The following is a 71,639-nucleotide window of genomic DNA, read 5'->3' on the forward strand; positions in this document are numbered from 1 at the left end:
AGGAGGGGAGCTGGGGGAGGCCGATGATGGCCGTGAGGGCTGTCCTAGAAGCTTTGCCCCTTTGCTTTACATAAATTGTTATGAACTTACTAAATGCCCTTATTTATTCTCCCAAAATGCCAGCAAATTTAATAGTTCCATCTGCTCTTCTTAACTTAAGATCGAAGGTCGTCATCCTTTTTATTCAGGAACCCTTTTATTTGAGGGCGTATCCCCGAAAGGGGAGAGTGGCCGAGGGGTCAAAAGCGGCATACTATAAAGTTGTTGGGGCGCGTTTGGTAGCCCGGATGGTGGTAGGTAGACTACATGTGGAAGAAATCTTTTGTTTCGCATGGTGTTTGCTTGCCCGGGTTGCATCTGATTCCTGCATCACACAGTGTTTAAAGCCCCATCGGGCCTGACTGAGGAGAACAGCTGATTGATGACCCACAAGTATCGGGGATTAACCGTAGTCCTTTCGATAAGTAAGAGTGTCGAACCTAGCGAGGAGCAGAAGGAAATGACAAGTGGTTTTCAGCAAGGTATTTTCTGCAAGCACTGAAATAGTCGGCAACAGGTAGTTTGATAGCAAGATAATTTGTAACAGACAAGTAACGATAACGGTAAATAAAGTGCAGCAAGGTAGCCCAATCCTTTTGTGGCAAAGGATAGGCCAAAATGGTCTCTTATAATAAGCAAATTGTTCTTGAGGGCACACGGGAATTTTATCTAGTCACTTTCATCATGTTGGTTTGATTTGCATTCGCTACTTTGATAATTTGATATGTGGGTGGACCAGTGCTTGGGTGCTGTTCTTACTTGAACAAACCTCCCACTTGTGATTAACCCCCTCGCAAGTGTCCGCAACTACGAGAAAAATATTAAGATAAAATCTAACCATAGCATTAAACATTTGGATCCAAATCAGTCCCTTACGGAGTAGTGCATAAACTAGGGTTTAAGCTTCTGTCACTCTAGCAACCCATCATCTAATAACTACTCCACAATGCATTCTCTTAGGCCTAAAGATGATGAAGTGCCATGTAGTCGACGTTCACATGACACCACTAAGAGAATCACAACATATATATCATCAAAATATCGAACACATATCAAGTTCTCATCTTTACTTGCAACATGACTTCTCCCGTGATATCAAGAACAAAAGTAACTACTCACAAATAATATTCATGCTCAAGATCAGAGGGGTATTAAATAGCATAATGGATCTGAACATATAATCTTCCACCAAATAAACCATATAGTAATCAACTACAAGATGTAATCAAGAGTACTAGTCACGCATAGATACCAATCTGAGGTTCTAGTACAAAGATAAACACAAGAGATGAATTAGGGTTTGCGAGAAGATAGTGTTGTTGAAGATGTTAATGGAGATTGGCCTTCCAAAGATGAGAGGGTTGTTGGTGATAATGATGGCTTCGATTTCCCCTTCCGGGAGGGAAATTCCCCCGGCGGAATCACTTCTCCGATGGGCAAAAGTGCTCATGCCCAAGTTCCACCTCGAGACGGCGGCGCTCCGTCCCGAAAGTCCTCTCCTTTTTTCGGGAAAATTTTGTTTTTGCCACTCTAGCTTTTGCCCACTTTGCTTATGCCGCTCTAGAATTTAACACTTCACTTTTGCCACTCATAGCTTTTGACAATATATCAATTTTGCCATTCAGTGGCAAAAGCAAAATTTTCATAATGGCAATTGTGATACATTGCAAAACTTAAGAGTGGCAAAAGTGAAATGAAAAATTATTGTTTTTGCCACTGAATGGCATTTGTGATGTATTGTCAAAAGCTAAGAGTGGCAAAAGTAAGATGTCAAATTCTAGAGTGGCATAAGTAAAGTGGGCAAAAATTAGAGTGGCAAAAACAAAGTTTTCCCTATTTTTTTATAGGTCAAAATGACCTATATACCAGAAGATGGGCACCGAAGGTGGACTGGGCTGACCACAACCCACTAGGGGACGCCTGGGGGGCCTAGCACGCCCTGGTGTCTTGTGGTCACCAGGTGGCCCCCTCCAGTAGTTATTTGCTCTATTATTTTTTATATATTTCAAAATAATTCTCCGTAAATTTTTAGCTTGTTTGAAGATGTACAGAATAGGTGTCCTGACATAGCCTTTTTAGGTCCAGAATTTCAGCTACCGGTATTCTCCATCTTTGTGTAAGCCTTGCATATTATAAAAGAAAAGACATTAGAATTACTTCATAAAGTATTAGTATATATAAAAATATTATAAATAATAGTAGGAAAACATGATGTAAAATAGACATATCACTGATTCATCTGCTTCCACACATGCAGACTCGCGCGGATCACGGTCTGAGAAAGATTATCTTTTTTTTCGTGTGAAGTTGCATCCTCCTCCCAGAGCGCATGCGAGAAGTAGACACAAACAAACAATGCATGCTACCAACGGAAATTACCATCAATCACCATGCATCAGACCAAATTACATGCGTACATTGTTTTTTCTCAACCAGGTCTCCTTAGCCTGGCTCATTTGACGCATGCAGCCTGTTTCAATTGTTGCAGTCTACCTAACATGCTCTTGAAGGTTTCCTACGTAGGTCCATTAATCTATATTTTGGGATGAAAATGTCGAAAATACGTAGGAGTACCCAGGTGCTTCACCCTCCTATGTTCGAAAATAATTTAGTAAATAAAAAAGTCCAAAAAATCCTAAAACTTTTTATGGTATCAAACATGACCAAATATTGCTCCCGTATGAAAAGATTAAACAGAGAATGACTATCATTGTATCCGAGGTCAAAGATTTCACAAAAAAAAAGCTAGATACAAATGCTATTCATGCTATATTATTGTCATAATTTTGTTTTGTTTTTTACCTTGAAGTCAATGGGAATAATTTCTTTGCCAAACTTTTTATATGAGTACAATACCTGGTTATATTTGATTCCAAAATGTTTCAAGATCTTTTGAGTTTTTTTAGTACTAAATAATTTTGGAATGTAGGGGTGCAGCACCCGAGTGTTCACGCTTTCATCAAAATATATATACTATTGTCAGAAGAAAATACTGGGACTGAGCATGTCATATCCCATCAATGGGCCTGACAGGAACTCGTAGGCTTTTAAGACTGGGGGTCATTTTTTTATAGTTTCCTCTCGGGCTTGACAGGACACCGGCCCAGGCTCCGCCACCGGTCCAACCCCGTCTCTTCCTCCTCCTCCCCTTTCTCCTTGTCCTTGGTCCATTTCCTTCTCAAGACCAAGAGTCTTCACTCTCCAGCAAGCCCTTTCAAAAAAAGAATCTCCAGCAAGCTTCGTTCTTCTCGGCGACGGGTACGAATTCGGTTCCGGAGGTAAACCCAGGTCTTCCTTCTCCGTCCTCTGACTCTCATTGCTAGTTTTCGTCTCGATTCCCTTGTTCTCGCGGTCGATTTTCTCCCGGATGTCCACACGAACGATTCTTCGCCAACCACCCGGCCCGATTCCTCCAGTAGCGCTTTCCGCATCCTTGAACAGCTTCGATGTTCTAGTACTACTCTGTCGGGTTTGTGATCTGACTTGGCCTCAGTACTTCATCCTTAGCATTTATTTGGATTTGTTTTCTTGCTTCCCACCACAACTTGGAGTCAGGTCGATTTATTACACTCCTAAATGTTTGCATCCCGAAGGCGGACAGGAGCCTCATTGTACTACTCTTCTCTTGTGGTGATTTTCCCCTTGTTCCGCTAGGGTTTTATATGTTAAAATCTTTTTTTTTTGCAGTATATTCTAGTGGCTGATGCCACACTTGTTGATTGAAAATCGTGTTGTTCTAATTTTCCATATACTACGCTACATAGTGACAGCAGCATTGGAAGCATTTCTATTACTCTAAATCGCTGTTAATATATACTACACGAAAAATAGAAGATATTTCATCCCAAAACAGCTTTACAGGTAACACAACTGACACCTTTTCCTCACAAATACACAACTCGGAAATTTAAACCAGTTAATACCCATGTTCAGTAAGCAAAAAAATTATGACGAGAAATCAAAATAGTCCATTAGTTAATTTCAGGCTTTCATACTACTGGTGAAAAAATACTATTGGTCACTTAAGATTGATCACTATTTCCTTTTTTTCTCTGTGCTAACTTGCAGCTTCAAGCCATCCAGGCCAAAATGGGTTCAGCTGGGGATGAGTTCACCCCACTGTCTCAGTTAGAATATGGAATGGACAAATGTAAAGTGCGGGTGCGCGTCTCGCGGCTGTGGGAGTCCTTCAATCCAAAAGATGACACTTTGTTCGGCCTTGACTGCCTTCTGATCGATGATCAGGTGATGCATTCCCTACCTTAAGTTGAACGTTAAACCGATAAATCACATTGCTTGCTGGCTACTAACCTTAAATTACCATCCTTTGAGTCTTCAATGCACTGATTCTTCTGGTTGTTTTCCACTTGTAGGGTAAAACTATGCAGGCGCGTGTAGAACCCGGCGATATAGAGTGGTTTGAAGATCTGCTAGTTGAAGGGAAGGTCTATGCCTTGTCAGATTTTCATGTTGATTCGCAGAGAGACTACTATATGTCCTGTAGCAATGAGTGGACTATGTACTTTGGGAGGCAGACGGTGGTCACTGAGATAGAGGTAGATATTGATTCGATACCCCTCCACAGCTTTGAGTTTGTGAAATTTAAGGATCTCCGTTATAGGTGCGACGACAACAGCTTATTGACAGGTAGGTTCTATTGGAACTGAATATTTGATCAGAGTCAGACCTGCCACATGTGTATCTCGTAATCTCATTCATTTTCTTACATGTGCTGATATAAATTGTGCAGATGTTCTGGGTCACGTAGTGTATGCCGGGGAGCTACAGGAAGTCTTGAAAAAATCACGTGTTATAGAAATTTGCAATGCAAGAATTCGGGATTTGAGGTAACGGAATACAGTTCTTTCTTTTGGATGATTGACGTCCATTGATAGCTCCTCACTGCTGGAGTTACCATTTACAGAGGAAGGGCACTGAGTGTCACACTATATGGAGATATTGCTTCTGGTTTTGCTGAGGATATGCTGGAGAAAGGCCAAGACACCTCACTTGTTGTTGTCTTTGCGGGGATGTCTGTTACTTCCTCATCATCAGGTTAATCCTTGATCCGCCGTTACATTTGTCGGTTTCTACCATGGGATACTGTTGAAATACAGTCCTTTCTTTCTTGTAAAACTTTAGTCTGTCTATCATTCGATGCAATAGTGTGCACTGTGCACTGAAATCTTCTTGTGCCATTTGTTTGTGATCTTTGGCTGTTATAGTTTGCTCTACAACATCTTAAAAGTACTATCTGGATTTGGAAATACCAGAGGTGCAAGAATTCCGTGCGAAGTGAGTGGACTTCATAAAGTTTATACACCTTTGTTGATGATTGATCTAAGTTGTACTTGTACATTGCTAACTGGTTCGCGTGCACACAGTTTGCTCATTCAGCAGGCAAACCCTGTTCCAGAAAAAACTCCAGCTCAGAAGCTGGCCGAGAGTTGGCGAACAATCGAACAGCTAAAAGGCCTCGATCGAGAAGAGTACGATGAGGTAAATCAAGTTTGCTGCTCTTCTCGTTTATGTGTGCAAAGCATATCCGTTTCACTCACGTATCTGTGTTCACTTGCAGGATACCATGTTTTTGTGCAGAGTCTCCCTGATAGACATAGATTGCACCAGTGGTTGGTGTTATCTTGGATGCGACACCTGCCAAAAGTCGATGTCCAGGGCTCCAAGGAAATACAGGTGTGCCCGATGTGGCCCGATGATGCCAGTTCAGTGGTAGGGACCTGCAACGCTATGGTGCCATTGCCTCATCGGTTCTCAGTGCATACTTGCTCTTTCATGAGTCACTGATTACCACACTTATGTTCTGGCCTTGTGGGCATGCTAGGTACAAGCTGAAGGCGAAGGTGCAGGATGCTACAGGCGCAATGAACCTGATGATCTTCTGTGAGGTGGCGGAGGAGCTGGTCGGTGTCTCCGCGGAGGAGCTCGTCAATAAGATCAATGACGATGATGAGTGGTACACCCTGCCAGATGAAATTGAGGATCTTATTGGCTCGACGCTGTTTGACACGAGAAAAACATCGGCTAAGGACTCCGGGGAGAAGGGAAGAAGGGAGTGTGTTTCTCTCAGACGCCGGGGAAAGAAAACTGTGTATGCGGGCGTGCCAGTGTACTATAGTACACAAAAGAAAAAGAGATACGGGAACATGTATTTCATTAATCTCACTGGATAAATAAAATTACAATATCCCAAAAAAAAGGGTGCGCTCCGTGGCCTACTAGCACGGCCAAGATGGCTGTGGCGATTGTGTGATCTCCTGGTTCCCGGGGCCTCGAAAAGCTCCCGGTTAATTACTCCCGCGGATTGCTCCGCGGGATACCTCCGATTGAGCTGTGTGGTCGTCTTCGTCGTCTTCGCTTCGCGTTCTCCATGCATGATGATGGTGATGTGTGTGTGGGCGGCGGCAGAGCCCATGTCCTCGTCGGTACACGCGCCGCAATTAGCGTGGCCTTTGCGGTGGCCGCGCTTGCCCTCGCCGTCATGCCTCGTCGGTCTTGACGGCGTTGGAGGAGTTGTTGTTGGGGTAGCATGGATCGCGCTCGGCTCGGACTTCTCGACGACCAGTAGCTTCTCAGGGTGTGCAAGGGGCTACGCCTTGCGGGAGTAATTGTCGGTGGAGACCATCATCGGTGTATGACCGTAGCGTTGCTCGCGCCAGCATGGCCTGAGTGGTCGACACCTCGTCCCGGTCAGACGCCGAGTCCACGGCAGTCGGCGTAGTCAAGGCATCGTCTCACGAGATCGTAGAGGAACGGTGTTGTTGTTGAAGTCACGTCGCCCTGCGGCCGCACCTTGTCCTCAGGCGGCGCCGACTTTCTCGGCTTCGGCCTCCGAATGAGTGTGGCGCCGGTAGCAGCGACACGGGGGTAGGAGGCTATCTGAATCATGGCATCGTGGTGTAGGACCTCAGCCTTCACTTCGCGTCCGGGCGCGGAGTGGACGTCGCCGTGCTCACATGTTCATCTTCAGAGCTCTACAGTAAGACGGGGTGGACAAGCAGGAGGTGGGGTGCTGCGCGTCTCCATCTTTGGCGACACCGAGCATGACGAAGTAGATGGTGTCGAACAGCTTCATTGGCTTCGTCTTCGGGTGATAGCTCATGTGTAGCTTCTTCCATGCATTTCTTTTTGTGAATCTAATGAACGCGTACGTTGCCATCCAGCCAACATCCACGTACATGCATGGCCCATGTACGTGCACATGAGGCATAGTGTGCATACTAATTCGCCTATTTAGCGATAGTTTAGAGGCACTTTGTGGCACAAGGTGGTCTCTCGGTGATGGGAAGCCGGCCGTCGAACCGGATGCTCCTGCTGTGACGAGGGAAAGGCGGACCCGGCAAGGCGTCGGCTCAGAGGTAGGGCATCGTTTGCTTCCGTCACAACATTGGCTGCACCGTTGCTCGATGTTGCTGGTAGGTGCCGACGAAGAACCGCCGGCGAGTGCTTCGGCGATGTTACAGGTTGCACGATGTCTTCAACGCGTCCACCTCAAGGAGCCGCCAGCAAGTGCTCCGTCTTCACGGAAGAACGCACGGCTTGATAGGCGTGCTTCTTCTTGAATGATGTTTCTCTTGTGCGATGAAGCGGACACGGGCTCCGTAGAACGGTGATGGCGACCTCAGTGCCATCGACCTCCACGCCATGGTGGCGGCTTGATAACATCGACAACGGGCAACGTCGTGGCATGCTCCACTTCGTCGTCTTCCGCTGCCTCATCATGATGAAGTAGATGTGAGGAGTGATGAGGCCCTCGGTGCCGTCGAGCTACATGGAGTCACCGTGACGAAGGGGATGACATCTCGGCGACCTCCGTGTCGTCGGCTTCCATGGGGCCGGCTTGACGACATCGACGACAGGCTCTTCGTGGCGTGCTCCATATCATCGTCCTCCGCGGCACCCTCGTGATAAAGCGGTCGCGAGTGATGATGACGATCTCCGTGGCGTCCACCATCTAGCGGTGATGAGCAGGTGGCGGCCTTCGTGGCGTCGACCTCCGGGGCATCGGCCTCCGTGGCGTCAGCGTCCATAGCGCGGGCTTGGTGAAGATGAGCTCCAGAGACGCGTCGCCCTCGTCGAGCGGTGATGAGTGGGGGGCGGCCACCGTGGCGTCGACCTCTGTGACACCGACCTCGGTGACCTCGACGGTGGGCGGCGTCGTGGCGTGCTCGGTGCCATCGTCTTGGCCGAACCGTCCTGACGAGGTGAACAACAGGCGGTGATGACGACCTCTTCGTCGTTCTTTGCGGTGCTGGCTTGGTGAAGATGAGATCCGGGGACGCGTCGTCCTCATCGCGCGGTGATGACTGGGGTGGCCACAGTGGCGTCGACCTCTGTGACACCGACCTCGGTGGCATCAGCATCCATAGCGCGGGCTTGGTGAAGATGAGCTCCGGCGACGTGTCGTCCTCGTCGCGCGGTGATGACTGGGGTGGCCACCGTGGCGTCGACCTCCGGGGCATCGACCTGGCGACCTCGACGGTGGGCGGCGTCGTGGCGTGCTCCGTGTCGTCGTCTTGGCCTAACCGTCGTGACGAGGCGAACAACATGTGGTGATGACGACCTCTTTGTCGTTCCTTGTGGCGCTGGCTTGGTGAAGACCATCTCCGGCGACGTCCACTTCACCTTCCGGTCCGGCGGCTCCATCTCCGACGGGGGTCCGGTCATGCGAACATTGCTTTCGGCAACGCTCCCGACCTGTGTGTGTGCATGCTATATGCAAAGAAGGAACAAGGAAAGGGATGGGTTAGATCAAAGTTTTACTTTCGGGGAAGGTGAGCTTCGCGTCCATGTCGCAGCCGCCGAGCTCCTTGTACGCCGGCTCGGGTGCCTGCGTCTTTCCTCCTGCCGGGTAGATGCGAGCCGATGCGTGAGGGAGTTCCTCTGCAGACTTGCGTGATGAATGAATGGAGTGCTGCGTGGTGGATGGATGGGTGCTGGAGGTGTTATGCGATGGATGTGTGCGTGCGTGAGTTGCCTCTCCGGCCGTGCCTCCGTGAGCCCTGCGAATGGCCTTGTGCCTCTGTATTTATAGGGAAGGGAGATAGGCAGAGCGCGAGCGTTTGTTCCGATATTCGTGGGAAGATAGAGATCAAATCCCGTCTACGAGCTCCGTTGGTGCTTATTTTCTCCCTTTCTTAGCGCGTACGCCTGCACAAGGAAAACAAAACCAAACTCGCACGTACCTGAGCTACACAGCTGACCGGTGGGCCTGGTTCATTCGATCGCCATCTTCATCTTATCTCCGGGGTTTGCTGGTTGAAACAACCTCAGGTATTCAAGTACGTATACACGTGCTCGCCGACCGGTATATACGGGTATTAAAGAAATACGCATACGGTATGTTATCTTGTGGGCGTGTCGTAGATGTGGACTCAGCCTTCTGATTGTAACCTGCATGTGTGTATAAGTCTATGCCACGGAGCATCAAGTGCAAGTATAAATTGGTTAGTACGTGAGCAAACCCAAAATGCATGCATGCACGTACCATTGCATCATCGAGGATCGCCTAATGCGTGTGTGTACGTATACACCCAATATAAAACATAGATGTGTATAACTTGCAATTAAAAAAAATACATTTATACTTATATCTTCTGAAAATGGTAATCACAAAAATACGTCGAACAGACGCACACCTTCAAGGTTTTCGACAAGCACATGGACAGGAGCTTCTCGGTGAGGTCGATCATGGACGATGCTAGCGTCCCAGCCCCTGCTGCCGCCGCTAGTCAATGCAAGGAGGAGAAGGCTGGCCCTGAGGGGAGCCAGAAGCCTAACAAGCGCCTGCGAGGGGACGACGACTCGATCAACCTAGATCTAGGGCTATAGTGTATCTAGGGTAATGCATCTGAAAGGATCGGCCAATGGAGCTTTCTGTTCTCCTTCTTCTACCTGGGAACAACTGCATCTACTGCTGTGAGTCACTGGATCTAGTGTTGGTGCTGGGTAAAAGACCAGAACCCGTTTAATCCTTTTGAACATTGTTTCCCTTGTTATCATGGTTGATGGAAAATGGGCTTAGCCCATTTTGGTGACCAGATGCTGTTCGTTGTGGAATCAATGGTGCATGAGGCAAGTTTTCAGATTTTCACCCAAATCAAGTTTTCACTGGACACATCGCCAGTAGAGTAAATTTGAAATGAAGTAAACTATAATGAAGCTTACAAAGGTGGACAGGGCAAAGCCAGTGAAGTTTTGACCACACCTAGCTGCTTGAGGTCATGTTCTTAACTGTTGCTGTTGAACATGAGAATAGAAAAGAATTTCCATTTTATACTTCTCAGGTTTGGACAAAGTTCGGACTACACTGAAGTTTCAATGTATTCATAAACAGTGTGAACGATCTCACTGTTGCAGAACTCACCACCGTTGTCGTTGGCATAGCTCCTCACATTTTAATCGTTGGCTATCTCATAATGCCCATGATACAACGTTTGATGATAGAACAGATACACTTCTTCTATTAGTAGTTGTGAGCCATGAGAGAGGGTGCGGGCGAGGGCGGGGCAATCCTGCCGCCGTCGTCTCTGCCGCCACCAGAACCACCGCCACCGGCGCTAACGCCGCCATCGCCAGATCCGTCTCGGGGGGGGGGGGGGGGGGGGGGGGGGAGTCCCTCATTTGGCCCCCGCCAGATGGAGGATCCATTTCGAGGATGGCCAGAAGATTGGATCAGGGAGGGACGGATTCCTCTACAATCATGCGTCGTCAAGATGGACGACGGTTTGAGATCGAGATCATGACATCCTCGCGGGCCGCTATTTGGACGCGGATGAACGGATTCATGCAGGTGCGTGTTTCACTATTGATGATTTCCAGATTGTTGTTCTTGATTGTGTGCAGGAGAGTTTGCATGAGGAGGAGCCAATTGAAGTTGTCGATCTAGTGTCGGACTTCGAGACCATAATACCTAAGCCGAACATCGGAGGAAGGTTTTGGGTTCTCGCGGACCACGAAGACAACGTGGGCGGGCGCGTCTTGCCAATGACTACTGACGTAAAGACCAAGTTATCCACACCTCTGTGTGAATCGTTCTCGATGCTCGCGCCGGCCAAGGGGCACAAGGACAGGAAGGTTTTGGATCAAAAATCGGAGGGGCTCGGTAAACCCTCGTCGATGAAGATCAAGCCATGGAAAGGTTCCCTTCCCAAGGTAACTTTGGTGCCTCATACTTTGTCAGATTATTTCCCCTCAGATGGATGGACGAGGGTTACGCGCAAGAAAAAGAAACAAGGTCCGGCAGCACTTCAACCGCCGCCGCCGGCCGCCGATCCGGGCGGCGCGTCGGTGCGTTTGAATCTCCTGCTTGGGATTGTTGGGCCAGAGGCTGTTTCGGCTGTGCATAGCCCGAGTCGGGCTGGGTATGAGGCCCAGTGTACGGCCCGGGTGATGCCGTTGGATCTAGTGCCCGATGGGCTGCATGGGGTGATATCGGGGTGCGAGTCACATGCAAGATCGATATCGCCGCGACGTAGAGTCGCTCGACCTGGTTTTCCTTCTTCATCACTGGGACGCGCCGCGAGGATCGCAGTGGTTTTCCTTCTTCATCGCTGGGACGCGCCGCGAGGATCCCACCACTGCGCCGCTCCCAGATCGTGGGCATGGCCGGGCAAGGGCGTGGACAACCGCCGCCGCACAAGGCCGCTCCGCCGCCGCCACAAAAGCAACCGCCCCCGCCCAACCGGACTGCACCCCCGGCCCCTAACCCTAGGGCGCCGCTTCAGGCCAACCCTAGGCCAGTTCTGCCGCCGTAGAGAGCCGGGCAGCAGCTGCAGCATCACACGACGGTGCAGACCCCTTCGGCGGGATAGGCACCGCGCCCGTCGAGGATCGCGCTGCCAGTGCTGGTCGCGGGGTGAATGGATCTCACCAGACTGCTCAGGGCGTTGCGACGGGTCGGGCCGTTAATAGCTCGGCGCAGGCTGCGCGCGGTCCCCCTCGAGGCCGGTGGGGCGACGACGGTATAAATTCATATGGAGATGGACAACACCGGGGATCGTCATAGACCGGGGGCGACCGTGGATACGCGTGGCAAAGTGACGGCTCTGAGGAGAGGCCGTTTTTCGCGCCATTGGGAAACTTCATGGAGGGGGCGTCTGGGCCGGACTATCATTCCCGGGGTGGCTACCGGGGTTTTCATGGTGGTCGGGGCGGGGCTAGGCATCCGTCCCACTACAGACAACGCCCCCCTCCTCCACCGCCGCCGGCCACGACCGTCACGGCGGACGTTGATGCCCTCGGTACGGGCAAGCCGTCGGAATCTATGGGCGTGCAGTCCACAGCCTTAACAGGAGAGGCGATGGAAGTGGTTACTGCGCTGGCTTCTACCAAGGCCCCGGTGCCCTCGCAGGATGGGGCCAAGGGTCGTGATCTTGGTTCTGACAGAATTTCGGACAAGGATGGTGAGCGGACTGCTAGGTGGGCGCGCAAAAAAGAGAGGATGATTTGTTACCGTTGCGGTGAGCAAGGACACTTTATTGCAGAGTGTAACACGGAGTTGTGTGACACGTGTCTAAAACCTGCTCATGAATCGGGTGTGTGTCCAGTGCTGATGCAACCTTTTCCGACAGTGACCATGTATGGGGTGTGCTGTGAGGACTTGATGTTCTTTGAGTCACCCGCGCCGGCAGTAATTCCGGATTCACCGCACAACTTGATTACAGGGTTGGTCAAGGTCACGAAGGGTTACTTATCTGAGGCACAAGTTATGCAACGTCTGAATGAGCTTGCTCCCGGGAACTCTCATTGGGAGCTTATCCGACTGGATGATAATTTATACAAGGTTAATTGTCCGTCAGTGGAAGAGCTGAAGAAACTCCTTAAGTTTGGTATAGCTCGAGTGCCGGGTACCGAATGTATTCTTGAATTTGATGCTTGGAAGCAAAAAGAACCCAAAGACACACCTTTGTATCAAGTCTGGGTTCGTTTTTGGGGGCGCCCTCCATGCCTCTCAGTGATGCTAGGGTGGTTTGCAGTATTGGGTCTTTGATTGGAAAGACCGAGCAAGTGGATATGCAGTTTACTCGGACTCATGGGGTGGCCAGGTTACTTGTCAGTGTTCGATCTATTGAGCATATTCCGGATGTGGTTACGTGGACGCATGAAGGAATGGTTTACAAACTAGATATTGAATTAGAGGACGCTGAGATGTTTCAGGAAGCAGTACTAGGTGGAGGTGATGTGGACATGTCTGATAAAGATGATGATACTGGCAATAGGGAGAATAACGGTGGTGATGGAGCCCGTAAGGGTTCAGATGCGGCTGTAAGTCGACCCGATCCGCAGGCGCCGGAAAGGGGCTCAGTGCCGATTTCGTCCCCACCTGTTCACACTCTGAGGTTTGTGAAGGAAATATGCCCTAGAGGCAATAATAATGTTATTATTTTATTTCCTTATATCATGATAAATGTTTATTATTCATGCTAGAATTGTATTATTCGGAAACATAATACTTGTGTGAATACATAGACAAACCAAACGTCACTAGTATGCCTCTACTTGACTAGCTCATTAATCAAAGATGGTTATGTTTCCTAACCATAGACATGTGTTGTCATTTGATTAACGGGATCACATTATTAGGAGAATGATGTGATTGACATGACTCATTTCATTAGCTTAGCACCCGATCGTTTAGTATGTTGCTATTGCTTTCTTCATGACTTATACATGTTCCTATGACTATGAGATTATGCAACTCCCGTTTGCCGGAGGAACACTTTGTGTGCTACCAAACGTCACAACGTAACTGGGTGATTATAAAGGAGCTCTACAGGTGTCTCCAAAGGTACATGTTGGGTTGGCGTATTTCGAGATTAGGATTTGTCACTCCGATTGTCGGAGAGGTATCTCTGGGCCCTCTCGGTAATGCACATCACATAAGCCTTGCAAGCATTTCAACTAATGAGTTAGTTGCGAGATGATGTATTACGAAACGAGTAAAGAGACTTGCCGGTAACGAGATTGAACTAGGTATTGAGATACCGACGATCGAATCTCGGGCAAGTAAAATACCGATGACAAAGGGAACAACGTATGTTGTTATGCGGTCTGACCGATAAAGATCTTCGTAGAATATGTAGGAGCCAATATGAGCATCCAGGTTCCGCTATTGGTTATTGACCGGAGACGTGTCTCGGTCATGTCTACATTGTTCTCGAACCCGTAGGGTCCGCACGCTTAAGGTTTCGATGACAGTTATATTATGAGTTTATGAGTTTTGATGTACCGAAGTTAGTTCGGAGTCCCGGATGTGATCACGGACATAACGAGGAGTCTCGAAATGGTCGAGACATAAAGATTGATATATTAGACGGCTATATTCGGACACCGGAAGTGTTCCGGGTGATTTCGGAGAAAACCGGAGAGCCGGAGGGTTACCGGAACCCTACCGGGAGAAGTAATGGGCCATATGGGCCTTAGTGGAGAGAGAGAGGGGCAGCCAGGGTGGGCCCGCGCCTCCTCCCCCCTGGTCCGAATTGGACTAGGAGAGGGGGGCGGCGCCCCCCTTTCCTTCTCCCTCCCCACTTCCTTCCCCCTCCTAGTAGGAGTCCTACTCCTACTAGGAGGAGGACTCCTCCTGGCGCGCCAATAGGGGCCGGCCGGCCTCCTCCCCTTGCTCCTTTATATACGGGGGCAGGGGGCACCCCTAGACACACAAGTTGATCCACGTGATCATATTCTTAGCCGTGTGCGGTGCCCCCTTCCACCATAATCCTCGATAATATTGTAGCGGTGCTTAGGCGAAGCCCTGCGACGGTAGTACATCAAGATCGTCACCACGCCGTCGTGCTGACGGAACTCTACCCCGACACTTTGCTGGATCGGAGTCCGGGGATCGTCATCGAGCTGAACGTGTGCTAAAACTCGGAGGTGCCGTAGTTTCGGTGCTTGATCGGTCGGGCCGTGAAGACGTACGACTACATCAACCGCGTTGTGCTAACGCTTCCGCTGTCGGTCTACAAGGGTACGTAGATCACACTCTCCCCTCTCGTTGCTATGCATCACCATGATCTTGCGTGTGCGTAGGAAATTTTGAAATTACTACGTTCCCCAACAGTGGCATCCGAGCCTAGGTTTTATGTGTTGATGTTATATGCACGAGTAGAACACAAGTGAGTTGTGGGCGATATAAGTCATACTGCTTACCAGCATGTCATACTTTGGTTCGGCGGTATTGTTGGACGAAGCGGCCCGGACCGACATTACGCGTACGCTTACGCGAGACCGGTTCTCCCGACGTGCTTTGCACAAAGGTGGCTAGCGGGTGACAGTTTCTCCAACTTTAGTTGAACCGAGTGTGGCTACGCCCGGTCCTTGCGAAGGTTAAAACAACACCAACTTGACAAACTATCGTTGTGGTTTTGATGCGTAGGTAAGATTGGTTCTTGCTTAAGCCCGTAGCAGCCACGTAAAACTTGCAACAACAAAGTAGAGGACGTCTAACTTGTTTTTGCAGGGCATGTTGTGATGTGATATGGTCAAGACATGATGCTAAATTTTATTGTATGAGATGATCATGTTTTGTAACCAAGTTATCGGCAACTGGCAGGAGCCATATGGTTGTCGCTTTATTGTATGCAATGCAATTGCGCTGTAATGCTTTACTTTATCACTAAGCGGTAGCGATAGTCGTGGAAGCATAAGATTGGCGAGACGACAACGATGCTACGATGGTGATCAAGGTGTCGCGCCGGTGACGATGGTGATCACGACGGTGCTTCGAAGATGGAGATCACAAGCACAAGATGATGATGGCCATATCATATCACTTATATTGATTGCATGTGATGTTTATCTTTTATGCATCTTATCTTGCTTTGATTGACGGTAGCATTTTAAGATGATCTCTCACTAATTATCAAGAAGTGTTCTCCCTGAGTATGCACCGTTGCGAAAGTTCTTCGTGCTGAGACACCACGTGATGATCGGGTGTGATAGGCTCTACGTTCAAATACAACGGGTGCAAAACAGTTGCACACGCAGAATACTCAGGTTATACTTGACGAGCCAAGCATATACAGATATGGCCTCGGAACACGGAGACCGAAAGGTCGAGCGTGAATCATATAGTAGATATGATCAACATAGCGATGTTCACCAATGAAACTACTCCATCTCACGTGATGATCGGACATGGTTTAGTTGATTTGGATCACGTAATCACTTAGAGGATTAGAGGGATGTCTATCTAAGTGGGAGTTCTTTAGTAATATGATTAATTGAACCTAAATTTATCATGAACTTAGTACCTGATAGTATCTTGCTTGTTTATGTTTGATTGTAGATAGATGGCCCGTGCTGTTGTTCCGTTGAATTTTAATGCGTTCCTTGAGAAAGCAAAGTTGAAAGATGATGGTAGCAATTACACGGACTGGGTCCGTAACTTGAGGATTATCCTCATTGCTGCACAGAAGAATTACGTCCTGGAAGCACCGCTGGGTGCCAGGCCTGCTGCTGGAGCAACACCAGATGTTATGAACGTCTGGCAGAGCAAAGCTGATGACTACTCGATAGTTCAGTGTGCCATGCTTTACGGCTTAGAATCGGGACTTCAACGACGTTTTGAACGTCATGGAGCATATGAGATGTTCCAGGAGTTGAAGTTAATATTTCAAGCAAATGCCCGGATTGAGAGATATGAAGTCTCCAATAAGTTCTATAGCTGCAAGATGGAGGAGAACAGTTCTGTCAGTGAGCATATACTCAAAATGTCTGGGTATAATAATCACTTGATTCAATTGGGAGTTAATCTTCCAGATGATTGCGTCATTGACAGAATTCTCCAATCACTGCCACCAAGCTACAAGAGCTTCATGATGAACTATAATATGCAAGGGATGAATAAGACTATTCCCGAGCTCTTCGCAATGCTGAAAGCTGCGGAGGTAGAAATCAAGAAGGAGCATCAAGTGTTGATGGTCAATAAGACCACTAGTTTCAAGAAAAAGGGCAAAGGGAAGAAGAAGGGGAACTTCAAAAAGAACAGCAAGCAAGTTGCTACTCAAGAGAAGAAACCCAAACCTGGACCTAAGCCTGAAACTGAGTGCTTCTACTGCAAGCAGACTGGTCACTGGAAGCGGAACTGCCCCAAGTATTTGGCGGATAAGAAGGATGGCAAGGTGAACAAAGGTATATGTGATATACATGTTATTGATGTGTACCTTACTAATGCTCGCAGTAGCACCTGGGTATTTGATACTGGTTCTGTTGCTAACATTTGCAACTCGAAACAGGGACTACAGATTAAGCGAAGATTGGCTAAGGACGAGGTGACGATGCGCGTGGGAAATGGTTCCAAAGTCGATGTGATCGCGGTCGGCACGCTACCTCTACATCTACCTTCGGGATTAGTATTAGACCTAAATAATTGTTATTTGGTGCCAGCGTTAAGCATGAACATTATATCTGGATCTTGTTTGATGCGAGACGGTTATTCATTTAAATCAGAGAATAATGGTTGTTCTATTTATATGAGTAATATCTTTTATGGTCATGCACCCTTAAAGAGTGGTCTATTCTTATTAAATCTCGATAGTAGTGACACACATATTCATAATGTTGAAACCAAAAGATGCAGAGTTGATAATGATAGTGCAACTTATTTGTGGCACTGCCGTTTGGGTCATATCAGTGTAAAGCGCATGAAGAAACTCCATACTGATGGGCTTTTGGAACCACTTGATTATGAATCACTTGGTACTTGCGAACCGTGCCTTATGGGTAAGATGACAAAAACACCGTTCTCCGGTACTATGGAGAGAGCAACAGATTTGTTGGAAATCATACATACAGATGTATGTGGTCCGATGAATGTTGAGGCTCGTGGCGGATATCGTTATTTTCTCACCTTCACAGATGACTTAAGCAGATATGGGTATATCTACTTAATGAAACATAAGTCTGAAACATTTGAAAAGTTCAAAGAATTTCAGAGTGAAGCTGAAAATCATCGTAACAAGAAAATAAAATTCATGCGATCTGATCGTGGAGGAGAATATTTGAGTTACGAGTTTGGTGTACATTTGAAACAATGCGGAATAGTTTCGCAACTCACGCCACCCGGAACACCACAGCGTAATGGTGTGTCCGAACGTCGTAATCGTACTTTACTAGATATGGTGCGATCTATGATGTCTCTTACTGATTTACCGCTATCGTTTTGGGGTTATGCTCTAGAGACGGCCGCATTCACGTTAAATAGGGCACCATCAAAATCCGTTGAGACGACGCCTTATGAACTATGGTTTGGCAAGAAACCAAAGTTGTCGTTTCTGAAAGTTTGGGGTTGCGATGCTTATGTGAAAAAGCTTCAACCTGATAAGCTCGAACCCAAATCGGAGAAATGTGTCTTCATAGGATATCCAAAGGAAACTATTGGATACACCTTCTATCACAGATCCGAAGGCAAAACTTTTGTTGCTAAATTCGGAAACTTTCTAGAGAAGGAGTTTCTCTCGAAAGAAGTGAGTGGGAGGAAAGTAGAACTTGATGAGGTAACTGTACCTGCTCCATTATTGGAAAGTAGTACATCACAGAAACCAGTTTCTGTGACACCTACACCAATTAGTGAGGAAGCTAATGATGATGATCATGAAGCTTCAGAACAAGATACTACTGAACCTCGTAGATCAACCAGAGTAAGATCCGCACCAGAGTGGTACGGTAATCCTGTTCTGGAAGTCATGCTACTAGATCATGATGAACCTACGAACTATGGAGAAGCGATGGTGAGCCCAGATTCCGCAAAATGGCTTGAAGCCATGAAATCTGAGATGGGATCCATGTATGAGAACAAAGTATGGACTTTGGTTGACTTGCCCAATGATCGGCAAGCAATTGAGAATAAATGGATCTTTAAGAAGAAGACTGACGCTGACGGTAATGTTACTGTCTACAAAGCTCGACTTGTCGCAAAAGGTTTTCGACAAGTTCAAGGGATTGACTACGATGAGACCTTCTCACCCGTAGCGATGCTTAAGTCTGTCCGAATCATGTTAGCAATTGCCGCATTTTATGATTATGAAATTTGGCAGATGGATGTCAAAACTGCATTCCTGAATGGATTTCTGCAAGAAGAGTTGTATATGATGCAACCGGAAGGTTTTGTCGATCCAAAGGGAGCTAACAAAGTGTGCAAGCTCCAGCGATCCATTTATGGACTGGTGCAAGCCTCTCGGAGTTGGAATAAACGCTTTGATAGTGTGATCAAAGCATTTGGTTTTGTACAGACTTTTGGAGAAGCCTGTATTTACAAGAAAGTGAGTGGGAGCTCTGTAGCATTTCTGATATTATATGTAGATGACATATTACTAATCGGAAATGATATAGAATTTCTGGATAGCATAAAGGGATACTTGAATAAGAGTTTTTCAATGAAAGACCTCGGTGAAGCTGCTTACATATTGGGCATTAAGATCTATAGAGACAGATCAAGACGCTTAATTGGACTTTCACAAAGCACATACCTTGACAAAGTTTTGAAAAAGTTCAAAATGGATCAAGCAAAGAAAGGATTCTTGCCTGTGTTACAAGGTGTGAAATTGAGTAAGACTCAATGCCCGACCAATGCAGAAGATAGAGAGAAAATGAAAGATGTTCCCTATGCTTCAGCCATAGGCTCTATCATGTATGCAATGCTGTGTACCAGACCTGATGTGTGTCTTGCTATAAGTCTAGCAGGCAGGTACCAAAGTAATCCAGGAGTGGATCACTGGACAGCGGTCAAGAACATCCTGAAATACCTGAAAAGGACTAAGGATATGTTTCTCATATATGGAGGTGACAAAGAGCTCATCGTAAATGGTTACATTGATGCAAGCTTTGACACTGATCCGGACGATTCTAAATCACAAACCGGATACGTGTTTACATTAAACGGTGGAGCTGTCAGTTGGTGCAGTTCTAAACAAAGCGTTGTGGCAGGATCTACATGTGAAGCGGAGTACATAGCTGCTTCGGAAGCAGCAAACGAAGAAGTCTGGATGAAGGAGTTCATATCCGATCTAGGAGTCATACCTAGTGCATCGGGTCCAATGAAAATCTTTTGTGACAATACTGGTGCAATTGCCTTGGCAAAGGAATCCAGATTTCACAAGAGAACCAAGCACATCAAGAGACGCTTCAATTCCATCCGGGATCTAGTCCAGGTGGGAGACATAGAGATTTGCAAGATACATACGGATCTGAATGTAGCAGACCTGTTGACTAAGCCTCTTCCACGAGCAAAACATGATCAGCACCAAAGCTCCATGGGTGTTAGAATCATTACTATGTAATCTAGATTATTGACTCTAGTGCAAGTGGGAGACTGAAGGAAATATGCCCTAGAGGCAATAATAATGTTATTATTTTATTTCCTTATATCATGATAAATGTTTATTATTCATGCTAGAATTGTATTATCCGAAAACATAATACTTGTGTGAATACATAGACAAACCAAACGTCACTAGTATGCCTCTACTTGACTAGCTCATTAATCAAAGATGGTTATGTTTCCTAACCATAGACATGTGTTGTCATTTGATTAACGAGATCACATTATTAGGAGAATGATGTGATTGACATGACCCATTCCATTAGCTTAGCACCCGATCGTTTAGTATGTTGCTATTGCTTTCTTCATGACTTATACATGTTCCTATGACTATGAGATTATGCAACTCCCGTTTGCCGGAGGAACACTTTGTGTGCTACCAAACATCACAACATAACTGGGTGATTATAAAGGAGCTCTACAGGTGTCTCCAAAGGTACATGTTGGGTTGGCGTATTTCGAGATTAGGATTTGTCACTCCGATTGTCGGAGAGGTATCTCTAGGCCCTCTCGGTAATGCACATCACATAAGCCTTGCAAGCATTTCAACTAATGAGTTAGTTGCGAGATGATGTATTATGATACGAGTAAAGAGACTTGCCAGTAATGAGATTGAACTAGGTATTGAGATACCGACAATCGAATCTCGGGCAAGTAAAATACCGATGACAAAGGGAACAACGTATGTTGTTATGCGGTCTGACCGATAAAGATCTTCGTAGAATATATAGGAGCCAATATGAGCATCCAGGTTCCGCTATTGGTTATTGATCGGAGACGTGTCTCGGTCATGTCTACATTGTTCTCAAACCCGTAGGGTCCGCACGCTTAAGGTTTCGATGATAGTTGTATTATGAGTTTATGAGTTTTGATGTACCGAAGTTAGTTCGGAGTCCCGGATGTGATCACGGACATAACGAGGAGTCCCGAAATGGTCGAGACATAAAGATTGATATATTAGACGGCTATATTCGGACACCGGAAGTGTTCCGGGTGATTCCGGGTGATTTTGAAATTACTACGTTCCCCAAAAGTGGCATCCGAGCCTAGGTTTTATGTGTTGATGTCATATGCACGAGTAGAACACAAGTGAGTTGTGGGCGATATAAGTCATACTGCTTACCAGCATGTCATACTTTGGTTCGGCGGTATTGTTGGACGAAGCGGCCCGGACCGACATTACGCGTACGCTTACGCGAGACCGGTTCTCCCGACGTGCTTTGCACAAAGGTGGATAGCGGGTGACAGTTTCTCCAACTTTAGTTGAACCGAGTGTGGCTACGCCCGGTCCTTGCGAAGGTTAAAACAACACCAACTTGACAAACTATCGTTGTGGTTTTGATGCGTAGGTAAGATTGGTTCTTGCTTAAGCCCGTAGCAGCCACGTAAAACTTGCGACAACAAAGTAGAGGACGTCTAACTTGTTTTTGCAGGGCATGTTGTGATGTGATATGGTCAAGACATGATGCTAAATTTTATTGTATGAGATGATCATGTTTTGTAACCAAGTTATCGGCAACTGGCAGGAGCCATATGGTTGTCGCTTTATTGTATGCAATGCAATTGCACTGTAATGCTTTACTTTATCACTAAGCGGTAGCGATAGTCGTGGAAGCATAAGATTGGTGAGACGCCAACAATGCTACGATGGTGATCAAGGTGTCGCGCCGGTGACGATGGTGATCACGACGGTGCTTCGAAGATGGAGATCACAAGCACAAGATGATGATGGCCATATCATATCACTTATATTGATTGCATGTGATGTTTATCTTTTATGCATCTTATCTTGCTTTGATTGACGGTAGCATTTTAAGATGATCTCTCACTAATTATCAAGAAGTGTTCTCCCTGAGTATGCATCATTGTGAAAGTTCTTCGTGCTGAGACACCATGTCATGATCGGGTGTGATAGGCTCTACGTTCAAATACAACGGGTGCAAAACAGTTGCACACGCAGAATACTTAGGTTATACTTGATGAGCCAAGCATATATAGATATGGCCTTGGAACACGGAGACCGAAAGGTCGAGCGTGAATCATATAGTAGATATGATCAACATAGCGATGTTCACCAATGAAACTACTCCATCTCACGTGATGATCGGACATGGTTTAGTTGATTTGGATCATGTAATCACTTAGAGGATTAGAGGGATGTCTATCTAAGTGGGAGTTCTTTAGTAATATGATTAATTGAACCTAAATTTATCATGAACTTAGTACCTGATAGTATCTTACTTGTTTATGTTTGATTGTAGATAGATGGCCCATGCTGTTGTTCCGCTGAATTTTAATGCGTTCCCTGAGAAAGCAAAGTTGAAAGATGATGGTAGCAATTACACAGACTGGGTCCGTAACTTGAGGATTATCCTCATTGCTGCACAGAAGAATTACGTCCTGGAAGCACCGCTGGGTGCCAGGCCTGCTGCTGGAGCAACACCAGATGTTATGAACGTCTGGCAGAGCAAAGCTGATGACTACTCGATAGTTCAGTGTGCTATGCTTTACGGCTTAGAATCGGGACTTCAACGACGTTTTGAACATCATGGAGCATATGAGATGTTCCAGGAGTTGAAGTTAATATTTCAAGCAAATGCCCGGATTGAGAGATATGAAGTCTCCAATAAGTTCTATAGCTGCAAGATGGAGGAGAACAGTTCTGTCAGTGAGCATATACTCAAAATGTCTGGGTATAATAATCACTTGATTCAATTGGGAGTTAATCTTCCAGATGATTGCGTCATTGACAGAATTCTCCAATCACTGCCACCAAGCTACAAGAGCTTCGTGATGAACTATAATATGCAAGGGATGAATAAGACTATTCCCAAGCTCTTCGCAATGCTGAAAGCTGCGGAGGTAGAAATCAAGAAGGAGCATCAAGTGATGATGGTCAATAAGACCACTAGTTTCAAGAAAAGGGGCAAAGGGAAGAAGAAGGGGAACTTCAAAAAGAACAGCAAGCAAGTTGCTACTTAAGAGAAGAAACCCAAACCTGGACCTAAGCCTGAAACTGAGTGCTTCTACTGCAAGCAGACTGGTCACTGGAAGTGGAACTGCCGATATTCATAATTTGAGTGTCCCCTCACTTGAGAATTTTTGCGACGAGATGATGCGTGCATCGGAGGTCGATGAGGAGGCAGGAGGGGTAGAGACTACGTTGTCATGTGAGGAGTTATCTAGTTTGGAGAGATCACCGGAAAACATCGCTCCTGAAGCGGACATGCCGGTGTTGACCAAACCTAAACGACCCTGGAAGAGGAAGATCTATCCAGCGTCGGCGGTCCGTAGGAGTGCGAGAGTGAAACTCAAGAAAAAAAATCCATGATGAAATATGAAAGGGATCTTTTGGAATAGCAGAGGTCTGGCAGACTTGGCTAAGCAACGGTTCCTTGCTGAAACAACTATAGAGGATAAATTAGAGTTTATCGCTCTTCTTGAGACGGGTAGAGATAACTTCACGCCACAATTTCTAGGCTCACTTACAGCGGGAGTAGCCTTTGATTGGCACTGCATTCCGCCAAGAGGGCGATCCGGTGGGATTCTCTTGGGAGTGAAGTGTGATACTCTTGAGGTTATAAATGTAGTAAGAGGAGAATATACGGTGAAGTTCAGGGTTAGGTCCAAATTGGATGGGTTCCATTGGGCCTCAGTGGCAGTTTATGGCACTGCCCAACCAGAGTTTAAGCCGGAGTTCTTAGCAGATCAGGTACGGATTTGTGGAGATGAAAGACTGCCAATTTTGGTAGGAGACGATTTTAATATCATTAGGAGGAAGGAAGAAAAGAACAATGATCATTTTGATGGACGGTGGTCTTTTATGTTCAATATGATCATTGAGAGTCTTAATCTTAGGGAGATAGAACTTTCAGGAAGACAATTTACCTGGGCAAATTCACTTCCTACTCCTACGTACGAGAAGCTTGATAGGGTACTGGCGAGTGTGGAATGGGAACAGAAGTACCCCTTAGTATCGGTGCACGCGATGCAAAGGGCCATCTCGGACCACACACCCCTGTTAGTTGATTCAGGGGACGCCACGCATATTGGCAATAAAACTATTTTCTCGTTTGAACTAAGCTGGTTCGAAAAAGAAAATTTCATTGAGATGGTGGCAATAGTGTGGGCTAAACCAGTGAATGTCACATCTAGCATGGAACGCTGGCAAAATAAAATCAGACACCTGAGACAATTCTTGAGGGGTTGGGCCAGAAATGAGAGTGGGATCTACAAAAAAGAGAAGGAGAGGCTTCTCCAGTTAATTCAGACGCTAGATATACGGGCGGAAATGAATTTGTTGGACCAGACTGACCAAGACTGCAAGTCGGAGGCCGAGGCCAAATTACGTTCGTTACTTAGAGAAGAAGAAATGAAGTGGGCATTGCATGCCAAAGTTCTTAAGGTGGTAAAAGGGGATGACAATACACAATTTTTCCATATGATTGCGAATGGCAAGCATAGGAGAAAAAAATCATTCAGCTAGAACAGGATGAGGAAACAGTTGTTGGACATGAGAATTTGAAGCTTTATATCTCCAACTATTACAAGCAGTTGTTTGGACCTCCGAAAGATAATGCCGTGACTCTAGATGAGAGTGTACTGGCAGATATCCCTCAGTTCCAGTCAGAGGAGAATGAGATCCTTTCTGCTCCTTTTACTGAGAAGGAGGTGCTTGAGGTGATAGATCAAATGAAACCAAACAAGGCACCGGGACCAGATGGGTTCCCGGCAGAATTTTATAAGAAATGTTGGCATATCGTGAAAGATGATCTTATGCCTATGTTTCATGATCTTTTTAACGGGAACCTTCAACTGTTTCATTTGAATTTTGGCACGATCACTCTTCTACTTAAAAAGGAGGAGGCCATCCGCATCGAGCAGTTCAGGCCCATATGCTTATTGAATGTTAGTTTCAAAATCTTTACGAAAGTGGCCACCAACAGGCTAACAAAGGTGGCACACTCGGTGGTGCAACCAAGTCAAACTGCCTTTATGCCTAGAAGACACATACTAGAAGGGGTAGTTGTCTTACACGAAACCCTACATGAAATCCACTTGAAGAAACTCGATGGAGTGATATTCAAACTGGATTTTGAAAAGGCTTATGATAAAGTCAAGTGGCCTTTTCTACGGCAAGCTATGCGCATAAAAGGTTTCAATGAGTCCTGGAGGAATCAGGTGGATTCCTTTGTCTAGAAAGGCAGTGTTGGAATAAAGGTCAATGATGATATTAGACATTATTTTTAAACGCATAAAGGCCTGAGGCAGGGTGACCCAATGTCCCCGATACTGTTTAATATTGTGGCTGACATGTTGACAGTACTCATAGGCCGGGCCAAGGAAAATGGGTTGATTGGTGGACTAGTCTCTCATCTGGTGGATGGGGGTCTCCATCTTACAATATGCGGATGACACAATATTATTTATGGAACATGACCTTGCACAAGCTCGAAACATGAAACTCATCCTATGCCTTTTTGAGCAATTGTCAGGGTTGAAGATCAATGTAACGCCCCGAGACCGATGTGCCAGGTGTCGTCCAGTTATTCGCTGTTGTTGCCTTGTCATTGCTTGCGTGTCATGCATTGCATATCATGTCATCATGTGCATTTCATTTGCATACATGTTCGTCTCATGCATCCGAGCATTTTTCCCGTTGTCTGTTTTGCATTTCGGCACTCCTATCTCCTCCGGTGGTCATTTCTACCTGCTTCTCGTGTATGGGGATTAAACGTTTCCGGATTGGACCAAGACTTGCCAAGTGGCCTTGATTTACTACCGGTAGACCGCCTGTCAAGTTTCGTGCCATTTGGACTTCGTTTGATACTCCAACGGTTAACCGAGGGACCGAGAAGACCTCGTGTGTGTTGCAGCCCAACACCCTTCCAAAGTGGCCCAAAACCCACCAAAACCTCATCCATCATCTAGAGCGTTCGATCACGATCGCGTGGCCGAAAACCGCACCTCGTTTGGACTCTCCTAGCTCCCTCTATCTATATATATGTGATCCCCTCCGAAATTCGTGCAGATGAAACCCTAAAACTCCTCCGCGCGCCGCCGGACATTTCGTCCCGCGCCGCCGGACATGTCCAGCCACGCCCTCCACCTCACCCAGGCCAATCGGCGGCCGCCACGTCAGCTCCGCCGCCCCTCTCCTCCACTCGTGCGCCGCCACCTGGCCTCCTGCCTCCTCCCCGCCGCGCGGCCCGCGGGGCCCAGATCCGGCCCGCGCGGACCCGGTCGCCGCCGCCGCCGTCCGCAGGCACTTGCACGCGCCGCCGCCACCTGCTCTCCGCCCGCCACCGCGCCGGCCTCGCCTTCCTCGCCGCTGCCTCGCCGGCCGACTCCACCGCGCCGTCCCGCTCGCCCCTGGCCATCGCCGCCTACGCGCGCCGCCGCGCGCCTTGCCTCGCCGCCGCGGCCGGCTGCCCACACCGCGCCCGGGAGCTCCGGCGAGCGCCCCCGACTTCCCTGGCGCCGCCCCGCGCCTCCCTGCCATCTCCCTCATCTCCGGCGGCTCCTCTGGTGACTTTTCCGGTGATTCTCGAAGGACGTGCACAAACCCTAGATCTGGGCGAGGTCTAATTTCACCAAGTCCCCGAAATTTCCAGTTTCATATGCATATGTTCATCGCATCGTAACTTCCTCTCCGTTGCTCTGATTCGTGCATATAGCATATCAAAATGTTCGTCTCAGAGAGTACATCATTTCAAATCATTGCATCATTTTCATTTGAGTTCATATTGATGCCCGAAATGCTGTTGGAAGAATGCTATTTGAGATAATTGTCAGATCTGCTGCTCTAATTAGATATTTGTCATTTTTGCCATGATTATTGTGTGCATGATATGCCCAGGTGCTCTACATGTGTTTTGTTATATGTTTTGCCATCTATCCAGAGGTGCAACCCATGCATTTTTGTGATGTGTGTGGTGACTAGCACAAGCTTGCAAAGTGAGGCATTTGTTAATGCTGATTTCAGGGACTTAGCATTTCCACTAAGTCCTTGACCTGTTTATCTCATATGGCCATATGTTCATGTTGTTTCCTACTGATCCGTGCCTCTTTTGAGGGTGATCAGTAAGGATGTTTTGTTAATCTTGTAGTGCTCTATCCATCCATGTCTTTGTTTGCAATTATGGAGCATCCTAGCTTGAGTCAATCGGGCTCTACTTTTGCTATTTCGTGAATCTGGGCAGATTGTCTACTTGTTAGCGATTTTACCGAGGATGTTGTAGTTGATCCGTGCATGCTATATTATTGTTCTTGCCATGTCTAGCTTGTATAATGTGTATTCTTGATGGGTGCATGCTTAGATTGTCATGACTTGCTCTGTAGTGAGTGCATCGAGCTCGTAAATGTGCCTACTTGATATCTGTTTCAGCATGCTCCAGTTTTCACGAAGTCTGTGATCTGATTATGTTTTTGCCATGTTCCCATGCTTGCAATTGTATTTTCGGATCCCTTTTGGCTCAAGGTCACTAAGGGACTTTTGTTAAGCTCTTTGAGTAGCTCCATGTCATGCTTTACTTTGCCATGTTCAGGCCCTGTAGCATATAGTTTTCATGCTCCAAAGAGTGCTATCTGATCTGAAATTCCAGGCAAGTGTTAATTTCACCAAGTCTGAAATCTGTTTACCAATTGCATTTTTGCCATGCTTGTTTGAACCTGTTATTGGATGAATTGGCCGTAGCTCAGTGTTCATCTTTTGTTAAGCATCATGAATGGATCCCTGCCATGTATTTGTTGTCATGTTTGGGTGCTGTAGCATGTTTGTCTTGTTGCATTAAGATGGCTACTTGCTGTATATCGCAGACCGATGCCATATTTGAATTGCTTGCCATTTCCAAACCGTGTCTCCGATTCCGGTGTTCTTTATATCATTTTCAAGCGATTTCATCTCACCTTTCCAGTGGCACACTTGGATTTCCAAGTTGAGGCCAGGTTCATGCATTCCTTGTCAAATCATGCATATGCATCGCATACCGCATCCCGCATATCATATCATGTCCATGTGTTGGTTGTTTACTATGTTGTGTGCTTCTTTCCGGTGTTTGCTTCTTCGAGTTGGTTCCGGTAACGTCGCGTTGTGAGGATCCGTTCGTCTACGCCCGTTTATCTTCTTCATGGACTTGTTCTTCTTCCTTGCGGGATTTCAGGCAAGATGATCATACCCTCGAAATCACTTCTATCTTTGCTTGCTAGTTGCTCGCTCTTTTGCTATGCCTATGCCGCGATACCTACCACTTGCTTATCGCGCCTCCCATATTGTTGAACCAAGCCTCTAACCCACCTTGTCCTAGCAAACCGTTGATTGGCTATGTTACCGCTTTGCTCAGCCCCTCTTATAGCGTTGTTAGTTGCAGGTGAAGATTGGAGTTTGATCCTTGTTGGAACATGGAGATGTTGTTCCTTGTTGGAACATGTTTACTTGTTGGGATATCACAATATCTCTTATTTAATTAATGCATCTATATACTTGGTAAAGGGTGGAAGGCTCGGCCTTATGCCTGGTGTTTTGTTCCACTCTTGCCGCCCTAGTTTCCGTTATATCGGTGTTATGTTCCCAGATTTTTGCGTTCCTTACGCGATTGGGTAATAATGGGAACCCCTTGACAGTTCGCCTTGAGTAAAACTCTTCCAGCAATGCCCGACATTGGTTTTACCATTTGCCACCTAGCCTTTTCTTTTCCCTTGGGAGTCGCGCTCCTGAGGGTCATCATTATTTTTAACCCCCCGGGCCAGTGCTCCTCTGAGTGTTGGTCCACCTGTCAGCTGCCGGTGGCCACCAGGGGCAACTCTGGTCTGGCCTACCCGTACCTAAGACAATCTGAGTGTGCCCTGAGAAAGAGATATGTGCAGCTCCTATCGGGATTTGTCGGCACATTCGGGCGGTGTTGCTGGTTTAGTTTTACCCTGTCGAAATGTCTTGTAATCGGGATTCCGAGTCTGATTGGATCTTACCGCTAGAAGGTCTATTCCTTCGTTGACCGTGAGAGCTTGTCATGGGCTAAGTTGGGACTCCCCTGCAGGGATTTTAACTTTCGAAAGCCGTGCCCGCGGTTATGGGCAGATGGGAATTTGTTAATGTCCGGTTGTAGATAACGTGAACCTTAACTTCATTAAAATGAATCAACCGCGTGTGTAACCATGATGGTCTCTTTTCGGCGGAGTCCGGGAAGTGAAACGGTGTTGGAGTTATGATTGACGTAGGTTGTTCTAGGATCACTTCTTGATCATAGTTTCTCGATCGTGTTTTGCCTTCTCTTCTCGCTCTCATTTGCGTATGTTTAGCCACCATATACGCTAGTCGCTTGCTGCAGCTCCACCTCATACATTTACCTTTCCCATAAGCTTAAATAGTCTTGATCGCGAGGGTGCGAGATTGCTGAGTCCCCATGACTCACAGATACTTCCAAAACCAGCTTGCAGGTGGCGATGAGTCCGTGCAGATGACGCAACCAAGCTCAGGAGGAGCTCGATGAAGATCTTGTCCTTTGTTTTGTTTCGTTCTAGTTGATCAGTAGTGGAGCCCAGTTGGGGTCGATCGGGGACCGTGTCGCATTTGGGGTTCTTTTTTTATTTTGGTTCCGTAGTCGGACCTTGAGTGTATCTGGATGATGTAATGCTTTATTCATATAATTGTGTGAAGTGGCGATTGTAAGCCAACTATGTATCTCTTTCCCTTATGTATTACATGGGTTGTGTGAAGATTACCTCACTTGCGACATTGCTTTCAATGCGGTTATGCCTCTAAGTCGTGCTTCGACACGTGGGAGATATAGCCGCATCGATGGTGTTACAATCAATTTCCACAAAAGCGAACTCTTCTGTTTTGGAAGGGCCAAAGATGACCAAGAAGAGTACAAGCACCTGTTTGGTTGTGAACTAGGATCGCTGCCCTTTAGTTATCTTGGCATTCCAATCCATCATAGGAAATTGACTAATAAAGAATAGAAATGTATCGAGGATCGGTTCAAGAAGAAACTTAGATACTGGAAGGGTAAGATTATATCATATGGAGGACATCTAGTATTAATTAATTCGGTACTAACGAGCATGCCGATGTTCCTCCTGTCTTTTTTCGAAGTACCCAAAGGGGCACGCAAGAGATTAGAGTTTTATCGATCTCGATTCTTCTGGCAATCAAACGAGGTTAAGACAAATATCGTCTGGCAAGATGGGATATTATTTGTCGACCAAAGGACCAGGGGGTGTTGGGATTGAAAACCTTGAGGTGAAAAATAAATACTTGTTGAGTAAATAGCTATATCAATTATCGCTGCATTCCGAAGGATGTGTGCCTAGATTCTTCGCAACAAGTATTTACACTCCAAAACTCTAGCCCAGGTTACGTAAGACCTAATGATTCACCATTTCGGAAGGGACTCATGAGAGTGAAAGACACTTTCTTCCATAAGGTGAAGTTTAGTGTTGGGGACGGCTCAACAATAAGATTTTAGGAGGATACGTGGTTAGGTGATACGCCGCTAGCTCTCCAGTATCCTTCGTTGTATCATATTGCTCAACGTAAGAAAGAGTACGTGGCAACGGTGATGCAGACGGTACCCTTGAATATCCAGTTCAGGTGATCTCTAGTTGGGGAACGCTGGACTTCTTGGCTGCACTTAGTGAGGAGGCTAATGGAGGTGCATTTTTCCGATGAGGAAGATTCTTTTAGATGGAAGCTCACGAAAAATGGCTTGTTCGCGGTCAAGTCCATGTACTTAGATCTCATCAACTCTGGCCCAATCCCGCGATCGCTTCATATTTGGCGAGTTAAAGTGCCCTTGCGAATTGAGATATTTATGTGGTTTGTCCACAAACAAGTAATCCTAACCAAAGATAGCTTACTGAGGCGGAGATGGGTAGGCAGCTCGAGGTGTTGTTTTTGTGATCAGGATGAAACAATACAATACCTATTTCTTGATTGCCTTCTTGCGAAGTTACTTTGGCGATCGGTGCATGTAGCCGTTAATATTTCACCTCCTAATAACATAGAAGCGTTATTTGGGACGTGGCTTGCTGGAGTGAATGTTCATATCGCGTGTAATATTTGGATTGGAATATGCGCACTTATTTGGGCTATATGGAACTGTAGGAATGATATGATTTTTAACAGAAAACCTGTGACTAATTTCTTGCAGGTCATATTCCGGGCTACGACATGGATCCGTACTTGGTCATTACTCACTCCTACGGCCTCCAGGGAGCAGCTGGCTACTGGGTGCAACCGATGGGAGATGGCAGCACGAGTTTTCTTCAACTGATTTGGATGACGATCACTGCATAGGATAGGTCCTTAGTGGATCCTCGTTTAGCCGGATGCGGCTTTGAGACTTGTACTCTTTTTTTTCCTTTGCTCCTTTTGTGAGCAGTACTTTATACTTTAGGCTTTGTTACTGTCGGTTTTTTAATGAAGTGGCCGCATGCATCTATCAATGCAGAGGCCGGGGGATGACCTCCTTTTAAAAAAAATCATAAACAATATTGTGCATCTTTTTGGTGTAAAATTTATCTCGAATCGACCACCGTAGATTAGAGGGGACTAGGTGAAGGAGGTTAAGAAGTGTGAGTAAAACAAATCATACATATGCATTTGTACATTCAATTAGAGCACTAGGGAGATAAAGATCTACACGTCTACGACCATCGAAACAGAAAATATACAACACGAATGTCGTGTGAAACGGAAAGATGAAGTTATTGGTCAAAGAAAATTCAAACAATCCGTTGAGTGTGACGATTTGACAAATTTGCCCAAAATAACTCCAAACATGAACATGAAATTGAACATATACAGTTAATGAAACTATGAACTAATCATGTGAATGGAATCATAACATGATTTGCATCTTTTTCATGTAGAGCTTATCCTAAGCCGAAGCGCTGTTGTGTGGAATAGAAAGAATTATGTGAAAGAGATTATGGAGTTAAGCAAAACAGGAACATGTGCAAACCCCACTGATCCCATGTCCCAGTCCTGCACCATGTTGCATCGTGAGAGCCACTCGCGTGTGGTCTCCGGCATTGCTTGAGTCCGGCTTGCAGAAATAGTCGATTCGACGTTTTTAGCAGATCTAATTGAGCGGTGTTTTAACATCGTGTGAGCCAAAAAAAATAGATGCAGACAAGGAACCCAAACAACTTTTTTTACACACGCGAAGCTGGCTGAACCTAATGCAACCTATTCCCTCCATCTCAAAATTCTTGTCTTAAATTTATTTAAATACGGATATATCAAATTATTTTAGTATTAGATACATCTGTATCTAGACAAATCTAATACAAGAATTTTGGGACGGAAGGAGTACTAAACATAAACATGGTGGTATGTGGTGTGGTTTTGCGAGGACGAGGTGAGGCCCGGATAGCCTCTTGTGGAAGGCCCTGTGAGGTGGGGACGCTATCTCGTGGCTCACGACAATATTAAAAGGTACTTTCTCCGTTTCAAAATAGATGACCGATGTGGGTCATCTATTTTGAAACGGAGGGGGTCAGCACTTGAATAACCAGTTAAAGCTGTCCGAGACAAGTCAATGATAACCAATTATGGAAATGATTTACATGGTTGTCGAGATTCAGTTGTAAGACCCTCCGGTTTACGGATTAAAAAACACAAAAATATAGTAATGCATGCACAAAATAAGGATCGGTAAATATAGAAGTTATATCAACTTTATATTTGGTTCACAAAAAATTGTTTTTTTCTACAGAAATCCCAATTTATACAGTCAAGTGGGAGTCAAAAGCTCACGAAAATGTATAATTAGAATGTTATGATGCCACCAAGGATCTTACGACTCGTTTGTTTTAGAGAAAAATCCGGAGTTTTCGATTCCAGCTATTTCAAAAATTGGAAGTCAGCATTTGTTTCGCGGAAAAGAATTCTATGAGATCAGGTCTCATACGAGACTCATCCTGATGAATGACACATGGCATTCATAAATCACAAAGCATCTCCCACGCTCCACTTAAAATCAAAAGGAGAGAGATTAGATGCTTTGTGATTTATGAATGTCACGTGTCATCCATCAAGACGGGTCTTACCTACTAACCGTGAGACCTGATCTCATATAATTTTTTCCTTGTTTCGCCCACAATATTTTCCATAGCCGTGTGTTCACAGCGTTTCACAAAATTGAAACCGCTCGAATCTAATGGGACTAGAAACCGGAACGCAGTGGCACGTACCAAACAAATGGCGTATTTTTTTACAAAAAAATAAACGAAAGCAATGCTTCCTGATATGAGAAATCGAATACGTTGCCGCTGGAACCAAACGATCTCGTTCTTCGTGCATATGAATCTGAAAGAGCAGTCCAAGTGGATATTAGAATTTCTGTGTTTTTCCTTTGAAATTGAGATCAGAAGTTTTGTTTTCTTTGCCCCATTCCTTTGAACCGAGTACATGAATAGTAAGTACAACCATGGAAAAATTGCTTATTCCTACCTTTTTCTTCACGTTTTCTTCGAACCAAAGGAGCCCTAGTAATAATTGTATAGGCTACTTGTCCGGTGGAAATATGGGATATATCGTATTGTGAGAAGAAAATAGACGGGGACCTTTTTTTCGAGAAAAAAAATAGACGGGGACTGAGCAGTCATATCCCATCAATGGGCCTGACAGGAACTCGTAGGCTTTTAAGACTGGGGGTCATTTTTTTATAGTTTCCTCTCGGGCTTGACAGGACACCGGCCCAGGCTCCGCCACTCCGCCCAACCCCGAGACCCTCTTCCTCCTCCTTTCTCCTTCTCCAGCAAAAGCTTCCTTCTTCTCGGCGACGGGGAGGAGAAAACCAGTTACATCTACGACTTCGGTTCCGGAGGTAAAGCTAGGTCTTCCTCATCCATCCTCCAACTCCAAGGGGGGGAAAGAGCAGAGCAGCCTCTTTTTTCTTCACCGCTCGCACTACAGTTTCGGTCTCGATTCTTGTGTTGTCGCGGTCGATTTTCCCCGGGATGTCCACACGAACGGTTCTTCCCCAACGATCCTGACCCATCTAGTAGCGGCGCTCTCCTCATCCTTGAATAGCTGCGAGGTTCTACTGCGCTGCTGAGTTTGTGATCTGACTTGGCCCCAGTTCATAAATAATCTCGACATTTATTCGGATTTGTTTTTGTTTAAGTCTCCTGTGGACGGACAGAAGGCCTCATTGTAGTCCTTCTCTTGTGGTGATTTCCCCCCTGGTTCCGCTAGGGTTTTACTGTATTTGTTAAATTAAAATCTTTTTTGGGGGGCATCATATTCTGGTTGCTGACGTCACACCTGTGGATGGAAAGTCGTGTTATTCTAATTTCCCATGTATACCACAAAGTAGCAGCATTATTGGAACTCACATCTAGTATTCCGAATCTCTTCTCCGAACTCAGCACTTGATTTGGAGTCGCTGTTAATATGTACACGAAAAATAGAAGCAATTTAATCCCAAAACACACACAACTCAGAATTTAAACCAGTTAATTAATACTCCTGTTTAGTAAGCAAAAATGTTATGCTGGGGAGGTTAATTTCAGGCTTTCAGACTGCTGGTAAAATTTATTACTGGATGGACTCCTAAGCTTCTCTGTTCGTGGGATTATACTATACAACAGTACAAGATTGATCACTATTTCCTTATTTGTTCTCTATGCTAACTTGCAGCTTCAAGCCACCCAGGCTGAAATGGGTTCAGCTGAGGATGAGTTCACCCCACTGTCTCAGTTAAAGTATGGAATGGACAAGTGCAAAGTGCAGGTGCGCATCTCGTGGCTGTGGGAGTCCTTCAATCCAAAAAATGACACTTTGTTCGGCCTTGACTGCCTTCTGATCGACGATCAGGTGCTGCATTCCCTACCTTAAGTCAACACCAAACAGATGAATCACATTGCTTGCTGGCTACTAATGTTTAATTACCATCCTTTTTTCTCAATGCACTGATTCTTCTAGTTGTGTTCCACTCGTAGGGTAAGACTATGCAGGCGCGTGTAGAACCCGGTGATATAGAGCGGTTTGAACATAAGCTAGTTGAAGGGCAGGTCTATGCCTTGTCAGATTTTCATGTTGATGTGCAGAGGGACTACTATATGTCATGTAGCAATGAGTGGACTATGTACATTAGAAGGCAGACGGTGGTCACTGAGATAGAAGGAGATATTGATTCGATTCCCCTCTACAGCTTTAAAAAGGGCAACCTGGTGCATGTAGCTCCCGCTTGCGCAGGGTCCAGGGAAGGGTCCGACCACTTTGGGTCTATAGTACGCAGCCTTTCCCTACATTTCTGTAAGAGGCTGTTTCCAGGACTTGAACCCATGACCTCATGGTCACAAGGCAGCAGCTTTACCACTGCGCCAAGGCTCCCCTTCAGCTTTGAGTTTGTTAATTTTAAGGATCTCCGTTCTAGGTGTGGTGACAACAGCTTATTGACAGGTAGATTCTTTTGGCACAGAAAGTTTGATCAGAGTTAGACCTACCGCTTGTATATCTTATTATATTTCCTTACATGTGTGGATATACATTACGCAGATGTTCTGGGACACGTAGTAGGTGTCGGGGAGCTACAGGAGGTCACAAAAAGATCCCGTGTTATAGAAATTTGCAATGCAAGCATTCGGGACTTGAGGTAGAGGAATACACTTATTTCTTTTGGGTGATTGAGTCCCCTGATAGCTCCTCACTGCTGGAGTTATCATTTACAGAGGAAAGGTACTGGGTGTCACACTGTATGGTGATATTGCTTCTGGTTTTGCTGAGGATATGGCCGAGAAAGGCAAAGACGCCTCGGTTGTTGCTGTCTTTGCAGGGATGTCTGTTGATTCCTCATCATCAGGTTAATCCTTGATCCACTATCATTTGTCGGCTTCTCCCATGTGATACTGTTGTTTTATATTCCTTGCTTTTCTTGTAAAACTTCAGTCTGTCTATCATTTGATGCAACCATAGTGTATACTGAAACCTTTTGGTGTCATTTGTGATCTTTTTGTGTTATATATAGTTTGCTCTACAACGTCTTCAGAGTACTATTTGGATTTGGAAATACCAGAGGTGCAAGAATTCCGTGCGAAGTGAGTGGACTTCATAAGTTTATGCCTTCTTTGATGATTGATCTAAGCTGTACTAGTACATGGCTAACTGGTTCATGTGCATGCAGTTTGCGCATTCAGCAAGCAAACCCTGTTCCCAAAAAAACCCCAGCTCAGAAGTTAGCCGAGAGTTGGCGAACAATAGAACAGCTAAAAAAACTTGATCCGGAAGAGTATGACGAGGTGAATTAAGTTTGTTGCTCTTCTGGTTTGCGCGTGCAAAGCCAATCCGTTGTTCTCACATATCTCTGTGTTTACTTGCAGGATACCACGTTTTTGTGCAGAGTCTCCCTGATAGACATAGATTGCAGCAACGGTTGGTGCTATCTTGGATGCGACACCTGCCAGAAGTCCATGTACGGGGCCCCAAGGAAATACAAGTGCGCCCGATGTGGCCCGATCAAGAGGCCAGTTCAGTGGTAGGGACCTGCAACACTATGTGGTTCCCAATTTATACTACTTGTTGCTCATTCATAAGTCGCTGATTATCACACCGTTGTTCTGGCTCTTCTGGGCGCGCTAGGTACAAGCTGAAGGCGAAGGTGGAAGACGCCACAGGCACAATGGACCTGATGATCTTCTGCGAGGTGGCGGAGGAGCTGGTCGGTGTCTCTGCAGAGGAGCTTGTCGATAACATTGAGGAAGACGACGAGTGGTACGCCCTGCCAGACGAAATCGAGGATCTTCTTGGCTCGACGCACACCTTCCAGGTTTTCGACAAGTACGTGAATGGGAGCTTCGCGGTGAGGTCGATCATGGACGATGCTAGCGTCCCAGCCCCAGCTGCAGCCGCTAGCCAATGCAAGGAGAAGGCTGACCCTGAGGGGAGCCAGAAGCCTAGCAAGCGCCTGCGAGGGGATGACGACTCGATCAACTAGGGAATGGGGGAGCACTCTGGGAGTAGTAATAGTGTATCTAGGGTAATGCGTCTGAAAGGATCAGGCAATGGATCTCTCTGTTATCCTTCTTCTACCTGGGAACTCCTGCATCTACTGCTGTGGCTCGACTAGTGATGGTGGTGGGTAACAACAGACTAGAACCCGTTTAACGCTTTTGAACATTGCTTACCTCTATCTAAACGTATTTTAGTACTAGATACATCCATTTTCGAGACAAGTAATTCCGAATGGAGGGAGTAGATTCAATGGCTCACGAGGCAAGTTTTCAGACTTTCACCCAAATCAAGTTCTCACTGGATACATCATCATTGGAGTAAATTTGAAATGAAGTGAACTATATACAATGGAGCTTACATAGGCGGACAGGGCAAATCCAGTTTATTTTCCAGTTGCTTGAGGTCATGTTCCTAGCTGCTGCGAATACAAAATAATTTCCATTTTGTACTTCTAGGTTTGGACAAAGTTCAGACAACACTGAAGTTTCAATGTGCCCATAAACAGTGCAATTCAATTTGGTTTCTGTTCATAATTTCACATACGACCGATGGCTAGATAAATTATGTCCGGACAAAATGACGTTTTACGTGAATAATAAACGTAAGTATAAAAGAAGAGCTCAGCTTGTTCTCGTAACTCCACAACCATGGCATTCAGCATAAACCAATCACACATAGCAGATTGTGATTATGCCCGTGAAATCAGCCATAGGACTATACATGCGACCTCAGTCTGATGTCTGCAGTCAAAAACAGGGCAAGGAACAGGATACAACAGAGCAGCGATGCCACGACAGACGATGAATGAATCGATAGATGTATCAGCGAAGCGAGGCCTTGCCGGAGAGGTGGAGAAGCGCACACTTGTGGTGTGCAGCACGGAGCTTCTTGTACTTCTGCACAAAGGTCGGCAGGTCAATGTCCTTCTCCAGGAACTTTTGGTGCAGCTCCTCCGACTCCTCGTCCAGCTTCGCCATTGTACCTGGGCAGAGACATGACGATAAGGTGTGCAGGCATGTCAGCAACGGGCTTGCATGACGAACAGTTTTACATTGCTAAACTTCAAGCACTGGTTTAGACTGCAAGGAAACCAAGCACAACATCACACGAATTGGAGCTGCAGCTGTTCAGAACACTTACTTTGCAGCTTGTCGAGCAGAGCAGCAGGAGAATAGGACTTCATAATCTCGTCCTTTTGCCTTTCCAACTCGGCCAACCTGTCCTCAGCGGCTGCTAGTTCTGTGGTTCTGATTATAGTACACTGCACAAAATCACAAACACAACCAGAGTTTCAGGAGGAAATTATCGACTGCAGACAACAATATCGAAAACTTGCACAAAACACTAGAGTAAGATTATTTTTTGTTTCTATAATGGTTTTAACTAATTAGTGTTTTATCTCTCATAACTGAATTAGTTATTTATATATTGAGTGGACTAAGTAACGAAAAACAAGACTACTGGTTACAAACTTGAGGGGTAAATAGTACTGAACCTGATTCCTGAGCTCTGAAATCCGCTGCTCCTTTTCTAAATTTTCTCCTGTATAAATTCACCATAAACCATAAGTTCCCATTTAGAGACAATCAAAAGCCCATTTAGAGACACCAACAATTGATCTACAGAAATTGAATAACTCACTCGCAAGCTGCAGGGTCTCCTTTCTAAGCTCATCGCGTAACTGAACATAAGCAGACACAAGTGAGAAAACCGACAAGAGCACTCTTAGGAATCAATGTGGTATATCTATTGGCAAGATCAAGCCTTCAGATAACTTGTATATATTTTAAATCAACCACAGCAACAAATATTACAAAAATTGTAAGATGATCACCAAAATGGCATCTGAACTACTTAAGAACATGTGTCAGCAATAACCTTTTGTTACATTTGATAAGGCTCATCCCATTTAATTGATTTATAATGTTAAGTAACAAAGATCATACTAATTGCTGCAGTAAAAACTGGAAGCAAAGGAATCTGGTACAAAGGAAGTGAAAACCGACTTGCTGAATTATATGTCTATTTATGCTACAACAGAAACACTAACCAAAAAAACCAGGGGAACCATTCTTAGCAGTTAGCAACCCCACTTTTATATTAGAACCAACAGCAGAAAAATACATGTAGCTATCATGTTGAACAACCAACTCAACCATACCGCAATGAAGTCAGCAATACATACAATAACAATGGTATAGGCAGCAGCAAGACTTACATTGTTCTGTGTTTTAACTTGGTCAAGTGAATTGAAAAAAGCATTATATGACTCCTTGTCCTTTAACAGCCTCTGCAGCTCATCAACACTGCATCAATAGTAAAGGTAAGAACAGCATAGCATAACATAGTTCTGTATTCCAGAAAGTATGCATAACCATCACCATATAATGGTATGTATAACGAAATACTGTGCAAATACACACACAGTAAACATTGGAAATTTGAAACATATCAAATCTATGCATAATTGCTGCTTCCAAATTCTCTAGCATACATATAGTTGGCATGCCTTCCATGCATCTGTTTTCTACTCATCAGTACTTAATCTATAATTTCCCTCTAGAATCAACCTACATAATCGTTCTATTGTTCACATAGACAATTAAAGAAGTTCTTGTTCTTGCAATGTTCCATCTTATCTCTGCAGTGTCGATGTAAAATAGAGTCATGCCCGACTATAATTTGTAGAAATGAGTGCTGAAGTGAAAGAGAGTCATGCTCAACTAAAATATTCAGGGATTAGGCACATGAGTGATAATTTTCCACATTTCCTCATTTACTAAGATAGGATAAATAGCATATGTAGAAACGATGTTGTCTGCTCAATATAAAAAAACAAATCAAATTTGGGTTTGTCCAGCAAGTGTCATAATAATATCTTGTAGCAAGTTCTTATAGAAGGTGCAAATAACAATGATCAAATACCTGAAAATGCAAATCTTTAAGGGGGGGATGCAAATTTGATGGTCTAAGCAGCATAACAACTGAATATATTAGCCACTTTACATAGTTTTCTTTTCATATTATATCCAACATTGCCAGAAAGTGAAAGGAGTCTTCAAGGTGTTAGGATAAAATATCTTTCGTACAACTTGGATGCGGCAATCTTCTGACAAAAGCTTGTTCAGTATTATTACTTGAAGAAGAATTGAGGATTATGAAACTGTATCCCACTACCCATAGTAAGATCAAAGAAATGAGTGGTTTCCTTTTCTTATTCCTAGCTGGAACATGGAAAATGCCAGCCTTGATCCAGCACTGTAATGTGATACACTATAAAAAGATTACAACTTAAAAGATAAGCATTTCTTCAAATAGCATAAGCTGACCAGGTTTAGAAACTCTCAGTTTGAAGACGAACGTTCAAATATATGTCACATCATGGTAAAACTAAGATGTTGGTTGCAATTTATAGTCCACAATACAGATACAGTTTTACAAAAAGACGCAAGAAATACTGAAAGGAAAGAAGGCCAATAGTGTACCTCTTATCCCTCAAACGAGCAATTATCCCTGCAGCTTCAGCTGGAGACGGTTGGCCACGTGATGAAGGCTGAGGATGATCTGAAGCTCTTTGGTGTGGACTAGCACCGGAAGAGCTGGGTGTGGATGGATGTGAAGATGAACCACCTACTGAGGGAGGGTACCAAGATTGCGTAGATATGTTCTGGAAATTTGGTTCAGGTTGCTGTTGCTGCTGTTGCTGCTGAGAGCTGCTGATAGCATTTATTAATAAGCAAACCTAAGGAAGTAAGCAAGACAAGTAAAAAGTACAAAGCAATCTTAAGACAAATATACAGTGCCATTCACATACACTATTCTAATAATTCAGTGTAACTGAAGATCCAAGCATAGGAAATGCAAAATAGTAGTTCGGCTAACTTTCTTTGGCTGGCAGCAAAATAATGTTTTGGAGCAAAAGTGAGCAGATTCATGAACCATGTTGATTGCACGATTTTCTTCGAAATGAAGGACTAGGTACCACACAAAGCCTGCCTGGTAGCTGGACTGAACCTCCGACAAATAACGTAGCATGAACTGACAACTTATTTCATTTTATTTCCCAGCATTAGGTTTTGATCAACAGGGAAGCTCGATCTATACACGAAAACGTCGGGTCACAAGAATGAGAAATGAATGGAACTTATTAGCTCTATTCCCCAATATATCTGGTTTACGAAGAGAGACAACTCAATTCATACAACATTCAGAAAAAAATGCTTTGGAAGATTGAAAAGTGAACGCCCGGACAAAGAAATAAGAACGGGCAATACCACCTAGATTAGTTTTCAATTGCAACTGCCATTAACCTACCCGAAAAGAGGAATTCTCCAGCTCATCGCGCAAAAGCAATCTGCATCAAAAGAAAGAGAAGGCTGTGTGAACTTGAAATGTTTGAACCGTCAGCTATGAATAATGAGTTATTATCTAAAAGTAAACTCTGATGGAAAATAACATCTCAATGGTAATACATACTGGTGACAAGACAGGATGCTAACATTTTCTGAGAATACGGAAGATAGGTGTAATACATACAGGTTTCTATTCCCAAACTGCCTACAGGTGCCATGGGAAGAGAAGCCATGCATTTGCTGGCAACTTGCTATTGCAAAACCCAGCCTAAGCGCATCCAGGCACCCAGCAGCTCTCCAAAGTCGAAACTAAGTTGCAATAACGCTCTAGGTTTCTAAACTTGTAATTTGTCAGGGCCTGCCGGGTCGGTAGGCCGGACCAGGCAGGCGAAAATCCTTGGAGCAGAAAATTCCAGCAGGGGATTCTCAAGGGTTTACACGGGCGGCCGACGCCCCCCGGAAAACAACCGACCGGACGCGATTTCGCCATCTAATCTGACAACTCCGAGGGGAATTTTGTTTATCCTCACGCGACAACTGAACGCAGCCGGCCCGGATCGAAGCGGAACCGGATCAGGCGCGGAACCGATCCGGGTGAACGAGGGAGGAGAGAGCGAGCAAGTTACGTACCTCGCCGGCCGGCGTCCGCGTCGGCGTGTGGCGGTTGCTTCGCGTGGGAGGAAGATGGGGGTGGGCAAGACTGATTCTGGGAGGAAGGAACAGGAGAGAGCGACGCAAGGTTGGTCTACCGGGCTCGCTCACGCGCTGATCAGCTGGGCCGGCCCATCTCTTGCCGCACGCCACACGTCTTCATGATGATGACAGCATGGCACACAAACACACGTCTTCACCCCTAAAAAAAACAGATTCTCACAAAAAAAAAAGGTCACGCCACATGTGTGTATGCACGAATAAAAAAGTGCGAACATGAAAGAACTTTTTTTACGAGGTAAGATTTCATAAGATTAGGGTTAGACAACAAATCCTCACAACAAGGAGGGTTCGAGTTCAACTATACCGTAGTATAGGTTTTAGTACGGCTATAGTGTGCCAATTGATGTTCTACCCTATTCTGACACCTAATGATTTACATAGGAATAAACTCTCTATCTACCATTACAACTCTAATCTCAGCAGATAAATGTCCATAGGCCGATCTAGAGTGTGAGTCTCCCTCAAGTACATGGCCAAGGCTGAAGTAGAATCTGCCTAGAATGATAGGTTTATCTAAGTGCTCGATTGCCAGCGCCATGCCTTGCATCATAGCATGAAATTCCGCTTCTAGGGCGTTGTTGCAGTTGAAGATGTATCTATATGCCGCAAATATCATTGATCCATTCTCCCTTCTTAGCACCATACTAGCTGAAGCACTTCCATCTTGACTCAAGAAGGAGCCATCGATAGACAGCGCCAACCAATCCGCTGGAGGAGCCGGCCATGGCTTAGACGGGATTCAGACTATCTTGTTTGGAAGAACCTGGCTATTTATGTCAACCGACATCTTTCCTTTCAAGATTTCCTCCACGCTATATCTCTTTGCAAGATTTAGACACTTATAATAGCTATTCAAGTAGTCCACCGTTGCTTCAACTGGGCTTGCACTCTTACCATGCAAGATGTCATTACTTTGCTGCCAAATCCGCCAAATGGTCATTATTACCATATCACGAACGTGTTCGGGGCAGTTTGTCAGCACCTGCAACACCTAGCCCTAACCAGTGTCCACCAAAGCTGAGTCCTCTGGGAGCGGCCAAATAGTTCGCAACGCTTCCCACACCCGCCATGCATGCGCACATGCAATAAGCGCATGAAAGTTGCATGAAAGAACTTAGAGCATCTTCCGTAGCCCTATTTTAAGGCATTAAAAAGTCTTTGGAGATGGGTTTCGCCCAGTTTTCCACTAGTTAACTGAACAACTCTCTTCTGCTTAATTAATAAATGAGGAAAATCTTTTGTCTCCATTTTGAAAAAGGGCGAGTCTTTGGAGTAAAATTTAGGACACAGAAAAGTGCATTTCTTGGCACGACGAAGTGTCGTAGGGCAGGCACACGACAGCTGCACGTCTATTTGTTCATCTTCATTCATACATATTGCATACATATTACAAAATATCACACACATCTCAAATGCATCCAAAACAAACTAATAAATCATTACATAGTGCATCAAATTATTACATAGTTCTTCAAATCCATAACATAAATTGTTCATCAAGCTCAACAACAAAGTTTAGCATACAATACAACAAAGTTCATCACACAAATACAACAAACATAGAGATAAAACTACGCCTGTTGTCGCCTGCCATGCCCACTAAGGGAGTCCTGGATTAGGGGGTCCTCGGGATGCCGACCTATATCACATGGGCCAGATAGGTGGGCTACATTGTATCCGGACCGAAGACCTTTTATGCCTTGATGTGCACCTCAAGTCAAGATGGAAGATCTGATGTTTCCTTGACGCAACCGACGATCTGTAAACCCTAGTACCCCTAGTGTCTATATAAACTAGGGGTTTAGTCCGTAGAGGCTAGTACAATCACCATCCTACTAGTTAGGGTTTAGACCCTCTGATCTCGTGGTAGATCGACTCTGTAATCCCCATACACACAAGAAATATAATCAAGTAGGACGTAGGGTTTTACCTCCTAGAGAGGGCCCAGACCTGGGTAAATATCGTGTCCAGTGTCTACTATTCCCCATTGATCCAAGATCCACTGTTCGGGGTCCCCTACCCGAGATCTGCCGGTTTTGACACCGACATTGGTGCTTTCATTGAGAGTTCCCTGTCGGCTCACCGAAGGATCGATGGCTCGCCTGATCATCGGAGATGGTTTCAGCACCGGAGACATCTTCGTCCCTAGGCAACTTTCCGTGTTCAACATCATTATTCTGTATGCCGACGCGACTGGCCATCTCAACCAGGTCGATAATTTCTCCCCTGAACGGCGGATCGGGTTCGATAATTTCCAGTATGTCACCGATGCTCGGGGCGATCTGATCTTTACTGGCTTCTCAGCCTTACCTGCAACAACCATGGCCTCCGAGGCGTTGACTTCGAGGGCTCTCCCCGATCTGATATCCGGATCGGCCCTTACCATGCTACCGGTGTCGAGCTCGGAAGCGTCTCCTATGTCCGAAGATCGGGGATCAACCCTGTCCGGACCCTCCCTCCTTGACATGGATCCGACCTTGAGCCTTAACGAGAATTCGATGTACGAAGATGGGGAGTCAACCCCCACCGGACTCGCCCGCCTCACCACAGATTCGGCCTCGAGTCTTGATGCGAGTAGTGTCCGAAGGCCAAGGTTTCACCCTGGCCGGACCCATGCCTCGCCCCATCATTACGACGGAGGTCAGCTCCGAAGAAACTTCATACACAGATATGGCCAGCCTCACCTTGTTGAGCGAAGCTTGACTGAATCCAGATGATGACTATTGTCGATGGCCCATCCCCGGCTCACGCTCAACGGAGCCTCGAGGTAGGCCATAGGGAATTTTACGTCCCACCCACCACCCACTATATAGCCATTGTCGAAGATCTAACTGACATGCTGGACTATGCCTCTAAGGAGGCCGATGACATGGATGACGACAACGAGGCCACAACCCACACGGACACCGCCTCTCCCGTCACCGGCCGCTGTATGGCCACATCCACCTACAACATCTACATGGTGGACACCCCCAAGGACGATGACGACAGCGCTAATGGGGACATCACCCCCAGAGGGAATGGTAGCAAGCCCGGTGAGGAGCCCCCCAGACACCGAAGACAACGTCGACGATCCAAGGGGCGACGTAGCAGGGAAAGCAACATGGGCACCAGAGAAGGTGACACTCCAGACAACGCGGAAGACCTCGGCGACCCAGCCCCTGAGCACCAGTATGATGGCTTAAAGGGGCATGAGGATCAGGACAACCCCGAGGACCCCAACGATTCTGAAGACAACAATTATATGCCCCTCTCCGAAGAAGAGATCAGCCTTGGAGCCGAAGATTTCATCGTCCCAGGAAATCCACTAGAACAGGAGCGCTTCAAGCGACAGCTTATAGCCACCGCATGAAGCCTAAAGAAGCAGCAACAAAAGATAAAGGCCGAACAATACACCCTCAATGACAGATGGACCAAGGTCCTAGCAGCTGAAGAAGGGTACAACTATGAACGACAAACAAGGAGCTACCCCAAACGCAGATTATTGCCGCAATTCGACGACGAGGCCATCGAGTCTGCACCACCCAGACAAACTCAAGGCAACCAGCCCGACCGCCCCCCTCAAGGAAGGGACAGAACGGCTGGCGAGGACGAATACCCACCCGTCCCTCCTCGCCGTAAAGGCAAGGAGGCGGCACAACCAGAATATCAATACGATCTTCGACATGACCTGGCCGCTAGAGCCGGCCAGTCAAGGTCCATCTATGGATCAAGAAGTTATCCTCCCGATAATAGAGACGGATGAGATTTGCCAGTTTTGACACCGACACCCACCACTCCTCCATGAGATCTTTTGAAAATCTTCATGTATATCGTCATTCGAATGTCATGGTGGACCTCAAGAAAGCGTCCGAGTCAGTCTTGCCTCTGATTCGGCCGCACCGGTAGTCCCATGGGGTCATAGACGTTGTAGTCCAATTCTTGTCCATGCTCGTTCTCAATGATCATATTATGCAACGATTATGCAGTCTGTGATGATGTACCAAATGGTATCTTAATCCCAAAACCTAGTTGGTCATCGCACAATAGCAAATTGGGATTGCAAAATCTCAAAAGCCCTCTCCACATCTTTTCTAGTAGTTGCTTGAGCATTATGAAAGTATAGTTTTTTCTTACCCTGGGGGTTTGAAAGTGGCTTGACGAAAGTAGCTCACTTCGGATAAAATCCCATCTGCAAGGTAATACCCAAACATGTATGTGTGACCATTTGCTTGGAAATTCACCTAGGGAGGTTCCCCATTAGCTAACTTTTGTAAAGAGTGTGATCATTGCATCATATTGAAATCATTGCAAGATCTAAGCATCCCAAAATAGGCATGCGAATCCATGTCTCCTGATCATCCAATGCCTCAAGAATGATGATGATATCCTTATTGCTTTCTTTAAACTATCCATGCCATGTTGCAGGCTAGTTCTTCCACTTTCAGTGCATGCAATCAATGGAGCCAAGCATACCCAAAAATCCTTAGGCTTTGTTCATCTCAAAAGTCTCGCTGTGTCCCGAGCATCGAGTGATCTCAAATACTCTGGACTAAACACTTTCACCACCACCTTCACAAAATTGTTTGACGAAGAAGGTTGAGGTTCTCTCTCCCATTGTGTTGGGGATATAACTATTAGGTATGACTCGCCCAGGAGGGGCCGGGTCATCCCTATGAAGATTCATCACAATGAAGCCCAAGGTCACATGGCGATTCACAGATAGGCTTAATAGAGGGCCCAGACCCGAAGGCGGTTTAAGGCCCATATAGATATAAACCGCCATGTATGTAAAACTTGTATTGTAAGGCATACGAGATAGGTCACCGAGATGGATATGTTGTATAAACCGGCCGGGACTCTGAGGGCCGCAGGGCATCAACCCGTGTATATAAGGGGACGACCTAGTGGCGGCTTAGGGCAAGAGACAACAAATCGAGAGCCGGGTTAAGCATATTCGCTCCCTGCTCATCGAAACCCTAGCAATACCAACTACAAACTGGACTAGGCTTTTACCTTCATCGTAAGGGGCCGAACCAGTATAAACTCCCTGTCTCCTTTGTCCTGATTAACCCCTTTAAGCTAACCTCAATGCGATGGCTCCACGACTAAGTCCTCACACTAGGACATCTGACGTGATGTTTCCACGACAGTTGGCGCCCACCGTGGGGCTATCGCACGATGGTTTCGAGTTCTTAAAGGGCAGCTTCGAAGGGATCAAGGGATACGTCGTGGGCCGGATGACCAAGAGTCGCCGTGGCAAGCTCTACATCGATGACGCAGGCTGGGGCCCCGAGGCCGGCTCAATTGAGTATGGGTACCGGGTCCCCTTCGGTGGAATCCACGTATTCATCAGCAAGATTGGCGAACCGGCCCTGAGCTGGACATCTGCACCGACATCGTCGAGACGGCTCAGCATGCGAGACCCGCCGGGGTTCGTCCTGCCATGAGTCGTGCCTTCGTGGGATTTATCCATGGAGTGGAATCAGAGGACATACTAGCATCTGGTGATGAGACCGTCATCTACTATGATGACGAGTCATCCACTGGTGAGACCGAGTCACTGTATCAACTGCAAGAGGGCCGGCTTGGGGGCTGTTCCAATGGAGACAGTATTCCGGACCCCTGTGAGCCGCCGAATCGAGTTGCAATTTTCATGGCCGGTACACAGGCCGTGCAGCACTCATCAACTACGGCGGAGCTGGTTTCCGGGTCAGGGGCGGCAGCGGCTGCCGGGGCAGGAGGCCCTGAGCACCCGCCGGCTCAGGCTTTAACTGATTTGCTGGATAAATTAACGACACTGTTGATAGCGGTGGTTAACCCGGCGGATCAAGATCAACATAACGCGGCGATCACAAGATTGCGCGATGAGATAACACAGGCTAAGGAGGAGCTAAATGCAGAAAGCACTAAGATGGCTGAAGAAAGGGCTGCTTTGGACGCCCAGTCGCAACGGATTCAGGCGGAGTCTTACCGGCTCATGTTGGATCAAAATGCTTCAAACGACGTCATGAGGATGAGGCATTAGACCCGTCGCCATTGATCTATGAAGAAAGAAATCTTTTTAACACGCCAGGAGAAGGAACTAGTAATCTGACAGGAGTAAACTGAGTCGAAGCGCCTGGGACGGGTACGCCGGTTCAACCGCGCGTGATGGATCCACCTCGTCAGAACAACAACCCGCCACAGCATGTGCCGATGCCACCGGGTCATTACTCCAACCCTTTGGATAACATGATCGCTGCGGCATCTCGATTGGCAGCTATCCCGGTTGAAGGTGAATCGCCAGCAGTAGTCGAGACACGGAGGGCTAGGGATCTTCTTCAGACAGCGTTGGTTCAACAGTAGGCTTATTCTTACAGTCGTGATCGAGTTCATTCTACCCCTCGTCCGAGCCGGAGTTACAGCACGCATCTCGATGAGCCGGCTGTATCAAGCAGTGGGCGGAACCGTAACTCGCCCTGTCGGGGATATACCCCGCGGTATGACCCGACTGGAGTTATAACCCGGCTGGGACTTGGTAAACCGGCATATGGTAAACCGGCAGAGAGTTAAGACAGAGAGTTAAGACAGATGGTTATAATGGATGGTAATCCGGCAGGTGTTAAGTCAGATCATAACCCAACAGACAGTCATAACCCGGCAGAGTCATAACCCAGCAGACAGTCATAACTCGACAGACAGTCATAACCCGGCAGACAGAGTCGCCTGGGGTTAACAAGCCCGAGACGTTAAGAAGCCCAAGATGTTAAGAAGCCAATGAAGAGAAGTCAAAATAGTTTAAATCTTAATCCGAGTTGGACTCTACATGTAACCCGCCCCTTCAACATATATAAGGAGGGGCAGGGCACCCCAAAGGGGGGAGATAATCTTAAGGGTTAGGGATAACTGGGAGAGCCGGTTTACGGCGACCCCCTCATGATGATAATGAGATCGAGACACAAACAACATGTAGGGTTGTTACCGGATGATGTTTCCCGGGGCTCGAACCTTGTCTTCTGTTGCGTCTCTCGATTCCGCTCAACCCCTCTCAAGCTACCATATAGATGCTTTGGTCTCACGACTAAGTCCTCACACTAGGACATCTACCGTGACAATTCCACGACAGTTGGCGCCCACCATGGGGTGGCAGACGCACGATGGTGTAGAGTTCTTGGAGGGATTTCTTCCAGGGATCGAGAAGTCTGCATTTTTCCGGATGAGCTGGTTTGAAAGGACTTGCATCAACTTCAAAGGTCATGAGTTCAGGTTTGGGATCTATAAGACTTTAAGGTTCAAGAAAATTTAGGGTTACAACTTGTCTACCGCCCTCGTCCGACGATCTGTCAAAGCCAATAGGAAGTTTATCCATGTACGACTTTTTCTTGGCGGTTTGTGCACAGCATCTAGCAATCAAGCTGTCAAATCACTACGTCGCTAAGACCATCAACTTCCTTTGGAATCTGATCGAACACATTACAAGTCCCGGAGCATCAACTCATAGCTGCTGGTGTTTTTTCCTTAAAAGTATAGCGATCCGAAGCCGGATCAATGTTTGGAACATTGCCTAGGCCGAGACCGACAAGAGTTCTGTACATGCGCAAGTCATCCGAGGCTACAGCCTAAACCGTTGAGTTCTACTACTGCTCCCAGGCTGTGGGAATCAACAGTCTGCTGCTACCTTGTTAACCTGGCGTGAAGAATAGTCAAATACCGGACAATCAACTAGTACATGATCAAGACTAGTACTATTTGAGTGCTACTAGATCAGATTACTACATCCATCCGAGTCACACAAGTCCAAGAGTTGTTGCCGGATCTTCATCAGGGTATTTTTCAAAGAAAGAAACAAAAGGAGTGTGGTCCATGAGCTGGAAGAAGACCTGGATGTGGATGGATAAATTAACTACGACTCGGAAAACGGACTAGCAGGTAACTGATACGTCTCCATCGTATCTATAATTTTTGATTGTTTCATGCCAATATTATTCAACTTTCATATACTTTTGGCAACTTTTTATACTATTTTTGGGACTAACATATTGATCCAGTGCCCAGTGCCAGTTCCTGTTTGTTGCATGTTTTTTGTTTCGCATAATATCCATATCAAACGGAGTCCAAACGGAATAAAAACTGACGGATATTTTTTTGGAATATATATGATTTTTGGGAAGAAGAATCCACGCGAGACGATGCTCGAGGGGCCCACGAGGTAGGGGGGCGCGCCCTAGGGTGTCAGGCGCGCCCCTGACCCTCATGGCCACCCCTTAAGGCGGTTGCTGCCCTTCTTTCGCCGCAAGAAAGCTAATTTCTGGATAGAGATCGTGTCAAAATTTCAACCCAATCGGAGTTACGAATCTTCGGGAATATAAGAAACGGTGAAAGGGAAGAATCTGAGAACGCAGAACCAGAGAGAAACAGAGAGATAGATCCAATCTCGGAGGGGCTCTCGCCCCTCCCATGCCATGGAGGCCAAGGACCAGAGGGGAAACCCTTCTCCCATCTAGGGAGGAGGTCAAGGAAGAAGAGGAAGAAGGGGGCCCCTCTCCCCCTCTCCTCCGGTGGCGCTGGAATGCCGCCGTGGCCATCATCATCATCACCGCGATCTTCACCAACACCTCCGCCATCTTCACCAACATCTCCATCACCTTCCCCCCTCTATCTACAGCGGTCCACTCTCGCGCAACCCGCTGTACCCTCTACTTGAACATGGTGCTTTATGCTTCATATTATTATCCAATGATGTGTTGACATCCTATGATGTCTGAGTAGATTTTTGTTGTTGTATCGGTGGTTGATGAATTGCTATGATTGATTTAATTTGCTTGTGGTTATGTTGTTGTCCTTTGGTGCCCATCATATGATTGCGCGCGTGGATCACACCCTAGGGTTAGTTGTATGTTGATAGGACTATGTATTGGAGGGCAAGAGTGACAGAAGCTTCAACCTAGCATAGAAATTGATGCATACGGGATTGAAGGGGGACCAATATATCTTAATGCTGTGGTTGGGTTTTACCTTAATGAACATTAGTAGTTGCGGATGCTTGCTAATAGTTCCAATCATAAGTGCATAGAATTCCAAGTCAGGGATGACATGCTAGCAGTGGCCTCTCCCACATAATACTTGCTATCGGTCTAGTAAAGTAGTCAATTGCTTAAGGGCAATTTCGCAACTCCTACCACCACTTTTCCATACTCGCTATATTTACTTTATTGTTTCTTTATCTAAACAGCCCCTACTTTTTATTTACGTAATCTTTATTATCTTGCAAACCTATCCAACAACACCTACAAAGTACTTCTAGTTTCATACTTGTTCTAGGTAAAGCGAACGTCAAGCGTGCGTAGAGTTGTATCGGTGGTCGATAGAACTTGAGGGAATATTTGTTCTACCTTTAGCTCCTCGTTGGGTTCGACACTCTTACTTATTGAAAACTGTTGCGATCCCCCATACTTGTGGGTTATCAGTAACCTTGGTTGTTCGCTGCCAAATCGCCACCATGGCCTTCCACTCGGCGGCCTTTTCTCCGAGCCGGTTTCGCCAAGTGACTCTGCCTCTGCTTCAAGACGTCGTGTTCATCAGCAAGATCGATCCCCTATCATCAGACGGATTAAACCAGGAGTACTCAGAAAGAAACCCGGACATGGGCAAGTCAAAACTACCACGATCCGGAGACGGATTTAGTCACAGACTCGGTCTCCACGGACGAGTGGCTCGGGAATCCATCGGGTCACCATCACCATAGCTCCGAGCGCGACGCAGGGTGCTGTGCCCTTAGCGCAGCCTTGACCCGCCGGTGCCTCGTCAACCGACTGCCACCGCACAGCCGCTTCCACCTCGTCGGTGACAAGATGGCTTGCCTCGCCGCCGTATCGAACCGGCCGCTTGACCCACCAAGTCACTACTGTCGCCTCGTCTCCTCTGCCGCAACTCTACCGGCCCACCGGATGCCTCACAGCGCCGGCCCATCAAACCACTTGCGCCCGCACGCCTGAGCCGGCCCGCCACCCATGCCGAGTTGCCATGACCCGCCGCGACCCTCTCCTCCGCTGCGAGTCGTCTCCGACTCCGAACCGCCGCCGTCTCGTCCTTCTGCTGAGCCGCCCGGCGCCTCGTGCCTCCACCATCGTCCCATCCTTGTGGTCAGCCGCCACGCCCATGCAGCCCTGAAGCTGTCACTGCAAACCGCCTCCATCAAGAGCTGCCCACGCGGCCATCCGGGTCGCCTCCTCTTCTACCATGGTCTTTAAGCCACCTTCAGCCGTTTCAGAGGTGTTCTCGTCGCTGCAGTTTTCGTAGCTGTCTTACATCCATTACCGTGGCCCTGTCTTCAAAACGCCGCAGATGAGCTGCCCCCGCTGCCGGGATAAACCGGCCCAATTGCCACGAGCCGCTGTCGTTCTTAGTCCGTCCCTCACATATCTTCGCGGAGACGCTCTTCACCAGCAGAACACCGGTATTCAATCCACGCCGGTACCACTTCTAAACCATCCGCGCTACCTCACGGGCAGATTCGGCCGCTGCTGTGAGTCGCCAAGACCATCGTGGCCCCGCCTCTGCTGGCACCCATTGATTCCACCGACGTCGCCCGGGTTGACTCCGCTGCCACACTCACTGTGGTTCGCCGCCATAAAGCGCCGGATGTGGTTCGTTTCTGCCGCGACCTGCCCGCGTGTGCCAGCCTCTAGCTCTGCTCCTTCCCCGATAGCTGTGAACCGGCTAATCAAATTGACCCATGACCCGGTGGCGATTTACGGGCATGGACACTAACAGGGAACAAAATACTTTGCTCAATTTATGGGCATGGACGCCAGAGCAGGAACCTCGCTTCCCCTGTGATTGCTCTGCTCAGAAAGAAGGAAACGAAGGGATAAGTGTGGCCCGTGAAAATAAGTGGAAGCAGTAAAATTTAGATCAGTTGGAAAAACGACGACGGACATGACTGGCTCGACGTCCCAGGAAAAGATCAGAGATGATAAGTGTTGGGGAACATAGTAATTTCAAAAAAAAAAAATCCTAAGCACGCGCAAGATCATGGTGATGCATAGCAACGAGAGGGGAGAGAGTCGTCCACGTACCCTCGTATACCGTTAAGAGAAAGCGTTATGCCAACGTGGTTGATGTAGTCGTATGTCTTCACGATCGACTGATCCTCAGTACCGAACGTACGGCACCTCTGCGTTCAGCACACGTTCAGCTCGGTGACATCCCGCGAACTCACGATCCAGTAGAGCTCGAGGGAGAGTTTCGTCAGCACGACGGCATGGTGACGATGTTGATGAAGCTACCATCGCAGGGCTTCGCCTAAGCACCGCTACGATATGACCAAGGTGGATTATGGTGGAGGGGGGCACCGCACACTGCTGGGAGAGATCAATGATCAACTTGTGTGTCTAGAGGTGCCCCCTGCCCCCGTATGTAAATGAGCAAGGGGGGAGAGGCGCCGGCCAAGGAGGGCACGCCAAGGGGGGAGTCCTACTCCCACCGGGAGTAGGACTCCTCCTTTCCTAGTAGGAGTAGGAGATGGGGAAGGAAAGGGAGAGGAGGAGAAGGAAAGAGGGGCCCGACCCCCTTGCCCTAAACCAATTCGGTTTGGGCCTTGGGAGGGCGCGCCCCACACTCCCCTTGCTGCCCTCTATTTCCACTAAGGCCCATGTAGGCCCATTAAGCCCCCGGGGGGGGGGGGGGTTGGTAACCCCCGGTACTCCGATATTTATCCAGTAACGCCCGGAACCCTTCCGGTGTCCGAATATAACCTTCCAATATATCAATCTTTATGTCTTGACCATTTTGAGACTCATCTTCATGTCCGTGATCACATCCGGGACTCCAAACTACCTTCGGTACATCAAAACACAAAAACTCATAATACCGATCGTCACAGAACTTTAAGTGTGCGGACCCTACGGGTCTGAGAACTATGTAGACATGACCGAGACACGTCTTCGGTCAATAACCAATAGCGGAACCTGGATGTTCATATTGGCTCCTACATATTCTACAAAGATCTTTATCGGTCAAACCGCATAACAACATACGTTGTCCCTTTGTCATCGGTATGTTACTTGCCCGAGATTCGATCGTCGGTATCTCAATACCTAGTTCAATATCGTTACCGGCAAGTCTCTTTACTCGTTCTGTAATGCACTATCCCGCAACTAACTCATTAGTTGCATTGCTTTAGTGATGTGCATTACCGAGAGGGCCCAGAGATACCTCTCCGACAATCGGAGTGACAAATCCTAATCTCGATCTATGCCAACTCAACAAGTATCATCGGAGACACCTGTAGAGCACCTTTATAATCACCCAGTTACGTTGTGACGTTTGGTAGCACACAAAGTGTTCCTCCAATAATCGGGAGTTGCATAATCTCATAGTCATAGGAACATGTATAAGTCATGAAGAAAGCAATAACATTAAACTTAAATGATCAAGTGCTAAGCTAACAAAATTGGTAAAGTCAATCACATCATTCTCCTAATGATGTGATCCCGTTAATGAAATGACAACTCATGTCTATGGCTAGGAAACTCAACCATCTTTGATCAACGAGCTAGTCAAGTAGAGGCATACTAGTGACACAATGTTTGTCTATGTATTCACACATGTATTATCTTTCCGGTTAATACAATTCTAGCATGAATAATAAACATTTATCATGATATGATGAAATAAATAATAACTTTATTATTGCCTCTAGGGCATATTTCCTTCAGTCTCCCACTTGCACTAGAGTCAATAATCTAGATTACATAGTAATGATTCTAACACCCATGGAGTCTTGGTGTTGATCATGTTTTGCTCGTGGAAGAGGCTTAGTCAATGGGTCTGCAACATTTAGATCCGTATGTATCTTGCAAATCTTTATGTCTCCCACCTGGACTTGATCCCGGATGGAATTGAAGCGTCTCTTGATGTGCTTGGTTCTCTTGTGAAATCTGGATTCCTTTGCCAAGGCAATTGCACCAGTATTGTCACAAAAGATTTTCACTGGACCTTATGCACTAGGTATGACACCTAGATTGGATATGAACTCCTTCATTTGCTTCTTCCGAAGCAGCTATGTATTCCGCTTCACACGTAGATCCCGCCACGATGCTTTGTTTGGAACTGCACCAACTGACAACTCCACTATTCAATGTAACACATATCTGGTTTGCGACTTAGAATTGTCCGGATCAGTGTCAAAGCTTGCATCGACGTAACCATTTATGACAAGCTCTTTGTCACCTCCATAAACGAGAAACATATCCTTAGTCCTTTTCAGGTATTTTAGGATGTTCTTGACCGTTGTCCAGTGATCCATTCCTGGATTACTTTGGTACCTCCCTGCTAAGCTAATAGCAAGGCACACATCAGGTCTGGTACACAACATTGCATACATGATAGAGCCTATTGTCGAAGCATAAGAACACTTTTCATTTTCTCTCTATCTCCTGTAGTGGTCGGGCATTGAGTCTGACTCAACTTCACGCCTTGTAACACAGGCAAGAACCCTTTCTTTGCTTGATCCATTTTGAACCTTTTCAAAACTTTGTCAAGCTATGTGCTTTGTGAAAGTCCAATTAAGTGTCTTGATCTATCTCGATAGATCTTGATGCCCAATATGTAAGCAGCTTCACCGAGGTCTTTCATTGAAAAACTCTTATTCAAGTATCCTTTTATGCTATCCAGAAATTCTATATCATTTCCAATTAGCAATATGTCATCCACATATAATATCAGAAATGCTACAGAGCTCCCACTCACTTTGTTGTAAATACAGGCTTCTCCAAAAGTCTGTATAAAACCATATGCTTTGATCACACTATCAAAACCTTTATTCCAACTCCGAGAGGCTTGCACCAGTCCATAAATGGACCGCCAGAGCTTGCACACTTTGTTAGATCAACAAAACCTTTCGGTTGCATCATATACAACTCTTCTTCCAGAAATCCATTCAGGAATGCAGTTTTTACATCCATTTGCCAAATTTCATAATCATAAAATGCGGCAATTGCTAACATGATTCGGACAGACTTAAGCATCGCTACGGGTGAGAAAGTCTCATCGTAGTCAACTCCTTGAACTTGTCGAAAACCTTTTGCAACAAGTCGAGCTTTGAAGACAGTAACATTACTGTCAGCGTCAGTCTTCTTCTTGAAGATCCATTTATTCCCTATGGCTTGCCGATCATTGGGCAAGTCAACCAAAGTCCACACTTTGTTCTCATACATGGATCCCATCTGAGATTTCATGGCCTCAAGCCATTTTGCGGAATCTGGGCTCATCATCGCTTCCTCATAGTTCGTAGGTTCGCCTTGGTCAAGTAACATGACCTCCAGAATAGGATTACCGTACCACTCTGGTGCAGATCTTACACTGGTTGACCCACGAGGTTCGGTAGTAACTTGATCTGAAGCTTCATGATCAACATCATTAGCTTCCTCACTAATTGGTGTAGTTATCGCAGGAACTGGTTTCTATGATGAACTACTTTCCAATAAGGGAGCAGGTACAGTTACCTCATCAAGTTCTACTTTCCCCCCACCCACTTCTTTTGAGAGAAACTCCTTATCTAGAAAGGATCCATTCTTTGCAACGAATGCCTTGCCTTCGGATCTGTGATAGAAGGTCTACCCAACAATTTCGTTTGGGTATCCTACGAAGACACATTTCTCCGATTTGGGTTCGAGCTTATCAGGTTGAAGCTTTTTCACATAAGCATCGCAGCCCCAAACTTTAAGAAACGACAACTTTGGTTTCTTGTCAAACCACAGTTCATAAGGCATCGTCTCAATGGATTCGATGGTGCCCTATTAAACATGAATGCAGCCTTCTCTAAAGCATAACCCCAAAATGATAGCGGTGAATCAGTAAGAGACATCATAGATCGCACCATATCTAGTAAAGTACAATTACGATGTTTGGACACACCATTTCGCTCCGGGTGGTGTGAGTTGCGAAACTATTTCACATTGTTTCAAATGTAGACCAAACTCATAACTCAAATCTTCTCCTCCACGATCAGATCATAGAAACTTTATTTTCTTGTTACGATGATTTTCCACTTCACTCTGAAATTCTTTGAACTTTTCAAATGTTTCAGACTTATGTTTCATTAAGTAGACATGCCCATATCTGCTCAAATCATCTGTGAAGGTGAGAAAATAACGATAACCGCCGCGAGCCTCAATATTCATCGAACCACATACATCAGTATGTATGATCTCAAGCAAATATGTTGCTTGCTCCATTGTTCCGGAGAACGGTGTTTTAGCCATCTTGCCCATGAGGCAAGGTTCGCAAGTACCAAGTGATTCATAATCAAGTGATTCCAAAAGTCCATCAGTATGAAGTTTCTTCATGCGCTTTACACCAATATGACCCAAACCGTAGTGCCACAAATAAGTTGCACTATCATTATCAGCTCTGCATCTTTTGGCTTCAATATTATGAATATGTGTATCACTACTATCGAGATTTAATAAAAATAGACCACTCTTCAAGGGTGCATGACCATAAAAGATATTACTGATATAAATAGAACAACCATTATTCTCTGATTTAAATGAATAACCATATCACATCAAACAAGATCCAGATATAATGTTCATGCTCGACGCTGGCACCAAATAACAATTATTCAGGTCTAAAACTAATCCCAAAGGTAGATGTAGAGGTAGCGTGCCGACCGCGATCACAACGACTTTGGAACCATTTCCCACGCGCATCGTCACCTCGTCCTTAGCTAATCTTCGCTTAATCTGTAGTCCCTGTTTCGAGTTGCAAATATTAGCAACAGAACCAGCATCAAATACCCAGGTGCTACTGCGAGCATTAGTAAGGTACACATCAATGACATGTATATCACATATACCTTTGTTCACCTTGCCATCCTTCTTATCCGCCAAATACTTGGGGCAGTTCCGCTTCCAGTGACCAGTCTGTTTGCAGTAGAAGCACTCAGTCTCAGGCTTAGGTCCAGAATTGGGTTTCTTCTCCTGAGCAGCAACTTGTTTGCCGTTCTTCTGAAGTTCCCCTTCTTCTTCCCTTTACCCTTTTTCTTGAAACTGGTGGTCTTGTTGACCATCAACACTTGATGCTCCTTCTTGATTTCTACCTCCGCACCCTTTAGCATTGCAAAGATCTCGGGAATTGTCTTATCCATCCCTTGCATATAATAGTTCATCACAAAGCTCTTGTAGCTTGGTGGCAGTGATTGAAGAATTCTGTCAATGACACTATCATCCGGAAGGTTAACTCCCAGTTGAATCAAGTGATTGTTATACCCAGACATTTTGAGTATATGTACACTGACAAAACTATTCTCCTCCATTTTGCAGCTGTAGAACTTATTGGAGACTTCATATCTCTCAATCCGGGCATTTGCTTGAAATATTAACTTCAACTCATGGAACATCTCATATGCTCCATGATGTTCAAAACGTCGTTGAAGTCCCGGTTCTAAGCCGTAAAGCATGGCACACTGAACTATCGAGTAGTCATCAGCTTTGATCTGCCAGACGTTCTTAACGTCGTGAGTTGCATCTGCAGCAGGCCTGGCACCCAGCGGTGCTTCCAGGACGTAATTCTTCTGTGTAGCAATGAGGATAAGATACGGACCCAGTCTGTGTAATTGCTATCATCATCTTTCAACTTTGCTTTCTCAAGGAATGCATTAAAATTCAACGGAACAACAGTACGAGCCATCTATCTACAACAACATAGACAAGCAAAATACTATTAGGTACTAAGTTCATGATAAATTTAAGTTCAATTAATCATATTACTTAAGAACTCCCACTTAGATAGACATATCTCTAATCATCCAAGTGATCACGTGATCCAAATCAACTAAACCATGTCCGATCATCACGTGAGATGGAGTAGTTTTCAATGGTGAACATCACTATGTTGATCATATCTACTATATGATTCACGCTCGACCTTTCGGTCTCAGTGTTCCGAGGCCATATCTGCATATGCTAGGCTCGTCAAGTTTAACCCGAGTATTCTGCATGTGCAAAACTGGCTTACACCCGTTGTATTTGAACATAGAGCTTATCACACCCGATCATCACGTGGTGTCTCGGCACGACGAACTTTCGCATCGGTGCATACTCAGGGAGAACACGTATACCTTGAAATTTAGTGAGTGATCATCTTATAATGCTACCGTCAATCAAAGGAGAATAAGATGCATAAAGGATAAACATCACATGCAATCAATATAAGTGATATGATATGGCGATCATCATCTTGTGCCTTTGATCTCCATCTCCAAAGCACCATCATGATCACCATCGTCACCGGAGCGACACCTTGATCTCCATCGTAGCATCGTTGTCGTCTCGCCAACTATTGCTTCTACGACTATCGCTACCGCTTAGTGATAAAGTAAAGCAATTACAGGGCGATTGCATTGCATACTATAAAGCGACAACCATATGGCCCCTGCCAGTTGCCGATAACTCCGTTACAAAACATGATCATCTCATACAAAAATATAGCATCATGTCTTGACCATATCACATCACAACATGCCCTGCAAAAACAAATTAGACGTCCTCTACTTTGTTGTTGCAAGTTTTATGTGGCTACTACGGGCTGAGCAAGAACCGTTCTTACCTACACATCAAAACCACAACGATAGTTCGTCAAGTTAGTGTTGTTTTAACCTTATCAAGGACCGGGCGTAGCCACACTCGGTTCAACTAAAGTTGGAGAAACTGACACCCGCCAGCCACCTGTGTGCGAAGCACGTCGGTAGAACCGGTCTCGCGTAAGCGTACGCGTAATGTCGGTCCAAGCCGCTTCATCCAACAATACCGCCGAACCAAAGTAGTATGACATGCTGGTAAGCAGTATGACTTGTATCGCCCACAACTCACTTGTGTTATACTCGTGCATATAACATCTACGCATAAACCTGGCTCGGATGCCACTGTTGGGGAACGTAGTAATTTCAAAAAAAATTCCTACGCATACGCAAGATCATGGTGATGCATAGCAACGAGAGGGGAGAGAGTCGTCCACGTACCCTCATAGACCGTTAAGCGGAAGCGTTATGAAAATGCGGTTGATGTAGTCAACGTCTTCACGATCGACCGATCCTCAGTAACGAACGTACGGCACCTCCGTGTTTAGCACACGTTCAGCTCGGTGACGTCCCGCGAACTCACGATCTAGTAGAGCTCAAGGGAGAGTTTTGTCAGCATGACAGCGTGGTGACGATGTTGATGAAGCTACTGTCGCAGGGCTTCGCCTAAGCACCACTATGATATGACTGAGGTGGATTATGGTGGAGGGGGGCACCACCATGTAGGCCCATTAAGCCCCCCCCCGGGGGGGGGGGTTCCAGTAACCCCCGGAACCCTTCTGGTGTCCGAATATAACCTTCCAATATATCAATCTTTATGTCTCGACCATTTGAGACTCCTCATCATGTCCGTGATCACATCCGGGACTCCGAACTACCTTCCGTACATCAAAACACAAAAACTCATAATACTGGTCATCACAAAAATTTAAGTGTGCGGACCCTACGAGTTCGAGAACTATGTAGACATGACCGAGACACATCTTCGGTCAATAACCAATAGCGGAACCTGGATGTTCACATTGGCTCCTACATATTCTACGAAGATCTTTATCGGTCAAACCGCATAACAACATACGTTGTTCCCTTTGTCATCAGTATGTTACTTGCCCGAGATTCGATCGTCGGTATCTCAATACCTAGTTCAATCTCGTTACCAGCAAGTATCTTTACTCGTTCCGTAATGCACTATCCTGCAACTAACTCATTAGTTGCATTGCTTGCAAGGCTTTAGTGATGTGCATTACCGAGAGGGCCCAAAGATACCTCTCCGACAATCGGAGTGACAAATCCTAATCTCGATCTATGCAAACTCAACAAGTACCATTGGAGACACCTGTAGAGCACCTTTATAATCACCCAGTTATGCTGTGACTTTTGGTAGCACACAAAGTGTTCCTCCGGTAATCAGGAGTTGCATAATCTCATAGTCATAGGAACATGTATAAGTCATGAAGAAAGCAATAGCATTAAACTTAAATGATCAAGTGCTAAGCTAACGGAATGGGTGAAGTCAATCACATCATTCTCCTAATGACGTGATCCCGTTAATCAAATGACAACTCATGTCTATGGCTAGGAAACTCAACCATCTTTGATCAACGAGCTAGTCAAGTAGAGGCATACTAGTGACACAATGTTTGTCTATGTATTCACACATGTATTATGTTTCCGCTTAATACAATTCTAGCATGAATAATAAACATTTATCATGATATGAGGAAATAAATAATAACTTCATTATTGCCTCTAGGGAATATTTCCTTCAATAAGATCATCGGTCATCCAAATACATCAGGACAATTATTCACCGCCGAAGTGGAGTTATATCGCGGATATGGAGTGCATAGCGTCATCATTTTTCACTAACATTTATCCGTGCTGCCGTGCTCAACGGAAGTGCTTACGCTGCCGCCCTTGCGGTCTGGTCCACATCAACACACCGGGCCGCACCTGTCTGCATGAGCCATTTATTGAGTATGAGCAAGTCACTGCTTGGGTAGCCCGGTTTTCTTTCAACAAAAGGGAGGCAAATTATCATGTACTATCAACCGCTGTCTGCACTGGGTGGCTTAATGGGCAGGAACACAAGTCCCCGCCACTACAGTTTGGTTAACTTCAAATCGCCAGTTGGAAGGAACCATTGGCTGAGTTGCTGACACGGCTCATATGGGATCATTTATAACCCGCCACAGTCACCTCAACCTTATGTGGATTCACATCGTGCTATCAACACCAATGATATACAACTTATGCCGGTTTATATCACGGTCAAATATGCAGAATCTCAAGCCAACTCCTCGAGTCGCCTTGAGACTCGGGGGCTACAATGATATGACTCAGCAAATGTTGCCGGTTTTCAGTGAAGCCAAGAACCCCAGGACGTTGGAGGGAAAGATAACCGAGTCCCGGAGGATACTACTATATTGATAAAAATTTAAAGGCCGTCAGAAAATTTCCGGTTCAAAATGAAGAATGCCGGTTTAAAATCCGGTTCAAGGGAAATCTGTTCTCCCACAAAGCTCTGAGGCTCTCAAATCTGGTTTAAGAATTTTTGGTTCAAAAATAATTAATCTCCCGCAAGTTCGAGTTTAAAGGTCGTCAGGAAATTTCCAGCTGAAAATGAAGATTCTGGTTTAAGATCCGGTTCAAGGGAAAGATGTCTCCCATGAAGCTTTGAAGCTCTCAAATATCCGGTTTAACATCCGGTTCAAGAAGAAATATCTCTCACAAAGTCCGAGTTCTCAGAAAAGTCAAAAGGGGCCAAAGAGAGTGTTGCAAAAGCACAACTCAAACATAGGCACCCATTGAGCACAGCTCAAAATATTGCTCGGAGGCTCTTTGCTTCTACAAGAACAATGAGTCTATAACCTTGTAATAGGCTATAAAAGCCAGGCTTGGAAGCCAGGTGTATTCACCTAAAACCCCAGGTTATCCTACCTTTTTAAGTAAGCCACTCCGCCCAGGTAATCCTGGTAAGACCCGTCGAACATTTGCCAAGTCAATCTTATAAAGACCCTGAACTTGTAATAGTTAAAATGATGATTGGTTAATGTGAGGTCCATCTTATAAGGCTTTGCAAAATGGTTTAACTCAGTGGCCTAGCAGCCCATGAAAAGCCTCGCCTTTTTTGCATGTTTTCTTCTAAAATATTTCTTTTGGCGGTTTATTTTGATGAGGTTTATGTTAATCCGGTGTTTACTGACCCGGTTTGACTTTTGTGTTGCCAAGTACAATATTACAAGATGACCGGTGTCAATTGATCCGTCTTGGCTTTAAACTATAAGTTGTCAGCATACGATCAGCTACAGTCCGGTGTTTATTGACCCGACCTGGCTTTCGACTATAAGTCGCCAGTATGAGATAGGATAATTATCTGGTGTTTATTAACCCGGTCTGGCTTTGGAAGTTAGGTCGCCAGCATATATTGGGAGTGCGCCATTGAAATCATGCGCTTATAAATCATTGGATTATATTATTCAAATCTTTAATAGCCAACATGGCTGGATTTTATTATGGTTATCAATAACTAGTATTATGATTGAGATTTTCAAAGTCGCTTTAGCGCTGTCGGTGTCAAAACCGGCGGATCTCGGGTAGGGGGTCCCGAACTGTGCATCTAAGGCAGATGGTAACAGGAGGCAGGGGACACGATGTTTTACCCAGGTTCGAGCCCTCTTGATGGAGGTAAAACCCTACGTCCTGCTTGATTATTCTTGATAATATGAATAGTACAAGAGTTGATCTACCACGAGATCTGAGAGGCTAAACCCTAGAAGCTAGCCTATGGTATGATTGTAATGTTGTCCTACGGACTAAAACCCTCCGGTTTATATAGACACCGGAGAGGGCTAGGGTTACACAAGGTCGGTTACAAAGGAGGAGATATACATATCCGTATTGCCTAGCTTGCCTTCCACGCCAAGTAGAGTCCCATCCGGACACGGGACAAAGTCTTTAATCTTGTATCTTCATAGTCCAACAGTCCGGCCAAAGGTCATAATCCGGCTGTCCGGATACCCCCTAATCTAGGACTCCCTCAGTAGCCCCCGAACCAAGCTTCAATGACGATGAGTCCGACGCGCAGTACTGTCTTCGGCATTGCAAGGCAGGTTCTTCTCCAAATTTCGAATGTTTGTTAAGCAGTGTATGGCGCCATAAATGTAGGACTTCTTGGCTTCTGCGCCCAATAAGGGCTATCTTCCACGCGTCGGATGAATACGAGGCGCTAGGGCATTTTTACATTCGCCCCCCTAGCCAGATAAATAAATTGTCTATTAAAGGGATGTGGATTCTTAGATCCAATCCACACCATCCTCCCCCAGCGAGAATCCATCGGAGCGCGCTTCGGAAAGATCCACTCCAGCATGGCCGACCTCCGCAGCTCCTCCTCCCGCCCCCGTAGCCGTAATCCCGGTGATTGGGAGAGGTGTTTTGTCCCACACAGTCGATTAGTCGAACTGCAGACCAAGGGATTTCTCCCTCCAGCGTATATGGTTACCGTCCGAGCCGGGCTCGCCACCTACAATGGCGGGGAGCAAGCGGAGAGCTTCCCCAGTCCCTCTACGGGGGAGCGGGTATGCCTTGATCCTTACTTACTAAGGGGACTCAGATTTCCAATTCATCCGTTCCTCCGTGGGCTCCTGGAGTTTTACAGCCTCCAACTGCATAATTTCACCCCTGCTTCCATATTACACATCACCGGCTATGTTGCCCTCTGCGAGTTATTCTTGGGCTGCGAGGCTCATTTCGAGCTGTGGAAAAGGTTATTTTGCCTCGTCCCCCGCACACAGAAGGGGTCACTTTATCAAGTGGGCGGAGGCGAAATATGGCGCATCGCCGAAACCGGATACCTATCCGGTACTCTAAAGAAGACGTCCGAAGACTGGCCTTCGGAATGGTTTTATATGGAGGACGTCCCCCTTCCGGACCCTGTGCGGCGGGGTCTTCCTGAGTTCAACAATGCTCCTCTGAAGAAACACCGAAGTTGGCGCCCACGGAGCCCCAGGAGGAAGTCAATGGAGAAGTCCTTTACCTGATGAACCGGATTAAAGCGCTGGCTCAATCAGGGTTGACAGTAATCGAGGTTATGTCAATATGCATAATGCGGGGAGTGCAGCCACTTCAATATCGAGGGCATCCCCTGTGGTGTTTTAACGGGGAAGATGATGCCACCCGTTGCGGGCGTAAGGGTCCGGACAACGCTGCTGCTTTAGCAAAAATTCTATCCGAGTTGTTCAAGGGAGAGGAAGAGGAGTTCATCCGCATCAAGCCACAGGATGGATTCTCCATGTACAACCCTCCAAGCTGGGTGAGTTATATCTCCTCACTCCCATTCGTCCCGCATTCTCTATCGTAGGTACTCACCTTGCCATCTTGCGGCAGGAACAGCGAAAAGCCATAAGGGAGGTCAGCAGCCCATCTCCACAACCAGAGGACCCTGACCGGGCCCTCGGTCCCGGACTCGAAGAAGATCTGGACATATTTGCGGAGCTGATAGACCGACAGTTCTATCAATTAAGCTGTGATGACGCCATGGTGGCCATTACGACCGACTATCCCGGACTGCTTCCTGCATCGCACGTAAGAAAAACCAAAAATCCCAACTCCAAAAACTAGGATCTCGTTTTAGACACTTCACCTACCATATACATATGGTGTTTTACAGGAAGGCCTTCGGGACGCCGTGCCGAACCCGCAACAACTCCCCAACAAGAGGCACCGAGGCCGGGCAGGCCAAAAAGGAAGGCGGTCTGGACGGAGACGCCGGCACAGAGGTATGACAAAAACCCCGCTCCGTGGTTGTCGTCTTTCTCAAAATATAATGACGTCCATGTTTCTTTAACAGAAAAAACGCTCACCGGAATATGTCCGGTGAGGCTGCCGATCATGCTTCCACCAGTCGGGCTCCTGGGCCGGACATAGAGGCGGAAGCCGACATGGGGCGGACACTGGATACTCCTCCTACAGAGGATGCAGATAGACTATCTGCTACAAATTCATAAAAGTGGAGAGCGCCATGAATCATAGGTGTCGCCGAGCTGTACTTCGTGACGCTTGCTTCTCCCCAGATGCGTTTGATGCCTTAAATTCTGGAGACGCGTACCTCCGTGCTGCTCAAAATGGTCTAGCCAGAGCCACAGACCAGTATGTAAGGGAAGTACGGGTAAGCAAATCTGACAATTATATGTATCAGTAGCCTCTGAGACTTGAAACAGTTAGCAGAACTGATTTAAGGATCATCTATTGTGCAGGTTCTTACAGAGAAGAATACTCGCTTGTCACAGGAGCTGGAGGAATGAAAGACCCAACTTCGGGCCGCCGTTGCCGCATTGAAGGAACGTAAAAAGTCCCCAGCTGGTAACATTTGTTTCAAAGAATGATAGGTACCATATAGCGTGCGGCGTGGCTGCAGATCTAACAGTAGATATTGCAGATGAATCCAGAGAGAATACGGAGGACCAGCATGCCGTACGACAGCTAAAGGCTGGTGAATGCGTGCTGACTAAGGTCAGGAGGGATAAAAACAATCTCCAAGACGCCAATACCAAGCTGAGCGTGGAACTAAAAGATGTTCGAGCCCAGCTTGCGGACTCCGAGAAGGAGAATAAGCGGCTTCGACGCGGCATTTTCAGTAAGTGCTTGAACGAACCCTTAAAAAGGGGACGACGGAGAAGCCGGCTAACAGAGTTATGTCTGCAGGTATGCTGACGGGTCGTCCCGCGAAGGAGATGCCCAGGTCTGCGGGTGATCTTCTATCTGAGCTCTCACAACTGCATGAACAAGTTCGGGAGGTGATGCAAGGTATTGCCCAGGCCTTGTGGCTAGTCTCCCTGCTAGAAGGCATTGGAGAGCTTGCGAAGAAGCTCAAGGGAGCACGGCGGCTCTTCCGATTATGGAAGATATCGGCTTGCCGTCAAGGTGCCAGGGAAGCCTGGGCCATGGTGAAGACGCGGTATACCAAGGCTGACCCGAACCACATGGCCGAGGTCGGACCTGTGGGGCCCGATGGCAAAGAGATCCCCGTTAGCTTAGTCTATGGGCAAGTAGAATTAGCCGCAAAGTATTCCCAACAGGATTGTAGGGTAGACCGCCTGTTGGATGGTATAGAAGAGGAATTTAGTCAGTCTACATGACTATGTAATTAAAGTGACATGTATAATGCCTTCTAGCTGGATTGTAGATCATTTGTCATGGCGGACCTTTTCGCTTCAACCTCGGGACCCGATAGTCCGGAGTGTGTCCGAATACCCGCTCAGTTATATAAGAACCGGGGTATGCGTGGAAACCAGGTGTAGGGGTCATTAGTGCTTGAACAGACAAGTGCCCAACTAGTTATGTTATATTACATGGGTAGTAAGAAACATCTTCCAAGGAGAATAGTTCCGTTAGGGGTTCCTTTCCCTGGGTATGCATGCCCTAAAGTGCATGTCCGGACTGCGAGCGGAGACGCAGGAAAAAACAGCCGGGGGCATATATGGAAAATAAATAAAAATCATCTTTTGTTCGTCGACCGAATATTCCCTTAAGAACGCTAACTTTCGGCTTCACCCAGTCTGAGGTACACATCCAGCTGACCTGGCAGTAACAATCGCAGAGGTGCTCCCCTTATGCCCTAGCCGAATTAACGGGAACGTAGGGCATAAATACAAGAGCCAGGCAACCCAGCTTGGCCAAAACTTAAGTCATATCGATGCATATAATGGCAAAGAAAAGGTACATGCGGAAGAATAACACATGTGTGGGGCGTGAAGCCCAGATAGATAATTAAGCTTCTGTGTAAGAAGCCCCCCAGGTATAATGAGCGCGGTTAGCGCATCTATAGTGTGCAAGCGAGGTACAAGTTGGCCCTTGAAGGCCTTGAGAAAGAATAAAAAAAGAAAGAAAGAGAAAAAAAGACAGATAATGTATATGCAAAAACTGGACAGAGGAAGGAGACGAACATAGAGTCTGGCGCTAGGTGTAGAATCTTCGGAGCCTAGCTGCGTTCCATGGGTTCGGCTCAAGTCGATTATTCGATGCATCTCGCAGACGGTATGCTCCACCGGTCAGAACTTGGTCAATAATGAAGGGACCTTCCCATTTGGGCTTGAGCTTGGACCTTTTCTTCTCCGGCAGGCATAGAACTAACTCGCCAACGCTATAAGTTTTGGCCCGTACTTCTCTACTTTGGTATCTGCGAGCCTGTTGCTGATAGAATGCGGAACAGGCTTTTGCCACGTTGCACTCCTCCTCTAGGGTGTCCAAACTGTCCTACCGATCGAGCTCGGCTTCTCTTTCTTCGTACATGCGCACTCGAGGTGAGTCATGAATTATGTCGCAGGGCAGAACTGCCTCCGTGCCGTACACCATAAAGAAGGGTGTATATCTGGTGGTACGATTTGGCGTGGTCCACAGCCCCCAGAGTACGGAGTCGAGCTCCTCTACCCAGTGCGTGTTAGACTCCTTTAAGGACCGCACTAATCTGGGTTTAATGCTGCTCATGATATGACCATTCGCTCGCTCAACTTGGCCGTTGGTTTGTGGGTGATAGACGGAAGCATAATCGAGCTTGATGCCCATGTTGCTGCACCAGAGTTTTACCTCGTCGGCTGTGAAGTTCATGCTGTTGTCAGTGATGATGTTGTGGGGGACGCCATAACGGTGTACAACCCCGGATATGAAGTCTATCACCGGTCCGGATTCGGCTGTTTTAACAGGTTTGGCTTCTATCCATTTGGTGAATTTATCCACCATGACCAGTAAGTATTTTTTTATGGGTTCCCCCTTTAAGGGGTCCAACCATGTCAAGCCCCAGACCTCGAAGGGCCAGGTAATGGGGATTGTTTGGAGGGCGGTGGGTGGCATGTGGCTTTGGTTTGCAAAAAGCTGGCAACCGGCACAGCGTTGGACCAAGTCATGTGCGTCTTCCCGGGCCGTCGGCCAATAAAACCCTGTACGGAAGGCCTTGCTTACAAGGGCCCGGGCTGCGACGTGGTGGCCGCCGAGTCCGGCGTGAATTTCTGCCAAAAGTTTCTGCCCTTCCTCTTCGGAGATGCACCTTTGAAGGACTCCGGTAGTGCTTTTTTTGTACAGCTCTCCCTCGTGGACCATGTAGGCTTTAGATCGCCGCACTATGCAGCGTGCCTCATTTTGGTCCTCGGGAAGTTCCTGCCTAGTTAGGTAGGCCAAGAATGGTTCTGTCCATGGGGAAATAATGGCCATTATGACGTGGGCTGAAGGTGTTATTTCGGTGGTAGAGCCTCCAATTATGTCAGAGTGTTCGGTAACGGGCATTGTGGCCGGGTCCAGACTATTGTTACCGGTGTCCCCTTCCCATACCACGGATGGTTTAAACAACCTCTCCAAAAAGATGTTGGGGGGACCGCATCGTGTTTTGCGCTGATGTGGGCGAGGATATCCGCCGCCTAATTGTTTTCCCGGGCCACATGGTGAAATTCGATCCCCTCGAACCGAGCTGACATCTTTAGGACAGTGTTTCGATAGGCCGCCATCTTCGGATCCTTGACATCAAAGTCTCCATTTATTTGGGATATTGCAAGGTTCGAATCCCCACGCACCTCCAGGCGTTGAATGCCCATGGAAACTGCCATCCGAAGACCATGTAACAGGGCTTCGTATTCGACTGCGTTGTTGGAGTCTGTATACAGTATCTGCAGTACGTATTGCACTGTATCTCCGGTTGGGGACGTCAGGACGACGCCAGCCCCCAGACCAGCCAGCATTTTGGAGCCGTCGAAGTGCATGATCCAATTGGAGTATGCGCCGTACTCTTTAGGGAGTTCGGCTTCCGTCCATTCAGCAACAAAGTCAGCCAATACTTGCGATTTAATGGCTCGCCGAGGTTTGTATGTTATGTCGAACAGGAGGAGCTCGATGGCCCATTTGGCAATCCGGCCCGTGGCGTCGCGGTTGTTTATAATATCATTGAGTGGCACTTCTGAGGCTACTGTGATCGAACACATTTGAAAGTAGTGTCGCAGCTTCTGGGATGCCATGAATACCGCATATGCTATCTTTTGATAATGTGGGTACCGTGATTTGCATGGAGTGAGGACGGTGGATACATAATATACCGGCTTTTGAAGAGGGAATTTATGCCCGTCCGCTTCTCGTTCGATGACGAGCACTGCGCTTACAACTTGATGAATTGCCGCAATGTATAACAGCATTGGTTCGCCAATGTTTGGCACGGCCAGGATTGGGTTGGTTGCCAGTATGGCTTTTATTTCTTCCAATCCGGCTGTGGCAGCGTCCGTCCACTCGAAGTGTTCGGTGCGCCGAAGGAGGCGATAAAGGGGTAATGCCTTTTCTCCTAAGCGGGAGATAAAGCGGCTTAGAGCCGCCACACATCCAGTTAATTTTTGGATTTGTTTGAGGTCTGTTGGGGTAGCCAACTGTGACAAAGCTCGGATTTTGGCCGGATTAGCTTCAATTCCTCTACTGGAGACAATGAAGCCCAGGAGCTTTTCGGCTGGTATGCCAAAAAACGCATTTTCCGGATTGAGCTTGATGTCGTATGTTCGGAGGTTGTCGAATGTGAGCCTCAAGTCGTCTATTAGAGAGTCGACGTGTTTGGTTTTGACGACCACATCATCTATGTATGCCTCTACTGTTTTGCCGATCTGTTTCTGCAGACATGTCTGAATCATGCGCTGATATGTTGCGCCGGCGTTTTTGAGCCCAAAAGGCATTGTGTTGAAACAGAAGGGGCCGTATGGTGTGATAAATGCCATTGCGGCTTGGTCGGACTCTGCCATCTTGATTTGGTGGTAGCCGGAGTATGCGTCGAGGAAACACAATGACTCGTGTCCTGCAGTAGCATCGATAATTTGATCGATGCGGGGGAGGGGGAAGGGATCCTTTGGGCAAGCCTTGTTGAGGTCCTTGAAATCGACACATAGGCGCCAGGATTTGTCCTTCTTTGGTACCATCACCAGGTTTGCTAGCTAGTCCAGGTGTTTTATTTCTCTAATGAATCCGGCCTCCAATAACTTGGCTAGTTCCTCTCCCATAGCTTGTCTCTTAGGTCCAGAGAAACACCGAAGAGCCTACTTGACCGGCTTGAATCCCTTTAGGATATTGAGGCTATGCTCGGCCAGCCTGCGTGGGTTTCCTGGCATGTCTGAGGGGTGCCAGGAGAATATGTCCCAATTCTCGCACAGGAACTCTGGTAGTGCGGCGTCCACGACGGGGTTTAATTGTGCCCCGATGGAGGCTGTTTTTGTAGGGTCCGTTGGGTGGACTTGGAATTTGACTATTTCATCCGCTGGTTTAAAAGAGGTGGACTTGGATCTCTTGTCAAGTATCACGTCGTCCCTGTCCACCGTGGAGCGTAGCACAGTTAATTCCTCGGCTGAAAGGGCTTCGGATAATGCCTCGAGGGCCAATGCGGCTGTTTTGTTTTCGGCACGGAGTGCTGTGTTCGGATCGCTAGTGAGAGTGATGATTCCGTTGGGCCCGGGCATTTTGATCTTCATGTACCCATAATGGGGTATGGCTTGGAAGATCGTGAACGCCTCCCGTCCTAAAAGGCCGTGGTATCCACTACTGAACGGGGCCACTTGGAATGTAATTTCTTCGGACCTATAGTTCTCTGGCGTGCCGAATACCACATCTAGTGTGATTTTCCCAGCACAGCATGCCTCCCGGCTGGGGATGATTCCTTTGAAGGTTGTGCTGCTTTGCTCA

General features: G+C 46.5%; 3 protein-coding genes across 5 annotated transcripts; 2 read left to right on the forward strand and 1 right to left on the reverse strand.

The window, feature by feature from the left end:
* The first annotated feature begins 3,153 nt into the window (after nt 1-3,153).
* Nucleotides 3,154-6,319, forward strand: LOC123084676 (replication protein A 70 kDa DNA-binding subunit A). Its single transcript, XM_044506160.1, has 9 exons — nt 3,154-3,317; nt 4,108-4,284; nt 4,413-4,686; nt 4,790-4,886; nt 4,964-5,094; nt 5,265-5,334; nt 5,424-5,538; nt 5,618-5,769; nt 5,882-6,319. The coding sequence occupies exons 2-6, from the start codon at nt 4,129-4,131 to the stop codon at nt 5,282-5,284; spliced, it is 678 nt and encodes a 225-aa protein (XP_044362095.1). The 5' UTR covers nt 3,154-3,317; nt 4,108-4,128; the 3' UTR covers nt 5,285-5,334; nt 5,424-5,538; nt 5,618-5,769; nt 5,882-6,319.
* Nucleotides 6,320-34,056: 27,737 nt separating this feature from the next.
* Nucleotides 34,057-37,573, forward strand: LOC123084677 (replication protein A 70 kDa DNA-binding subunit A). 2 transcript variants are annotated; one of them, XM_044506161.1, is made up of 9 exons: nt 34,057-34,209; nt 35,025-35,201; nt 35,327-35,789; nt 35,886-35,982; nt 36,059-36,189; nt 36,355-36,424; nt 36,511-36,625; nt 36,707-36,861; nt 36,966-37,573. In XM_044506161.1, the coding sequence occupies exons 2-9, from the start codon at nt 35,046-35,048 to the stop codon at nt 37,318-37,320; spliced, it is 1,542 nt and encodes a 513-aa protein (XP_044362096.1). In that variant the 5' UTR covers nt 34,057-34,209; nt 35,025-35,045; the 3' UTR covers nt 37,321-37,573. The 2 variants fall into 2 exon arrangements, with proteins under 2 accessions (XP_044362096.1, XP_044362097.1); XM_044506162.1 differs by having other exon boundaries at nt 35,025-35,117.
* Nucleotides 37,574-37,962: 389 nt separating this feature from the next.
* Nucleotides 37,963-42,465, reverse strand: LOC123084678 (vacuolar protein-sorting-associated protein 37 homolog 1). 2 transcript variants are annotated; one of them, XM_044506164.1, is made up of 8 exons: nt 42,320-42,465; nt 41,652-41,691; nt 40,823-41,050; nt 39,556-39,643; nt 38,979-39,018; nt 38,833-38,879; nt 38,478-38,598; nt 37,963-38,319 (listed from the first exon to the last, which is right to left on the reverse strand). In XM_044506164.1, the coding sequence occupies exons 2-8, from the start codon at nt 41,675-41,677 to the stop codon at nt 38,159-38,161; spliced, it is 711 nt and encodes a 236-aa protein (XP_044362099.1). In that variant the 5' UTR covers nt 41,678-41,691; nt 42,320-42,465; the 3' UTR covers nt 37,963-38,158. The 2 variants fall into 2 exon arrangements, with proteins under 2 accessions (XP_044362099.1, XP_044362098.1); XM_044506163.1 differs by having other exon boundaries at nt 40,823-41,053; nt 42,320-42,450.
* Nucleotides 42,466-71,639: the final 29,174 nt, after the last annotated feature.

Source organism: Triticum aestivum, chromosome 4A, assembly GCF_018294505.1.
Source record: "Triticum aestivum cultivar Chinese Spring chromosome 4A, IWGSC CS RefSeq v2.1, whole genome shotgun sequence".
NCBI lineage: Eukaryota > Viridiplantae > Streptophyta > Magnoliopsida > Poales > Poaceae > Triticum > Triticum aestivum.

Excerpts from the sequence above, each read along its gene's own strand:
- LOC123084676 (XM_044506160.1), top strand. The coding sequence starts at position 4,129 with ATGGGTTCAGCTGGGGATGAGTTCACCCCACTGTCTCAGTTAGAATAT. Across the intron at positions 4,687-4,789 it reads CGACAACAGCTTATTGACAG|ATGTTCTGGGTCACGTAGTG; the intron begins GTAGGTTCTATT and ends TAAATTGTGCAG. Across the intron at positions 5,095-5,264 it reads TGTTACTTCCTCATCATCAG|TTTGCTCTACAACATCTTAA; the intron begins GTTAATCCTTGA and ends TGGCTGTTATAG.
- LOC123084677 (XM_044506161.1), top strand. The coding sequence starts at position 35,046 with ATGGGTTCAGCTGAGGATGAGTTCACCCCACTGTCTCAGTTAAAGTAT. Across the intron at positions 35,983-36,058 it reads GCAAGCATTCGGGACTTGAG|AGGAAAGGTACTGGGTGTCA; the intron begins GTAGAGGAATAC and ends TATCATTTACAG. Across the intron at positions 36,190-36,354 it reads TGTTGATTCCTCATCATCAG|TTTGCTCTACAACGTCTTCA; the intron begins GTTAATCCTTGA and ends TGTTATATATAG.
- LOC123084678 (XM_044506163.1), bottom strand. The coding sequence starts at position 41,677 with ATGAGCTGGAGAATTCCTCTTTTCGG. Across the intron at positions 38,599-38,832 it reads TTTCAGAGCTCAGGAATCAG|TGTACTATAATCAGAACCAC; the intron begins GTTCAGTACTAT and ends GATTTTGTGCAG. Across the intron at positions 38,320-38,477 it reads TCTGCTCGACAAGCTGCAAA|GTACAATGGCGAAGCTGGAC; the intron begins GTAAGTGTTCTG and ends GTCTCTGCCCAG.